The sequence below is a fragment of the Periplaneta americana genome, chromosome 5 (assembly GCF_040183065.1).
Source record: "Periplaneta americana isolate PAMFEO1 chromosome 5, P.americana_PAMFEO1_priV1, whole genome shotgun sequence".
Classification (NCBI taxonomy): Eukaryota; Metazoa; Arthropoda; class Insecta; order Blattodea; family Blattidae; genus Periplaneta; species Periplaneta americana.
This window is the reverse complement of record NC_091121.1, coordinates 16,000,637-16,072,725: the sequence shown is the minus strand read 5'-3', so window position 1 is coordinate 16,072,725 and position 72,089 is coordinate 16,000,637. Positions and strand designations below refer to the sequence as shown.

Genomic DNA, 72,089 nt, shown 5'->3' with positions numbered 1-72,089 from the left:
TATGGCTTCTTTCTGTTTAATATTATCTATATTGTCTGTAAAACAAAAGTACTAACACTGATTTCTTAATATTGCACTTGTGTTTTAAATCTTAATAACATAATAGAGAGTTAAGAAGGAATATGCACTTAAATTCCATAGTAGTATAATATTATACTGTATTAAGTGGATGAAACACATTATTCATAAAGAAAGTGATATTCCAAAGAAAGAGATTGAGTATGACATAAGTTGGAATTGATATTGATGGTATCTTTAGCCTTACAAAAGTAATCAATAAACTAATCAAAACAATATTACAGTACAAAGCAAAGTTACCTAGGTACTGTATCTGTTTTAAGTGTAACTAATATTATATAACAAAACGCTTATCGCATTATGCTTTTAAGGTGATATTTGTGAGTAACTTTCTATCATCAGAATATTAAATTATTTTCTCGAAATCTGCTGAAGGTATAGAGCTGACATTTTTACAACACATGGGCACGTATCTTTTGCTTATGATGTAACAGTAGTTGCTTTGTTAATTCAGTTCCTTACAAACAATTTCCATCCGAATATTTTCAAAATTTTCAATACACTATCTTCAGTAATACATATATACGGTATATTAGGTTTACGAAAACATTCTGTAAGGCTACTAAATAAATAGACCTATACCTGAAAATTTCACTTTTCTATACGAAAAGTTGAGAAAATATTTCTTTTGAATAAAAAAAATGAAACTTGTAAAAAATGAGCATTAAAATTAAAACCTAATTCTTATAATGCACTTATACTTCTCAGGCAAATCTAAAAATTAATATGGATACAGTTTTAATAAGTTCTCTTCCCTTTATCTATTGAATCAGTGCTGGCCATCCCTGAATATAGCTCGACCAAGCGGCATAAACCACCTCTTTCGTCTGTCTGTTTCCTTTCCGCTGTAAAGCGCTCAGGCTCTCCTGGGCTCTAAATCGCGCGCTTGTTCCTGTGGGCATTAATTGACATGTCTGCTCTAATACATTAGTCCTACTTTGTATATTCTTGCTAATTTTCATTCTGCCATTGCCTTGTTTTCGACAAATAATTATTTAATGGATTTCAGAAAGGGACTGAATTTGTAAATATCCCATTTATTACGTCCTTTCCGACGCAGACAGCACAGACAAAGAAATATTGTTATCCTCAGCGCTAAGGTTCTCCTGAACTCTAAAGCGCGCGCTTGATCTTGTGGGCATCAATTGACATGCCTGCCCTACGACCTTAATCCTGTCAGATTCAATAAATAAAGCAGCAGCAATACTAGTAATACCAGTAAAATCGTTAGTGACATCAGCAGTATTAAAATTAATACTAACAGCCGTAATGGTAGTAAAACTATTAGCAGCAACGGTAGTAACAATAACAGTGGTAGTAGGTCTAGTTTGGCTACAGTAATGGTAAACACATCCCTATTACAGACTATGTAAGAAGGTTGTTAAAGCTTCCACCTTGCCTACACAATCGGCATTTAATAGAAATACGAATCTTGCAGTGTAGGCTTTCACGGCCGGAGTCTATAGATGTAGATTCATTTTCCGGGCTGAGAGGCCGTGGTCTATTAGTTGGTTTTATACCAGACGTTTCCTCTGCAACTGCGGCAGACATCTTCAGTGGAGTGGTATCCGAGGTCGCAAGACTCTTCTCGGCGTACCTGAGGCAACTGCTGTCATCAGTTGCCTCAGGTACGCCGAGAAGAGTCTTGCGACCTCGGATACCACTCCACTGAAGATCAGTTGCCTCAGGTACGCCGAGAAGAGTCTTGCGACCTCGGATACCACTCCACTGAAGATCAGTTGCCTCAGGTACGCCGAGAAGAGTCTTGCGACCTCGGATACCACTCCACTGAAGATCAGTTGCCTCAGGTACGCCGAGAAGAGTCTTGCGACCTCGGATACCACTCCACTGAAGATCAGTTGCCTCAGGTACGCCGAGAAGAGTCTTGCGACCTCGGATACCACTCCACTGAAGATCAGTTGCCTCAGGTACGCCGAGAAGAGTCTTGCGACCTCGGATACCACTCCACTGAAGATCAGTTGCCTCAGGTACGCCGAGAAGAGTCTTGCGACCTCGGATACCACTCCACTGAAGATCAGTTGCCTCAGGTACGCCGAGAAGAGTCTTGCGACCTCGGATACCACTCCACTGAAGATCAGTTGCCTCAGGTACGCCGAGAAGAGTCTTGCGACCTCGGATACCACTCCACTGAAGATCAGTTGCCTCAGGTACGCCGAGAAGAGTCTTGCGACCTCGGATACCACTCCACTGAAGATCAGTTGCCTCAGGTACGCCGAGAAGAGTCTTGCGACCTCGGATACCACTCCACTGAAGATCAGTTGCCTCAGGTACGCCGAGAAGAGCCTTGCGACCTCGGATACCACTCCACTGAAGATCAGTTGCCTCAGGTACGCCGAGAAGAGTCTTGCGACCTCGGATACCACTCCACTGAAGATGTCTGCCGCAGTTGCAGACGAAACGTCTGGTATAAAACCAACTAATAGACCACGGCCTCTCAGCCCGGAAAATGAATCTACATCTATAGAAATACGAATGTCGCTCCTGCGTTCTATTAGCCTTTATCCTCAAGGATACACTCCTATTATCAGTTCTGTTAGAGGCCGAAGGAATTAGATCAACGAAGAAAGTCTTGACCCTATCGGGAATTGAACCCGCGACCTTACGTCTTGCCACGCCTTATCCGCGACGCTCCCGCAACAAGTAACTAAAGGTAAATGTGTTAACAGCTGTAGTAATGGTAGTAAATCATTAGTAAGTATACTATTAGTGGTCATGTCAGTAACAGAAGGATAAGATTAGGAAATTGCCGCATTTCCAATTCCGCAGCTGCTGAAGCATTAGTGGTAAATCAATTCTAGAGCAACAAATAACGGATGCCAAGCTCAAGGTTGTGTGAACGCCACTTAATTGCAGGTCTCTTTTTGTGGAATATTTCAGTTTTGTGTGAAATGAATTCAAGTTGGTGGCCACTCGCCCCGGGCGCCCATCGGTGTCACGCAGACAGAAGCCGTTTCCATTCACACGTGTGAGGAAAATAATCGGCCCACTTCACAACCGCTACTGTGCACGATCTGCACCGCTTACAGTTCGACGAGTTCTCTCTTTGATCTCTGGAAATAGCGGCATTTCCTCTAGGAGGCAGTATGGTACAAGACCACAGAGTACATAAATTACTTATGGCTTTTAGCGAACCCGGAGGTTCATTGCCGCCCTCACATAAGCCCGCCATCGGACCCTATCCTGAGCAAGATTAATCCAGTCTCTACAATCACATCACACCTCCCTCAAATCCATTTTTATATTATCCTCCCATCTACATCTCGACCTCCCCAAAGGTATTTTTTCCTCTGGCCTCCCAACTAACGCTCTATTTCGCCCATACGTTCTACATGTCCTGCCAATCTCAAACATCTGAATTTAATGTTCCTAATTATGTCAGGTGAAGAATACAATGCGTGCAGTTCTGCGTATGTAACTTTCTCCATTCTCCTGTAACTTCATCTCTCTTAGCCCTAAATATTTTCCTAAGCACCTTATTCTCAAAAACCCTTAACCTCTGTTCCTCTCTCAAAGTGAGAATCCAAGTTTCACAAACATAAACAACAACCGGTAATATAACTGTTTTATAAATTTTAACTTTCAGATTTTTTGACACTGTCATCTGTTTACCAAAAACCTTCTAATGACTTCATTCATGTTATTGTATTTTTGTAATTTGACATCTAGATCAGTTTTGTGTTATGAAAATAAATTTCCTAAATATGCAAATTCAGAAACTTGTTCTATTATTTTAATTTTCACACGTTTAATGATTTTCACTTGCTATTTTATACAAATGATACGTTGCACTCTGTAGAAAAATCTATTAATCTAATAGTTGTTTAACCTTAAAATATGCGTAAATAAAACGCTGTAAAAATTACAGAAAATTACGGTTCTCATATTAGTGCATCTGTAGTTTAAATGTTAGAAAAATGTATACAGAATTTTCTATGCGGTCATGTAGATGTCACCTTAAGGGGTTAGGTACAGCTTACAGCCGTGAAATTTTGGAAACATGAAACATTTTTTTCCTCCATTACTGTATCTTGTACAATAATGAAAATTAGTATATTACAAAACACTGTCCTTCTGCTATATGAAAAAAGTATTTTTGGGATTTAAAAATTTTTTTTACTATTTCCCCCCCCCCCCCCCAAAATTCAGTTCACTGTGCATCATGATACCTTTCCCACATAACTCAAAAACTATCCAACATTCTGCGATGAAATTTTTTGTGTGTATTTATGCATGTTATATCTACAATATGATGCAAGATTACTTCTCTGGCTTTGATAGATTGTCTGATAAAAAATAAATTCATTTTAAAAATGGTCAAATATCAGTATTTTCTATTGCACAAAATAAAAAAAAATATATTATTTATCAAGGAATGTAGTTAAAAGAGCATGATATTGTAAACATGAGTTTCAGCAATAAAATAAAAGAGAGAGAACATGAAAAAGTTAAAAATTTTTTAGTTATGAGGGAAACGCTTCATCACTGCACAGTGAACTGCCAACATTTTTAATTTTGAAAAAAAAAATATATATATATATATATATATATATATATATATATATATATATATATATAATTTTATGCTGGACCATGCCGAAATGTAGTAATTATACACCTGGTAGCAGCCCTTTAATGGACCTCATTAAAGTACACCTATTCATTAAAGTTAAGGTGTTCCACCAATCAGAAAACACCATTGTAGCAATAAGAAAGCGCAAGTATCGATTATTCTCGGATATGCAATCGAAAGACAATTAGCGAAACGTCACGGAGGCTGGAAATCCAATACTGTCGCAGAAGGTTATGTTCTGTTATACTATAATAATTAGCGTTAATTGTAAATAATATCCAAATAAATTCAATTTGTCATCTCGTTTTTCAATGTCTAAACCAATTTCAAGGTTATATCAAGATTACTGTTCATTTTACTCTCTAGATTATATCAAGGTCAATGACATTTCTTTGTCGGAAAAAATCAATACTTTCGCGTCTGCGCACATCTCACAATTTACGAGATATTGCACAAGGTCAGTTCCGCTCCCCAGTCAGATAAGAATAACATGAATAGTTATTATGAATAATTTCAAGTTAGAAATATGGTCGAGCATAAAAAGTCGTATGAAACTTGCCTATAATGAATTAAGACGCTCGTATGAAAATTATGAAACTCGCTTGCGCTCGTTTCATAAACATACTCGAGTCTTAATTAATACCATTATAGGCTCGTTCCATAATGTGTTTTCATTTAGTAGAAGGCCAGTGTCTTATACATACAAATTTTCATTATTGTACTGCGTGTTCAGTTCAAAGTGTGTCATGACTCGCTGTATGCCGTCATGTGGCTAGCCGATGAGCCTAGAGAATTCAATCTACCTACACTTCCACAGAGGCGTATTACTTATGTGCCAGAGAAGTTGCCTAGCAAGTACGGCGTTCATTCTGAAGAGTACTTACCGATACGTACGGTAACACCTGTAGTGGCAGGAATGTGAACTGTTTGGAAACACGTACTGAGGTGAGTTTTTTTTCTTACTGTCGGGATATGGGGAGAGGGTTAAGACGATTACTTACGTATTTGTTGACATTAACTTGGACGGTCAACATGGACACGGAGCATTTGATTCGTATTGTGAAATGTTGCCGTGCGCAACCGATGATAACAAATACCCTGCGTACGACTTGCCCACGAAAAACACAGTTCGAAAGAGGTTATGGTGGCACACAGACTTTACAGACCGCCATCTGTTGCTACGACGTTCAAGTTATACCGTACACGTTCTCAAGTTCAGATTGAACGCCTTGATTAATAGGCAACTTCTCTTGACATAAAAGCTGAAACTCGATTCAAATCGCTGACTCACAACAGTGACGTCATGACACACTTTGAAATGAACACCCAGTATAAGATACAGTAATGGAGGAAAAAATGTTGAATATTTCCAAAAATTTTGCTGCTGTAAGCTGTACCTAGCCCCTTAAACAGAGCAGGGCTCGGAATAAGTTTCAGAAGCACATCACGCCATCATCCTCGCTTGATAGAGAAAAGTGAAGTTGCGATGCAGTATCAATAAGCTGCAGGTACTGTTCTCTTGGATGCCACTCTAAATTACATCAAAAGCGCTTTATTAGAAAACTGAAACATCAAGCCAGGTCTTTATTGCCTATCGATACAGCATCCCCTTCTGCTTGTAAAAGAAAACGGCGCGGCGAGCTCTGAGGCTGGGGCGTCTTCCATCCTTGCGAGGGGATTTTTAAAGCCTCCAAGTCTTGTAAAGGGAAATCAAACCGATCTCTCTCCCCTACAGTAAATCGAAGACACCCCCAACTCTCGTCCAGGCTGCTTGGCTCGCTACCCAAGATTTATAACCGTGATCAAAGAAGGACGAACAAATGTTATTTTAAGTAATTGAAATACCTCGATGTAATTTAAACTTGTGTTTGTCATGCTCCAGAGCTGCAGGGGGTGTGATCTGAATCCCCCGGGATGGAGTTCGAGTCTTCCATGCCATGCATTATCAGAGCCCAGAGCGATCGGATGTACAATACTAATAGTATATTGCCTTTGCAACCCAAGTTGGGCTTCTAATTCAGATAATTTCTTAACCCAGACTATCCGTTGTCCTCCCATTTCTCATCCAATTTCTCATGCTCAACAGAATTTCCAAGTAAGGCGCCAATTGTTTTTTACTTGAAACGTTTATTTGGGAAACTACACAAGTCCATTTTAACAAAAACGAGTTTTTAGTGTTTCTAATATTGATACACATGCTTGCACGTTTGTAGGAGAAAGTTTACATGTCCGCCTTATTTTTTGGTAATGAGAATGAAATCGAAAGATTTTACGGATTTTACGAAGATATTTTCCTGGCCTAGTCGTAACAGAGATTTCGTCTGTGAAGAGTTGTATTGTGGGATTTCAATAAGATATCAGTGTTTTCGCTTTAAAAATGTTCTAGAATTAGCGTTTCATTTTGTAATACGATGCACAACAGTACATTATGTACTGAATTTGCGCTTATAATATCTTTTGTTCTCATTAACTTACATAACAACATAAAAATACAAACTATTATAATTTTTACTTTCTCTTGATTGTTTAGTTTGTTTATCAATTAATTTCACCTATGGTAGTTCCTTTAACCTTGTAGGAGTATTAATCAATAACATCGTCTTATTTTTAATCAATTTATTATTTCTTATTCTATAGCGATATAGCTCTATCGAGGTTTTAATTTTGCAAGACTATTAGACTACGTCATATTGCTTTTGACCAATAAAACGGTACCACCAAAGGACGTGTTTCAACCAATCACACACTGTAGACCTCTGTTCATACAGACAGTTATTCAGTAAGATTGTAACATTTGACAATGTCTATAGTGAAGTTTTTCATTCAATGACAATAAAGATCATTATTATTATTATTATTATTATTATTATTATTATTATTATTATTATTATTATTATTATTATTATTATGGTTGTTTATCTCTACAATTGTATCACTTCCCTAGCATTTATTTATTTTTATTACTTCCCTAGCATCTGTTTCTTATCATTTCCCTAGCATTTCTTTCTTTGTTTGCCAACATTTCAAACTGCAAATTCTTTACGGTAATATATAATATGCTTTGCGATCGTCATTTCTTTCCCGCATAGATAGTCGACTGAAATGGCGGCTCTGTTCAAACATTTTGGTGAAGGTGACATTAGTGAAAAAGAATTTTAGTAAGTCAATTTGTATCTATTTTATTGTATTAGCGTACTTTATTTTTCTAATCTTTATATACTTTTTCTGTTTTTATCACCCCCCCCCGCTACCATTTGTTTCTTTGTTTGCCAACATTTCAAACTGAAAATTCTTTACGGTAATATAAACATGCTTTGCGATTGTCATTTGTTTACCGCATAGATAGTCAACTGAAAATGGCGGTTCCGTTCAAACGTTTTGGTAAAGCTAAGATTAGTGAAATAGAATTTTAGTAAGTCAATTAATATTTTATTGTATTAGAGTACTTTATTTCTTTTAATCTTTATATACTTTCTTCTAAACGTGTAATAGTCAATTTAAATCCCACTCGAGTTTTGAATTTCTCTAGATCAATCAAAACCTGTAGTGAATATATATATATATATATATATATATATATATATATATATAGTTAGCTTCCCTTACGAAAAGGTTGCCAGATTTGACAAAAAACGTATTACATATAATTTGGAAACAGACCTAAAAGGTAAAATGATATGCATTTGAAACGATGAGGGAATCGAATATACAAAATGTCAGAAAAATTTACACCTAAGTAGCGTTTGTGCTCATTTACAGTTAAGAAAGAGGAAAAAAAAATATCATCAGATAGATTAGAATGATATGAATGCCATATACCGCAAGAAAAATAACAGTACGGATTTAGGTATTGGCATTGATATCCAAACCAATCAACAGCCATCGGTTAAGATAACTTGAAATTTCCATTATCACTCCCATACAAATGATTTCTCAATATCTGAACCGATCCTTTGAGGGCACTAATGGCTATTTTCTTCACAATGCTGTGTGTTAGCCCCAGGTGTTTACATTTGTTGGCAAAGAAGGAGGGTATGGTACCTCGTGCTCCCACCATCAGACCTATTACATCAATGTGGGACAGGCTATATTTATCTTTATAGAACGGGATTGTTGGTTCATAGATCCGTTTCTTTTCACTGTCCACCTCATGCGGTTGATCTGCATGTGTCTCAAATCTGATGGTGGGATCGAGAATGTATGCCGAGTTGTTCTTAATGGCAATGATATCAATTCGCCGAACACTTCCTTGTGTGGCTAGTCCCTGCACCTCTTGATGGACTGTAAACCCTACTTCCTTCAGCGCCTCGGCCAGCATAGAACGGACAGCATGGTGACGGATGTTACGAAGGGCCTCACTATAGGGGCAGAAGCCAAGAATGTGGGAAAGAGTTTCAATCTCACTGAGACAGCGCCTACAGCGGGTACCATCCCGACTTCTACCCGGTACAGCTCGGACCGGAGCGACATAGCCTACCATTTTAAGGGCGTCTATCCATTCCGAGAGGGTTAGACCTTTGTGATTTCTTATCCAGCTGTTTGCTGGGGGGAACTCTTTGTTAAGAATCACTCCTTTACCCTTTTGTTGCAATGTACACCAATTTTCAAATTCTTTTTCTCTTAAAGCGTCTCTAACTTTTCGAGAGTCCACAAAATTTTCACGATTATTTAAAAAAGAATTAGCAGGAGTTTATTTAAGGATATTTAAACATGTTTTACTCTCCTCAATAAGGTCCCTAGTGGAAGGAATGTAAGGATCATTAATTTTGTGTAATACCCGTAAGCCGTTAATATGTTGTAGCGTGGATTCCCAGCGTACCCTAAAAAGACCAAGACCTTTATATTTACGATGTGTATATACCATAGAATCGGGTGTGTCAGCTGGTAGGTGCAAAATTTCTTTAAGAATGCTTTTAATAATTTTATCAGCGTTATCTAAAAAGTATTGGGTATTGTTTTCAAAGGCATTGTCTGAAATGTGTAGATTAATGATGGGCAAATTGAGGAATTTAATATACAAAACTTTTGATCAGGATGTAATAAAGGCGACGAGATGAGCAAATCTAATCTAGTTTTCAGGTCGTTTAAAACGGTTTGGGAATCGAATGTACAGACGTCAGAAAAATTAACACCCAAGTAGCATACATGCTGATAAATTTCCTCGCAACTACTGGTAAAATCAAAAACCTCTCGTGGTTTACCTATAATGTCTTCACTGCACGAAACTAAAATGAGTGATGAGTATTAAGATGATGATACATAGTTATCTGAAGCTGCAGAGACATGAATACTGAGATCTCATGTGAGCCATATTATGATGCTTTATCATTACCAAAGCTATACGCAACCGATTATTTTTTGTTAAACAATTAAGGGACATCACAATTAACAACAGGAACACCTGCTACTAGCACTCTTCCTGAATGATTTATATCACATCCCATTAAAAATAATGGCATGCCATCACAAAGTGAGCCGTAACAGAGGAACACGTTTTAAAACATTTAAAACGAAATCAGCGGGCTAACGGAAACTATACCATGAAGTTGCTGTTGATAAAGATGATGATGCCCCATTATTCTCACTAGGTTACTGAAATACGTCATACGTTGCGATTAAGTCTATTTTTGTTTCCAAATCTCGTTACGGACCACAGCATGCCATCTTCAGAGTCTCATAACACTGAATCATACGGAGCGTGGGAAATGCGGTTTCCGCACAGCACCGTCATTTGAGGAGGCTGATACTGGATCCAGGGGAAGAACCATCCTAGCCCGCTTTTTTCTGGCAGTTGTGATTTACTTTCCACACAATAGCCTCACTCCAAAGGCTATTTTGCTGATAACACACTCATCTACATGCCACCACGACTTTGCTGATCTAGTTGAAATAGTTTTGTGCAAGATCGTGCGTATTTGCTTGTTTTCCGCACAAAATCAATAAGCGGTAAGTGTGAAATACCACATTCAGTATTCCCAACGTAACACACATAACAATTTCCCTCTTCTTACCGCTTAAGTGCCATATTCATTTTACTGCTTTAGGCTTTTAACATATTATTATTTTTAGAGACGTTTAACATAGTACTAATTATAAATTGGAAACTTACCACTGCAATTTCACCTAAATTGCACTGTTAATTATTGTTTTAAATATTTGCAAAAATTAAGTAAAATCTACAACACCACAAAAGTTACTGCATTTGTATTGCAAGTAACATTAAGGAAGCCGTGAAAAAATCAACAAGATTCCAGATGCCGATGTTATTACTGCAATATGTTATATAAATGATATTGTTAAAATATTAAAATGAAAAATCAATCATTACATAACCTTACCGTTTGTTTTAAGTTCGCATTTATAGACTGGGGGGAAAAAAAAGACAGACGTATATCACGGCCTGCTGGAATAAAGTAAACACAGAAAACATTTTATAGCAACAATGTTGAAGATAGATATTTTAGTTTTTGAAAGTTGCCGTCATTGAACAGAAACCAAGATGGAGATTTCATTGCAACTAATTAGAAATTCCTCTTTCAGGTATGTAATAAACGATCTTCGCACAAAATAATGTACGATACACGAGCGGTATGTTTGTTTTCATGTTCTCGGAAATTAAAAAAGCTCAACTACGTTTAGCTTTTTCAATCTTTTCCTCGAACATACCGCTCTTTTAACGCATATTACTATCCTGGGTTCTCTCAAATTGTAAGGCAAATGTCAGGTAATTCTATTCATTTCGCAAAAATGCTACAATTCCGGCGAACTTGATAACCGGACAGTTGATACAGTGCTGTTATAATAACCAATTAAAGATATGAAGCCGAGATCCATAGTCGCGACGCTGTTATTCCCGGCGTGACTCCTCCTCTTTGCTTACGTCTTAGGAAGTGAAGGCTCTGTAAAGTCTAGGTAGGTAATATCGTTTGCCATTTTTGTTCTTTCGTTGCCGAGCTACCATACGAGGAATCTATTTGCCAAACCGTTAAACATTATCATGTCGTAGCTCCTATGATAATAAATCAAACGCACTGTAATTCAGCAAATAATTGAGCGGCAAATGACGTCTTCGTGTGCTTTCTGCGAACTCCAACGAAAGAGCCAAAATGGCGGGCGATTATATTAAGTATTTATCGAGCCTTAAGAAATGAATAACGTCTTCCTCAGCGAATCACAAGACGCACACGTTTAAATGTAGCCGACCTGCAACGCGATTGGCTGCCGGAAATTAGAGCGACGGGACTATAGTTAACTTCAAGACACGTTCAACCACAGAAATCTGCAGAGTTAATTAGGTGTGCCAATGTAAAGGCTTAAATGCAATTTAACTCCTTCAAATACGTTTTAAATTTCAGACGGGTTTTCACTTAACCATGATATGAATAGCTAAACTAAGATCTTCACTTGTGCCAGAACTATTTAAAATTAGTGTCGCGAAAATACAAGTTGGAAATCACTAAATAATCGAAAGTAGTATTACAAATACATTTATAAGCTTTCAAATATAACATTACTAACACAAATTAAAAGTTCTAATGGAAAACCTGCGACTACTCTTTCCATTGATGGCTCGTTCTGCGATAGCTACACAGTCCGGGCCAGTGTGGGTGATTCTCAACTCCCGGGGTCACGGCATTCTGGAGGACCAGAGAGCAATTTAACCTTTTTCTTGGTTACGTTGTTGTTTTAAGGAAATCGGTATAATAGGCCTAATTATTTTAATTTTATTTGGAATTAAATTTGTATTTCAACTCATAGATTAACCGTACTTTTTCACAGGTGTAACATGGAAAGAAGTGACATTTAAAGCACTTATAAAACATAGATGCTCATATTTTTAATATTATTTGCGCAAGATCGTGCGTATTTGCTTGGTTTCCGCACAAAACCAATCCGCGGAAAGTCTAAAATTCCACATTCAGTATTCCCAACCTAACACACATAACAATTTCCCTCTTCTTACCGCTTAAGTGACATACTGATTTTACTGCTTTAGGCTTTTAACATATTATTTTTAGAGACGTTCAATATAGTAATAATTATAAATTGGAAACTTACTACTGAAATTTCACCTAAATTGCAATGTTAATTATTGTTTTTACATATTTGCAAAAATTAAGTAAACTCTACAACTCCACTAAAGTTACTGCATTGGTGATGCAAGTAACATTAAGGAAGCCGTGAAAAAATCAACAAACTTGCCGATGTTATTACTGCAATATGAATATAAATAATATTGATAAAATATTAAAATGAAAAATAGATCATTATATAACCTTACCGTTTGTTTTAAGTTCGCCACGGCCTGCTGGAGTATAGTAAACACAGAAAACATTTTAAAGCAACAATGTTGAAGATAGATATTTTTGTTTTGCTAATTTGCCGTCACTGAACAGAAACCAAGATGGAGATTTCATTGCAACTAATTAGAAATTCGTCTTTCAGGTATGTAATAAACGATCTTCGCACAAAATAATGTATGATACATGAGCGGTATGTTTTCTTTCAATTCTAGGAAATAAAAAAAAGCTCAACTACGTTTCGCTTTTTCAAACTTCTCCTCGAACATGAAAACTTCAACATACCGCTTTTGCAACGCATATTACTATTGTCATTTTAGTGCCTATTTTTCATATTTCAGTACCTTTCTGCCTTCCTATTTTTAACGTTTTAAATTCGTACATGTCTGAGTTCTATTCATGAGTGTACCTAACAGAGAAATTTACGTAGGCCTACCACTTGAAAATCTGCTTACAGTGTCAAAGTATTCTCAAAATCCAAATACATCTAAAGACTGTCCTCTCTGTAAGAGTTTTACACGGTGTGGCCCGATGATTACGTGTCTGGGGTAAGAAACGCCGTTTGTAACTAGAGAACAAGAGAAATCTGTCTCAGGAATATCCCGTTTCCATCTAGCAACGTGACGTGTCTTTCAGGACTGTCCGCTACAGTGGTACAATTTATTTACGAGTCACGTGATTTTTATCATATCTGGGCCAGAAGTACACGACTGTGACCTGGTAATAACTGAATTCCTTCAAGATCGCGCTGCTTATTTCGAGACAATTTAGGAATGTGGAGTTGAAAGATACCATCGAAAATTGTACCTAAATGGGCATGGGCAATGCATCAAATTTCCACGTCGGTGAGTTGGAGAGTAATTTATGATGGAGTAAGGAGTGCTGAGTGAGAATTTTGAAATAGTCCCGTTTCACACTCCTATCACTTTATCATTGCTCCATTCATCCATCCACATAATCCATAAAATTGAGTATTCTTGTCTAACCGTTAAATCTGGTGATCCACGACAGGTACAGCTAATACTTCATGGAGTTGGTTTAATGGAGGAAGGAATAGACTATTATTATGAAAGAGACAACAGGTACTGCTCCACTCATCAGGTCCGGTGTTGGGCAATCTGATATCTGACTGGCATATCTTTAAATTTATTTTTAAGATGTAAATGACAAGAACATGTAAACATATGTTAGTTTCAGATTCCTTGGCCGCTTGTAGTCTGTAAATACGAGTAATAAACATAATTCTAGTCTTCCCCTTTCCCAATAGCATCTTCCTATCACGTGCACATATATAATTTCAATTATCACTTTTATCTCCAAAAACTTCATCATCATTTCAATCGTCATCAATTTAATCTTTACCTTAATCAATATAACACTATCTTTATTTCCACCCCAATCAACACATCTTCATCTTCATTCCTATCCCCATAAACTTCAACTTCATATCAATGTCCGTGAACATCATCTTTCAACTTCATTTTCATTTCTATTCCCATAAATTTTACCTTCACCTCCATCCCCAACAACTTTGTTTTCATCTCATCAACTTAATCAATATAACACTATCTTCATTTCCACCCCAATCAACACATCTTCATCTTCATTCCTATCCCCATAAACTTCAACTTCATATCAATGTCCATGAACATCATCTTTCAACTTCATTTTCATTTCTATTCCCATAAATTTTACCTTCACCTCCATCCCCAACAACTTTGTTTTCATCCCATCAACTTACTCAATATAACACTATCTTCATTTCCACCCCAATCAACACATCTTCATCTTCATTCCTATCCCCATAAACTTCAACTTCATATCAATGTCCATGAACATCATCTTTAAACTTCATTTTCATTTCTATTCCCATAAATTTTACCTTCACCTCCATACCCAACAACTTTGTTTTCATCCCATCAACTTAATCAATATAACACTATCTTCATTTCCACCCCAATCAACACATCTTCATCTTCATTCCTATCCCCATAAACTTCAACTTCATATCAATGTCCATGAACATCATCTTTAAACTTCATTTTCATTTCTATTCCCATAAATTTTACCTTCACCTCCATCCCCAACAACTTTGTTTTCATCCCATCAACTTAATCAATATAACACTATCTTCATTTCCACCCCAATCAACACATCTTCATCTTCATTCCTATCCCCATAAACTTCAACTTCATATCAATGTCCATGAACATCATCTTTCAACTTCATTTTCACTTCTATTCCCATAAATTTTACCTTCACCTCCATCCCCAACAACTTTGTTTTCATCCCATCAACTTCATCTTTATCTCCATTGCCATCAACTTCATCTTCATTTCTATCTCCATTAACTTCAACTTCATTATTCCAATGAACTCCATCTTCATCTTCCTCTCTTCAACTTCATTTTCATTGTCATGAACTTCATATGCATTCCCATAAATTTCATATTCTTCTCCATCCCCATCAACTTCATTTCCATACTCATCAACTTCATCTTCATTTCCATTCTCATCAGCTTCATTTTATTTTTTATCATTTTCATCTTCATTCTCATCAATTTCATCTTCAACTTCATTCTCACCAAGTCAACTTCATCTCCATCTCCATGATCTTCATTTTCATCCCCATGAATTTCACTTTTATCTCCATGAACTTAATTAATATCTATGTAGTACATCAATATAAACTTAAAATTCATCTTATCAACTTCATTTCGAGCTCCATCAACTTCATCTTAACTTGCATACCCAAAAAACGTCAACTCCATCTCCATTCATATCAACTACTTTCGTTTCTCCGCCCACATCAGCCTCATTACATATCTAGGAACTTCATCTGTATCAACTTCATACACGTTCATTCCCATCAACTTTACCTCAACGCCTATCAATTTCATGTCCATTCTCAACATCATCTCCATCCTCATCAACTTCGATTTCTAAATCTTCATGTCTATGACGCGATCTTGATATCAATTATTCATCTCTATCATTTTCATCTCCATCTTCATCATCTTCGGTTTCAAATCCCTAGTCTAATTTTCTCCTTCACCTTCATTATTATTTACATGATCTTCTTCTTGAATTAAACGCTATGCCCTTTTACAACTCCAATAAAAATCCGACATTCAATCGTCTCTATTGCCCAACGATTCGGTGTCTTTAAAAGTTTTAATTCATTGCTATTATTGGCAAATTGTGTTATTTCCATTCTTATTATGGAACCTTTCCATTAGATTTATAATATCTAGTCACATATATTTCCAACGTTTAACTACTTTCTTAACTCTATAGCAACACAAGCTTGTCATATTTGCTATCAGAAACCAAATTTCAGCTAAGTACATTCAGTCCTTCAAGAAGTTGTATTTCCATAACCCATATTTTTCAATCAAATTTAAATGGCGGAGTTACCTTTACTTTATACTTTCGAAATTGTTTTAGAACGTGTGTTTTCAAATAGAATATACATTCAACTGAAATTAAAAATAAAAAAAATCGTTAACCAGAAGAACGAATTTATAATCCTGTCTAATACAGATTAATTATTACTTTTCACTTTTCGTTTATAGGGGAAAAACTTTTGGAATTAACTAGTAAAAGAGTGGTAGTTATTTAATTAATATTATGCACAGATTTCAGCTTTCACCGTCCTCGCAGAAACCATGGTTCTACATGCGTCAAGTCACGGTAACAAATTGTGTTTGCTATTTCTGTGGACTGAAGTACGCATTGTTACTGCATTTCAGAGCGCGCTATTAAAATGTTTACCCATTATTAGTGTTTACAAATAGTAGACTTCGATGACATGGTAAATACAAGAGCAGTTGGGCTGTCCTCTATTGCCGCAATCAATTGAAATGGGAAATACACATAAGTGGACGCGGTGCTCACGTTGGTACAATGAATTCTGTTCTCATTTCTACAAAGTATAATTAGAAATGATTGTGACAGTACAATTTTGTCCACGATTTTTAAAGGAAATGCACGTTTTTTACCATCCCAGACACCAAGAGATTAAATTTCGTTTTGCCGACTGTCTATATCTATAATATGTAGAGACTTATTCAAAACAACTTGACGTCTTTTATGCATATTGAGCAAGTACGAGTTCGTGAAACCGGAATGTTGCATATGAAATAAAATCATTAATGGATCTTTAATTAAACAATTACGCGCCCAAAACCTAAGCTTCTTCCGAACATACACGGTGTTTCAGGAAGAATAGTACATATTTTGGGAGGTGGTAGTATGTATTATTCAGAGTAAAAAAAAAAGTTCATATAAATATGTGTCCAATTTTCATTGTATATGAAGATGTAGCAGTTGGAATATCACTCATAAAAATTCTTACAAAATGTGTGAAGAAGAGGCAGATGATTTATCTATTACACTTATGGACTGACTGAAAATCTTAATAAACATCACAGATGTCAGGTGACATATAAATATATTCCCGTCAGCAGCGGTGGTAACAGCGTTTTATTTAATGCGATTCAGATCTCACATTAGTGGGGCTTATTAAATCCGTCCATTAATAGTACATTATCCAACGAGCCTATAATGATAGTAATTAAGACGCGAGTATGTTTGTTCATGAAACGAGCGCAAGCGAGTTTCATAATTTTCATACGAGCGTCTTAGTTACCATTACAGGCAAGTTTCATACGACTTTTTATGCTCGACCATATTTCTAACTTGAAATTATTCAGAAGTATTCATTTTATTTGTATCTAACTGAAGAGCGGAACTGACCTTGTGCAATATCTCGTTAATTGTGAGATGATGTGCGCAGACGCGAAAGTATTGATTTTTTCCTAGGAACAGATCTCCACATTGACCTTGATAGCCTATAACCTACAGAGTAAACTAAATATTAACCTTGATATAACCTGGAAATTGATTTAGAATTGAAAAACGAGATGACAAATTGAATTTATTTGAATATTATTTACAATTAACGCTAATTATTATAGTAACAGAACATAACCTTCTGCGACAGTATTGGATTTCCAGCCTGCGTGACGTTTTGCTAGTTGTCTTTCGATTGCATATCCGAGAATAATCGAAAACCTGAACTTTAATGAATAGGTGTACTTTAATGACATGCATTAAAGGACTGCTACCAGGTGTATAATTACTACATTTCGGCATGGTCGAGCATAAAAAAAAATATGTAAATAAAACTACATTTATGCATCCTTTTGTATTGTATTTTATGTTTCCAAAAGAAAATGTGTTTGTTCATGTCAATTTTATTAAACGTACCATTTTTACCGTATTTTTTGGAGTAGATTCCGGTTTTAATCACTTCATTCGTCCCATGTTTTATGAGGCTTATCACTGCATCGAAAATATTTCTAATCCTAACGGACGTTCTCGTAGGTTTTTATGTACGAACAGTGAATTTATTTCCTGTAAAAGGAAATAAAACTATTTCAATTAATTTAGAACAAGAAGTTTCGTTTGAAAAACTTTCTACTCTTATGGGAAAATATGGGAAAGAAGATGAGTACTTAATGTTTAAGTTGTTTCATTCAGGAGATTTTTGAGAGAGAGAGAGAGAAAGAAAGAAAATAGTATTACCAATTAGCATTGTAGTGATAAATTTCTTTGGTTGTTTAATACTTTCAGAGAGAAGTTTAGAACGCAGAGATCCTTTCTTATATTTTCTACTTCTATTTGAAACAAACTAGAAGAAATTACAGCCATTTCCATCCCAGAAAAAAATCAGATACCCTAAACAAATGGATAGATCAAAGGAGAACAACATTCTACCCTGTTCCTTTCCCTGGCTTCAGTCTGGATATTTAAAAATAATTGGGCATTCAATACCTTTTGAGAACGTAGAAATCCGTCAGCATGTTAAAAAAGGATATCAGTAGATACAACAGATACCTGGAATGTGGGAGAGAGTAAGGCAGTCCTTGAAGTCCGTATTATAACTCATGGTGGCCATTTAGAACACTGTCTGTAGAATTATGCATGGACTTCGTAAACAGATAGGTAATAAGCAAACATGTATGAACAAGAAAGTACCAGTAAGAAAAAAAAAAAACAAAGTGAAATTGACTGCATATTTATATGAACATTTTTGCATGCTTTTACATCCTCCATCCATTCCCCAAAGGTTTCTAAAAATTAGTTAACACTCTCTCTAACGCATGATATGTTAGAACGTCAATGAATATGGGAGCAAACCATGGTAGAATCAAATTACAGCTTAAGGCCAAACACTTTCATGCTTCATTTGTCAGACATATTTTCTTTTAAACTTTCATCAGCAAAGGTATTCTATTGTGACTGTCATTCAAATTTCACCCTTACAATGCCTGTAGTGTCACGAACTTTGCATTGTCTGGTAATCTAAAAGGGTCATTAAATAAAGAATGTCATGTAACACTTATTTTTCCCAGGAATTTAAGTGAAGATGCCACGATATCTATTGATTTCCATTGAAATTTTAAAATGATTGGCCTATTAACAAGCTCATGAAGTGCAGTGGTCATGCTAGCAACATTCTTTCAAAGCATCTTCTCAACTCAGAAAACTCCCAACTTCAGAATAATTTCAGAATTGTCTGAAATTCGTGGAGCAGTCTTGCCCATGGTCACACGGAAGAGTTGCGTGTTCTGCGGATGTTGCTTTCAGAGGTTCGAGACTGCCCTTGGATCAGCACGTTATACCTACAGTATCTCGAGCTTTCAACAAAACATTTCTTATTGCAGAGTTTGCGAATGGCCTGAGGAAGTGTCTCATTCTGGATATAAGTTTTTCGACGCCCTCTTTAATATTCATGTTTGAATTCACGCAACGTTATTATTAATTATCATTATTACCATTATTACCAACTTTGTCGGTTTCCTTTGTAAAGACATTTCCACTAGGGACTGACGAGCTTTCTTGTAACGCTGTATTTGTGAAATATTGCTGCTTTCATTTTCAATTCTAACATTTAAGTGCGATTCATACTTTCATTATGTTCAGCGTGAGACCAGATTTTGGGATTTCGCACCATGTAAGTGATATAGAAAAACAAACATTTCCGAAATATGTCAATCCTGAAGCGTAGCTCTTGGTGACGACCAGATCAATTTTCCTTCCTTTCTTGATAATGGACTACAACTAAGATATTTATTATTAAGAATAATTCTGTAAAACGCGTTTTAAGGGGACCGGATGGTGTGACCCATAGCCAGACAGATTTTTGCAACTTAATAATATTGATTCATTTATTTATTCAATAGATTTATTTCTACTGGCAGAGTTAAGGCCATAAAGTCTTCTTTTCCACTCAACCAGTGTTAGGACAATAGCAAATATAAAAATTCCAGAAATATAGGAATAACATACAATAATAATAATAATAATAATAATAATAATAATAATAATAATAATAATAATAATAATAATAATAATAATAATAATAATAATAATAGCAAATTGAAAAGTTTAGTTACATGTAATTCTAAGAATCAAACAATTACAGTAATGTGATTCGAAATAATTGTTAAAATAATAAAAAAATAGAGTAGAATATTTTTTGCGAACTATTTTTAAAGTGTGGTAAACTTTATGGAGTTGATCGAGTGAATTAAATATGTATTTAAACAACATAATTGCGTATTTATAATTCTGAATTTTATTTACATAATTGAAGTTATTTTTTAAAAATCACATCCTTCAGGTGACTTCCGTACCTTGGAATGCATTGCTGAAGTGACTTTCGGAAATTTATCATGCCAAAATTCACTATTTCACGTAGCATATCCGAACCATTCATGAAGTGTTGACAGGAGACAATTTGAATGAACGAATGAATTAATGAATGAATGAATTAATTAATTATTGTAAGTGTGTATGTATGTAGCCTATGTATGTATGTATGTATGTATGTATGTATGTATGTATGTATGTACGTATGTACGTATGTATTCCATCGTTCCGATGCCGGAGCATAGATTTCCTGACGGAGATTTCAATACCTGCAACAAATTTAGTTACTTTCCATCATAGGCAGAGAGACTAGTGGTAAACTCATCGATTCAACAGCCACCTAATATGCAACTAAGACATTACTATTACGCGAGAGACAATAAATTTGGTCCAGAGGTCTAATCTAGCCTCAGAGGTCTTCAACGTGCCGAAAAACTCGAACATGTGACACACAGCTTAAAGTCCCTCCCGGAGGACTTATGCTCCGGATTTTGCGTCCTGAAAAATCCATCGACCCCAGACGGGTTTGAACTCGCAACCTTTGGGTTCAGAGGACAGAATTTTATCCTTAGACCAATGAGGACGGCTACTTGACTACTTAAAATGTAATCCATTATATTTACGAAACATACATTTTAAATATCAAAGAACTCCATTTTATGTTTACATTTATCTTTTGTGAAGCTTTCTTTCGTTTGTGTGTTGTGACCTTAACTTGCTAATTATTTCAACATGTTTTGGCGACTTATTAATCTCTCAAATTTGGTAAAAATATTTCTCTTTTTGCTGTGTACACAATGCAACTTTCAGAATTGTATGCAACTTCAAAATTTACACAAAATACGAGAGGTATTTGCAAACTTCCAAATTCCACGGTTGTCACTATTATTAGACGAATAAAAGTTGATTTCGTACATTCAGGTAATGGAATATTATCAGAAGTTTACCTATAATTTTTCTAAGAATCCTTAGAAAAATGTCAAGGCAACGAGCCTTGATGTTCAGCCGGAGCGCTACAGACTACAGTTTTGTCCCTCTACGGGGGTCGTACATAACGGAGATAGCATCGGATGTCTCTGAAGCGGATGTGAGCATCGCCGCCGAATTCTTGTGCAGCTGGTGGACGCTAAGGGACGTGAGAGCCTCTGCTAGCTGGGGCCCAGCTCTCGGATCCGGGTCGGAGAGATCCCGTTTCCTAGTTCTACCAGGGGACTGCAATCAGTGCTGATGTCAGCTGCGGTTCGGAAAACAAAGCTACTCTATGAAATTAATTTAAGCAGTTCACAACATTAAATTTAGTCTTGACTAAAGGAATTTAGAATTTACTTCTTACAATACGAAAATTAAATTATATATAGGCCCATTTCACATACTTTTCGTCAACCATACTTACTTACTGGCTTTTAAGGAACCCGGAGGTTCATTGCCGCCCTCACAAAAGCCCGCCATTGGTCCCTATCCTGAGCAAGATTAATCCATTCTCTATCATCATATCCCACCTCCCTCAAATCCATTTTAATATTATCTTCCCATCTACGTCTCGGCCTCCTTAAAGATCTTTTTCCCTCCGGCCTCCCAACTAACACTCTATATGCATTTCTGGTTCGCCCATACGTGCTACATGCCCTGCCCATCTGGATTTAATGTTCCTAATTAGGCCTATATCAGGTGAAGAATACAATGCGTGCAGTTCCGTGTTGTGTAACTTTCTCCATTCTCCTGTAACTTCATCCCTCTTAGCCCCAAGCACCTTATTTTTGGTCAACCCATAGTTTCCTTAAACGTTTTCTTATTAAAATCTAATCCTCTTTTCGTGCACTAATTGCAATTTCTCTTCAGTTTAAAAACAAAACTTATTTATCTGAGGATAACGATGGCCGATATTATTATTATTATTATTATTATTATTATTATTATTATTATTATTATTATTATTATCATTGTCATTATTATTGTTATTATTATTATTATTATTATTAATTATTATTATTATTATTATTATTATTATTATTATTATCATTGGGCGGCCGGGTAGCTCAGTTGGTAGAGCAGCTGGCTACGGACTAGAAAGTATGGGTTTCGATCCCAGGTGGTGACAGGATTTTTTCTTGTTCCCAAACTTTCAGAACGGTACCGAGGTTCACTCAGCCTCCTATAAAATTGAGTACCGGGGGTAAAAGGCGGTCAGAGCGTGGTGCCGACAACACCACCTCATTCTAGTGCCGAGGTCATGGAAATCATAGGGCTCTACCTCCATGCCCCCCCCACGTGCCTTCATGGCATGGATATATGTTTTACCTTTATTATTATTATTATTATTATTATTATTATTATTATTATTATTATTATTGTTGTTGTTGTTGTTTGGCGTGGGTTCGATTCCCGGTTAGGTTGATTATCTGGTTGAGTTTTCCGAGGCTTTCCTCAACCGTAAGGCAAATGTCAGGTAATCTATAGCGATCTTTGGTCTCATCTTGCCAAATAACATCTCGCTATCACTAATTTCATCGACGCTAGACAAACCAGTAGTTGATACAGCACCGTTCAATAACCAAGTTATGTACTATTACGTAGGAGCGAGGTTAAGGAATAACGCTGAAAAGCCGGAGGTCGCAGGTTCGATTCCCGTTGGGTCATGGATTTTCTCCATTGATCTATTCTCACTGGTCGCACTACGGCCCTGGAGTGTACCAAGCCTTTAACAGAAATTAGTAACGGAGCCATTTCCTTGCGGGTAAATGCATCTGGCATGTAGAACTGGCATCCCTACTGCTAATAATGCCGACTGTCTGTAAAGGTGGGAGCTTTAACTTCTCGCCACCCTCTGGGAGGATTGGATCTGTGATGGAGTTAACTTTACTTTTATGTAACAACAGTACTTACACGTATAGAGCTATAGCACAACCTCAAACGCAAACCCGCCACTTGGGGTCACGAGCCGCATATTGGGAAGCCCTGGAAGCTGGTCGCGGCATGACTGAAGAGTAACAATACCAGCAGACTCGTCTGTCAGTGGCCCTCGCCTGTCCGAAAGGAAATACCTGGAATTGTTTGATTTCGTGCGTGGTTCCTATCTGGGACAGTCAAGGACGCTCTGTGTGCCTTCTTCGTTACGTAAAATCAATCTACGGTCCTCAAACTGCGGCTCGCAGGCAGTATGCAGTGACAAGTTATATGAAACCCAGTTCTTCTATTTTCGAAGTAAAACTTCTTTTGTTATCGATTCACTTTATAACAGTTAATATTCAAATAAGTTATAACGAAAGTCTAAAAACTTTGAAACTTAAAAAACTTCACAGTGTTAAAATTTGTTAGAAAAAAGTTAAAAATGGTAATACACCTAATTATGCCTTCCAGTACGGCTGTTTCAGAGTCGTTTCATCTATCTTCAGCGGATGAAATTGATGATGAAAAGATTAGAAAAAGATAGCACACTAATGGCTCACGCCACAGACTTTCTTTTGGTATACAAATTGTTATAATTTAAGAATAATTATTATAGTAAATATTTTTTTCCATATTTCTAGTATTTCAAAAATTTTATAAAAAATACAATTTCTAAAAAACCATAAATCTTCTTATAATAAAATTTAATTATTATTAAAATTATAGTACGTTCTATTTGTAGTTAACCAATAATAATAAACTATTTAATTTGCACGTTTTTTTTTTTACTTTTACTATAAGTACTTTACAGGCTGCTTTATTGTTTATATACATTACAAAGATACATTAAAAACTATTATATATGCTGCATAAAACAGAAATACAAATTAAAAAATTTACCCCGTATGACCAAACGCTTGAAAAATAAAAAAAAAACTAAATAATACTAAAAACAATATTTATCTCACGAGTTATTTTTCATAGCATCCTAATTATTGTAATTCAACATCTACGAACTGCAGAGAGAAGAAGTTGTGTGCTAAATTTAATGAAAATTGAACCATTGTTCTTCGATACATTTTGTGTTTACTGTAAAATGTTACGAAATAAAATTATCCAAGTTTTATTTCCTTTTCATTCACAATATTAATCTAAAAATCAGAATAATTTATACACCATAAGAAAGACCATGGAATATTCTACTGTCAGCGATTTTTTTCTGATCTGTGCACAATACTTCCAAGGGCAGGTCTTTCACTACAAATCCAGCATTCTCCAACTTCGCTATTTTCTGCCTTCCTCTGTCTCTGCATACGATCCACATACCTTAATGTCGTGTATCATTTGATATCTTCTTCAGCCCCGAACTCTTCTCCCGTTCACCATTCCTTCAGTAGGCACTTTCTTCTCAGCCAGTAACCCGATCAATTTCTTTTTCTCTGCCTCATCAGTTTCAGCATCATTCTTTCTTCACCCACTTTTTTCAACACAGCTTCATTTCTTGTTCTGTCTGTCCATTTCATACGCTACTTCCATACATATTGTTAATTTATAAAATACATATTCGCAGTTCAGGTTGATATATGAGCTCCCTTAAGTAGACCTAACCGAGCATTCGGGAGGTCCGTGATTCGATTCCCGGACTGACCTACCAAACTGTGGTTTTTCCGTGGTTTTCCACAGTTATTTAGGCAAATTCCGGGTTGGAATTTTCATTGCTACGGTCCATTTTTCCTTTCCTTCTCGTGTAGAAAAAGAATTTAGATTTCCTATCATATAATACATCTTTCTCATTTCATTCAATAGACATATTCAGGTCAAGACGCATGTTTTCGTCCGATTACGGAAGGGGACGTCCTCTCCGTAACCGTTCCTGGGTTCCCAGCCTTCCGCAATATCTCTGCCAGGATTCATTCCTTAAGAGCACTTCCAAGGGCGCTTCGACACCTTGAAAGGGCCGTTGGAATAGATCCTGTGCTGCTTGGTCACCTTCGCGGTATGAACTTAGGGCCGAGGGGGTAGAGAGCCCCCATTGGATGAGCCGGTGAGGGGTCACATGCGTCCGGTGGGCTGGTACACCTCATTCTCATTCATCCCATAAATTCGAGGTGCACAATAAGCCTCAGTATGGCCGATGTTGCAAAGGGTCGTCCCTACCCGTCCCTAGCCACAGTTGCGTAATCTAACCTAACTTAAGTAGGCCTAAACCGCCGTCATGTGAGCAGTTGGCATAAGTATTGGTATGTGTAGTCTTAGAAAAACGTTTTGCCCTGCAGATACTCTAAGTCCCAGAAAGAAGGCAGTGCGCATGATCACACATACAACGAAACAAAACTAATTTTACTATGATGTACCGAAGTACATATGGAGTTTCAGTGCAGTAGTTCTGCGTTTCCATATGATGAACAATCGGTAGAACGGAGGAAAATTCTCTAAGGCACCAGGACTCAAATCCGAGTTTCCCAAAGGGGAACACCAGAAAGTAGAACTTAAAAATAAGAGGATTCAATCCGGCATCGGAGCTTGAATCCGGTGTGGCTTAGTGAATAAAGGGCCAGCACGTAGAGCTGGAAACCCGGGTTCGAGTCCCGGTGCCTGAGAGAATTTTTCTCCGTTCTACCGATTCTTCATCAAAACTAATTTTATAACCTCAACTAGTCGTTCTCTTGTGAACCAGGTCGCTCATTGACCGTGCGCAGTGTCTCCTTTCTGGGACTTATAAAGTATCTGTGAGATAAAACCTTTTTTCTAAGACTGTACAAGCAATTAACGAAGACAAAATAACTCAAAGCGTTTCCAAATAGAGAGGACGAAAATAAAGGTACCAAGTTACCTAATGCTGGGAGGGCACAGTGTCTCGTAAATTTTTAAATAGAACTATAAATGATTGGAATGACCTACCTGCAGCGGTCTTTGAGGGCTGTCCTTCCTTAAGGAGATTCAAGAATAACTTAAAAAGTTGTGTATAAAGTGTAAATTAAAATTAAGGTGACATTTAACATTTAATTTTTTAAGGTGACATGTATTTATTTAGCCTGACGAGTTACTCCATTGGTTTGAATTGTAAATTATTTAAAAATAGCGTGTAAGAGGGTCTTAGACTAGAAATTTATATAAGTATGCGTATGCATAAGGGTGTAAGTATTTGTCTTATTTGAGCTGTTGTATCAGTGAAGCGTGGTGAGTCAGTGAAGTTATGGTTTTACATTGCAGTGAATAGTTCCGATCAGTGATAATTTATAGTGTCAATGAAATGTGTTCTATAGTGTCAGTGAAATGTGTCCTAAAGTGTCAGTGAAATGCGTCACAGTGCCACTACAGTGAGTGAGATGAGAGTAAAGTGAAAGACTATTATCAGTACCAATGTGAAACTTATGTAGGGCCTATTCATATGTAGGTTGTATTGTAAAATTAGGTTCACTTATTAATTAGGTTATTTTATGTATTATTATTAATTGTAATTATTGTGTTCAATTGTATTGTGTATTCTTATTGTATTGTGTATATCAGCCGTGGCGAAAATGCGACTCGGGAGCACATTGTGGCTCGCAATGATAGCTGTGCTTTTCTCTTGCTTCCTACCACCCCCAACTCCCACCCTCTCACTCACTGGAGTCAAACTCCGTTCCATTTGTATTTGTCTCTGACCTGCGAGTGGCGTATCGTCGCAGTGTCTCTCTCGAAACCATGTGCCTCTACAAAAATGAAAGTTTCAAGTAGGATGGGAGGACGCATTTTTTTGCTGCCAATATGATAAAAATATTAAATGTATGATTTGTTTACAAGTATTGCGAGAAAACGGTTGTATAACATAAAACGGCATTATACTTACATGTCAATCATGAAAGATTAAAAGGTTAAGTGTTATTATTATTATTATTATTATTATTATTATTATTATTATTATTATTATTATTATTATTTCTGTACATCGATCCTTTTTCAGCAGATGTACGAATAATGCGGTTAGATCTTCAATTTAAACTCACAATGTGATTTTAGAGGAAAGCTAGATGATTATAAGGACTTGGCAAATGTTGAACTTTTCAAATCTTTGTCAAAAAATAAATATCCGAAGTTTTGTTCTTTGGCTTGCTCCATTGAAGCCAACAAACTTACGTTTGTGAAAAATTATTTTCAACAATGAAAACAGTAAAGACCAAATTCAGATCACGACTGACAGACAAATACTTTCGTGATCAGCTACAACTGGCAGTAAGTGACATAATTCCTGATTTTGAAACTCTGTCGGAGAGACATTCTGAAGATCGTTAATTTTAGGTCGTGATAATGTGTCCTATGTTTTCTTATTCATTTCTTTCTTCGTTACACATACTAAACATTAGTTCGTAACCTTGTACTGTATAAAATTATATTTAAGTCCTTGACGTAAGGAAAATAAAAATCCGTTGATAAGTCAGACAGTTGCTTCACTTCCCCTTCGGGTGTCCGCCTCCCTCCATAGGTGCTATGCACGTTGCAGGTTACACAGTGGCTCGGCGCACGATTACATTTTCGCCACGGCTGGTGTATATAATTGTATTGTGTATTGTATAATTGTATTTGTATTGTAAAATTGTATTGTATATTGTAATTGTATTGTGTACTGTTTATATTGTGTATACCACTGCAACCGGGTGCTTGCCCACTTGCAGTGTAAATAAATACATCATGGTTCCTCTAAACCGAATTTCTTATTTTGACGTCTCGTACAACACCTACATTCACACTCTGTATATTTAGATTTCGGTTCGCTGTGCAGACGACCCCTGCACACCGTGTGCACGATAATTGGATCTGTAATGGAAGACCTGCAATGGCTGTATTCTACATTTTTACAACAGTGACTTGTCACTCCCCAGCCAGTACGTAGGCCTACAACACGTTTCAGCAACAGTCTTGTGCAAATAAATAAAAAGACCTCGCAAACAGCGAACATCTGTTCAAATATTGAAGTAATCAAATTATTGCGAAGGGGAAATCAGAGGTCCTTCCTTCCTTCACCCTCTTCAGAGTTGAAATTACACCACGCCCATCCCTTACGATGTTGCCAAGTCACCATGAAGAGATGTCTAATTTGTCTTCTCGTTCATCCCCCGTCTTAGCCGACAGGAAAGGGATAGGGGTGTGCGGTGAAACAGGTTTCATTCTCTGCTGTCCCTTGGGACACAAGCAGTTGCCATCAACTAATGACTGTCAGGGGCGCAAGTTGGGAAATGAATCGCTTTTCCACGCTCAAGAATTGGCGTTAATTCCTGGAAAAATATGATGCATAGACTTCAGGGAAACACCGTTTCCCCTAGCATCTCTCTAATCAGAGGATCAGGATGTTAATAATATTTGCATATATTAGCACAACTACAGTATGCACAAATGGCTTATTGAGAATTCCTTTTATTCTTTAAACTAGCTGTACCCGTGCGCTCCGCTGCACTTGTTAGAAATAAATATAAAGTAATTACATAAATAAAATAGGACATTTTATCCAGGGAACATTCGTGTTTGATAGAAGGATAAATCGTTTAATATGTCACTTAATTTAAATTGTATTTAAATAATTAAAATGCGATCATTTTGGTCCAGAGACCACTCATTTAGTGCAATGATAATTCCTTTAACATGTGTCTTAATTGTTATTACATGTAAATAATTAAAATATTTGCTTCAGAGAACATCCGTTTTTGGTGCAATTTGGTCCCATCAAAATTTTGCTTGGAATGAAACGTATCGGAAATCATTTTTAAAGAAACTTTTGTTATGTAACATTTTTCACAAAAATCAATAATAAGCGAGATATTTCGATTTATTTAATTCAGGCCCCCTTATAACCCCCCTTTTAAATAACGTATTTTGAATGCTATATAGCCTAAAATCTAAGTTACAACGAACTTAATTTATATTCCAATTTTCATCGAAATCAGTTCTGCCATTATCGCGTGAAAAGGTAACAAACATCCAGACAGACAGACAGACAGACATACAAACAAAAAAATTCAAAAAATATATTTTCGGTTTCATGATAGTTAATTATACATGTTAACACCAATTATTTTTGGAAAATCGAAAATTACCAGAAACATTTTGCCTACGGATTTATTATTAGTGTAGATGAATTTCACAGCTAAGGAGTGTGTTTTATTGTATTTATTGTCCATAAGGTAATGTATAAAAATGCAAGCTACGTGCATTCTTATAAATTGCTAATCACTCAAGAAATTAAGCCAGATGATAAACCTTTGCATGAGAAATATCTGAAGTTCACATTCTCGAATGTATAGATGAAAATCATAAATTCTTGCTTAGGGGAGAGGTGGTAGTATCGGATATCGGGTAATATCGGACAGTGAGTTTCTTTCATCTACAACCAGATGATAAGTTAGTACCTGAATGACATAGTTACGTTTCTGTGATGTCGCATACAGTTACGTAACCACGTCATTCAGGTACTACCATCTGTGGTAGATGAAAGAAACGCACTGTCCGATATTACCCGATGACCGATACTACCCAACTCTCCCCTAATATTACTTTAAGTGATAATACGAGATTCTATCGCCCTGAAAACGTAACAGGTAGGCCTACAATGCTGTAGAAAGGGGTACCTACTCAAAATTCAAATTATCGATTATGTTCCTACGCGAGAGATCTAAAATCATCTGCTGTGCACCATCTTACAATGAAGTTGATGGATTATCATTTATCCAACATATACTGTGAAATCGAGTAATTATTTAGATATGTGAGAGCTGTATACTGTTACTCAACTTGAGAAATGCAACTACATCTGAAACTTCAGCAAGATGAGCCATGGTCATTTTTTATTCGATTCCCGGACCGACCGACCGAACTGTGGTTTTTCCGTGGTTTTCCACAGTTATTTAGGCAAATTCCGGGTTGGAATTTTCATTGCCACGTTCCATATTTCCTTTCCTTCTCGTGTATTTTTAGTAGGTTATTTTACGACGCTTTATCAACATCTTAGGTTATTTAGCGTCTGAATGAGATGACGGTGATAATGCCGGTGAAATGAGTCGGGGTCCAGCACCGAAAGTTACCCAGCATTTGCTCATATTGGGTTGAGGGAAAACCCCGGAAAAAAATCTCAACCAGGTAACTTGCCCCGACCGGGAATCGAACCCGGGCCACCTGGTTTCGCAACCAGACGCGCTGACCGTTACTCCACAGGTGTGGACCCTTCTCGTGTAGAAAAAGAATTTAGATTTCATATCATGTCATGCATCTTTCTCATCTCATTCAATAGACATATTCAGGTCAGGACGCATGTTTTCGTCCGATTACGGAAGGGGATGTCCTCTCTGCAACCGTTCCTGGGTTCTCAGCCTTCCACAATATCTCTGTCAGGATTCATTCCTTAAGAGCACTTCCAAGGGCGCTTCGACACCTTGAACGTTATAGGCCTATATGTTGTGACTTAATTGTAATGCAATATTAAATAATAACCAGAGAGAATAAAATTTATCGTAGAAAAATTATAAGAAAACAGAAAAAAAGAGAAAGAAAGAAATATAAGGTTCTGAAGTCGCCTGCTGGAAGTGCAGTGATTTGCGTCGTCAAGGTAACGTTTGCGAATGCTTGAAGTGCTGTTAGCTGTTTTATATACAGTACCAGTATGTGTCGTACATATTGTTTAATAATAAATTAATCGAGGAGAACTGCATACACCACTCAGAAGACGCGAAATGCAAACGAGACAAGTAATCAAATGGCAATAAAGAAACCAATGAAGCAGAAAAATAACGTTATTTACAGTTAACATAAAAGAAGGCACTACATGACAAGTACAACCAACTAAATCGTAGTAGAGAGACAAGCTAGCCCCGAAGACATAGTGTATTACGCTGCAATAACTACTGGCATTCCCCCTCGTCGAGCACGACACGTGCAGCAGAGGTTCTGATTTCAGTGACTCACATCTCGACTTTGACGACTTTTAATATTTCTTTTCGTATTTGAAATATGATAAAAATTTTTACAATTAAAATAATTTAAAAACTTAACTCCGTCAAAATATCTTTAAAAAGGTACATATCAAGGTATAGGGTAAACATTGGTAATTTCGTGATAATTTCATGAAAATTAATTTAAAATGCAAATGTACTGTATAAATATATCCTTATTCCGATTTTTTTCATCTAAAAGACGATACTTTGCTGTAGAAATCTGGAGACATAAGAGATTGGACACGTTCTTGAACAAGTGCCAAAAACCACTTTTACAACTTAAGCTAAAAGGTTGGTTATTTCGTGATAACCTTGGTAATTTCGTGATATTAAATTGACTATTACACTCTTATTACGTCATACTACTTTTGACCAATAAAACGGTACGAAAGGACGTATTTCAACCAATCATGGCTGCTTATCGCACAATTTTATCGAGTCCCTAGCATTTGTTTAATTTTATCGCGTCCCTAGCATTTGTTTAATTTTATCGCGTCCCTAGCATTTGTTTTTTTGTTTGCCAACATTTGAAACTCCGCTGGTCTGGACGTCAAAAATATATATAAAATTACAAACCACTCCAGCCGATGCACAGCAGTTTCAAATATGACTCGCATTGGCATTCAAGAACAAGAATTAATAAAAATCACTGATCATACCTATGCATCTTCTGAAATCCGATTTACAAATAAATGAAGAGCACCATTCGGAAATCCTAAATAAGTTGAATACACCATGTAGGCCTAAATCAAAGAGTTCCACTTCTATTATGCACACGTCCAATATAACATCAATTGAACCACCAACCACATTCAATTTTGAAAATTGTACATTCAATAATTATTCCTTTTAAAATTATTCATGTTTATTTTTTATGTCATCGTCGTTAATTAAAACTTTTCTAACACTTGTGTATATTAGTTAGGTTATGTTATAGCTTCTGCTCTGAGAGGATAAAAAGAACTTCTGCTATATGATATTATGGATAGTCACGTATCAGAGATTGTTTAATATTAAGATTTATTGAATAGTAATCATTACAGTGTCTGTATAAAGACACTACTGCCATCTAGCATGCATCTAGCGTAATATTTGTAATGTTGAGATGGTACAATAATACATTTGGAGACAGTTGTATTTTTGTAAGCCAATTAATATTTTATTGTATTGGAGTACTTCGTTACTTCTAATCTTTATATACTTTCTTCTAATCGTGTAATAGTCAATTAAATCCCACTCGAGTTTTGATTTTCTCTAGATAAATCAAAACATCTAGTGAGATTACTGTTGATAATTTCGTGAGAGGTAAAAGAATTGTGGAAAAATTCATTGAAGTCAAATGAAGTTCTCATTTATTGTTGCATGACTTCAAACATAGTAATTCCGTCTAATATTCATAGCAAGAAAACATAGAAATACATATAAACACATAATAAGAATGAAATAAAAGTAAAAATTGAAATTGAAAAGGGATCTTCTTTGCCCTGAAAGGGTGAACACTTTTATTACGGACTTTACTATAGCCTATATTACTAGGGTAACTCCAAAAGTCTGAGTCACTCTTTAGCAGCGTGCACAAGGGTGTCATCTTCTAACCTCGTTCCGCGAAGGGATCCTTCAGTTTACCAAAGAGATGGTAATCGCACGGTGCCAGTTCAGGACTGTAAGGCGAGTGTTTCAGCGTTGTCTATCCGAATTTTCTGATCTGACCTGTGGTCTTGTGACTGACATATTATGGCTGTGCATTGTCGTGCAATAGCAGAACATCCTGCTTCTCCCGATGTCGTCGAACACGACTCAGTCGAGCTTGAAGTTTCTTGAGAGTTGCCACATACGCGTCAGAATTATGGTGTCCATAAGCAAGAGTCCTTCTTAATCGAAAAATACAGTAGCAATAACTTTTCCTGCCGAAGGTGCACTTTTGAATTTCTATTTCTTTGGTGAATTTGCATGACGCCACTCCACTGTCTGCCTCTGTCTCCGGTCCAAAATGGTGGAGCCATGTTTCATCTTCTGTCACAATTCTTGCAAGTAAGTCATCTAGCACTTTGTCATTGGCACTTAGCATGATAACAAATCAAACAGAAGCTACACTGAACCCATTGCGTCACCCTTTTATTTTTGTTATCACATCTTATCTTCAGATTTCTAAAATTCGTATTGTAATACAATGTTAAAAATCGTATAAAATATAACGCTTAATGCTCAACAAAATTTCGCCTCAAACAGCTAAGATTTCTACCAGTAAAGCTAAGCCTATATGGCGACTACAGCTGTATCTAAAATTCCAAAAAACATTTCCTAACATTTCATCAAGATATAATAAATCTTTGTACCAAATATCATATGGTTATCTTTAGTAATAAGCCTGTAATGTAATTACAAACATCCACAAAATTTGTACGCCTGAGAAGTCCAAACACAAAAGCTCACTGAAGCAGCTACAATGGTCACACAAAGCGTAGCTGTATGTTTCTGGAAACCGGACAACATATGCAATCCCTTGGCGGAAATTTGAATCGCGTAACACCATTGGTTAGTTCACGAAAGAGCAAAGAAAAAGTATCACGAAATAACCACTGCCACGAAATAACCAATGTTTACCCTACTTTTTATTAATTAATTAATTTATTTATTTATTTATTTATTTATTTATTTATTATTTATTTATTTATTTATTTATTTATTTATTTATTTATTTATTTATTTATTTATTTATTTATTTATCTGCCTGACTATCTATTTACCCATTATACAGATCGTAACGAAAAAAAAAATAAAAAAAAATCTTGTGGATTCCTCATACCAATGTGTAGAAGAAAAAATGATTATATCAATATGGCTCCGGAAATGCTGGTTTCTGATAGGGCTTCCAAGTATGATCACAGTGCATTCCACTGTGTTTGTTTGATGTAATTACTATGACGTATTCTGCTTACATGTACTCACGTTAACTGTTAAAATTTCGACCTCCTGCCTGAATACAGACCGCAGCTCGTCTCATAGAGAACCGAATATGCTTGGCCTCCACGCTCACCACATTTCAACCGATTGCACTTCTTTTTGTGGGTGCACTTAAAGTCGTTGGTGCAGGCTTTTCGACTCCTGTGGATAATGAAGGAATTGCTCGTCAGCAGATTCTACATAAGGCTGTCAGACAATAAAAAATATGCCAGGAATTTCGGAGCGTGTTCGGATCTCGATGAGACGACGAGCTGCAGCTTGTATTTAGGCAGGAGGTCGACATTTTGAACAGTTAATCATTTTTTTCTTTTACACGTATGAGGAATCCATATCTGAAGTCTTGCCCACTTTTTTCGTTAAACGCTGTATAATTTTATTAGTGAATACGGTTCACTTATCCTGTCTGTGGCAGTATTTATTTCAGCTTTAAATCCACTCTTAGCTAACATCAAAGTTGTATATCAAGAATAAAGAAGCTTAATCAAATCCAAGGCATTCCATAAATCCTCTGCCACTATTTTGGGGGGAAGAGGAGGAAATTATAACTGAGTATGTATAAAATCCCACCAACAGCTTAGAAAAAATCGCTGTACAGCGATAAGAAGTCATAAACAAACGATCAACATGTAAACGTACTTAACAAAAGTTTAAGACCATGAGCAAATTTCATATAATTATTTCCTGGTCCTATATTTTTGTTTCTATTTCCCTCATGAATATTTTGTCAATTATTTGGACTGTGAGACATCTATCGACGCAAAGAAAGTAAAATTATGACATTTAGTTTTCGAGTTATGATTTTAATGAAATATTTTGTTACTGTAAAAAATGCTACATTTATAATTACGGAATAATTTATTCATGCTAAACCAATATGTTTATTGTAGTGATGATTTTTTTCAAGCAATTTGAGAAGTGTGAGAACACATTGGCACCAGAAAGAAAAATTTAAAAAAATTTATTTTCGTTTTATAATTTTTTGCATATTTTTCCAAAATAAGGAAAATAATAGTAGAAATAACGTTAAGTAAAGGCATTCATAGCTTCACTGTGGAATAAGCTAACGTAACCGGACCTACGCCAATCTTTCTGGTACCAATGTGTTCTCACACTTCTCAAATTGCTTGAAAAAAATCATCACTACAATAAACATGTTGGTTTAGCATGAATAAATTATTCCGTAATTATAAATGTAACATTTTTTACAGTAACAAAATATATCATTAAAATCATAACTCGAAAATTAAATGTCATAATTTTACTTTCTTTGCGTCGATAGATATCTCACAGTCCAAATAATTGACAAAATATTCATGAGGGAAATAGAAACAAAAATATAGGACCAGAAAATAATTATATGAAATTTGCTCATGGTCTTAAACTTTTGTTAAGTACTGTATGTATAAAATCCCACCAACAGCTTAGAAAAAATCGCTGTACAGCGATAAGAAGTCATAAACAAACGATCAACATGTAAACGCCATTATTTTTGGAATATCTATGCATTTTAGAGTCTACATAGCAAATGGTACATAAAAATCAAAATCATCTTTCTAATAAAGTGGTATATATTCTTTCAGAACATCTTGATGGCCATACATCTCTTTATTCTTTATCTTTCACTGTTGCAAACTTCTCGTCACTGGAATTCTCTGCCGCCTGAAGTCAAGGGCTGCCGAACTTTAATTTCCTTTAAATGTAAATTAGAAAAATATCTTATGATGAGTTGCCACACCTAACGCGTTACAAATATTTAATGGAATGTGTTCCACTGCATTTATTTTTATTTTATTTTATTTTATTTTTTGTTTCTTATTTTTATTGTGTAATCATGTAAATCATGTTTATTTATCACTTAACGCCAATATGTAGGCTATCCCACTGTGTTGTTTTTTATTATTAATCTATTTTTTGTGTACATTTTATTTAATTGTCGGTTTCTGGTTTAATTATGTAAATCCTACTTAATTGTAATCTAACACTAATATGTATACTAATGTGTTTATTTTTATTTTTACTGTGTACATTTTTTTATTGAATTATCGGCTACTGTTTTTATGTGATTCATATTTGATTCCAACAACATTAATATGTATTTCACTATGGTTATTTTTATTTTGAGGTAAATTTTTATGTAACTACCTCTTTTGATCTCATTATGTACCTAAATTGTATCAGTATGTAATTACTTAATTCCGATCCAGTTTTATGTTCAACTATGTAAGTAAGTTTTAATCCTGGTTGAGTTTAAGAGAAGGCCTTACGGCCTTAACTCTGCCAGGTTAAATAAAGCCATTATTATTATTATTATTATTATTATTATTATTATTATTATTATTATTATTATTACATAATTCCGCGATCTACAATAAAATTTATTGAATGAGACCAAATCATGCTAGCTATTCATTTTTTCGTCGATATAATAAAAAAGGCACAGCTCGGTTCCGATAGATTCTTTTCTACCAAACCTTGGATTTAAGATACGTTAATGATGATTCTTGGTATAAATAATTGTGAGAGATGCAATATGTATATTAAGTTTACTTAAAATCGGTTCATAAATACAGAAAAATTTATAAAATACATGCGGTAGCATACAGAACCCTGTCTCCTTTCTGAGGACCACCGTAACAAGAAATATCATATGACAGCGTCGTGATTACAGATTTAGGATCACCCGTTACAAACACCCACACACCAATTTTGTACGCAGTGTTGAACAATGTCTGGCGAACCCAGAAACTGTGCATGGTCGAAAGAACTTTCGGCCGCACTCTGCGCCTAATGAGCATAAATCCAGTTCCTGAGCGATTCCGGCGAAAAAGAAAATCTAAGGACATCGCTACAAGCTTACACGAGTTAAGACGTTAACTTTAAATTATGAAATAGCGTAACAAACTTAGCATATCAGATCGAACCATATTTCGTAACATCCGAAAACAAGGCTGTTTGGTACTGATGTCTATATATAATAAAATAACTAATTGAAATTAATATAAATGTCAACCAAAGTGAACAATTAAAATAAAGTACAGTAATGGAAAGGGATTCTGTGCACGTGAATTGTCTGTTGTCCACATTCGACAAATCAATGTATTAAATCCATCATTAAGAGTTAAGTGGGTCTTATTTGCTAAAATGAAATTCATGGTTTTTGAGGCACAGATCACATTAGAGTTCGCATTAACGGATTGTAGGACTGAATTTTTGGCCAAAATGGCAAAAAAAAAAATGTCAACTTCTGGGTTTTTACATACACTTTTGTCTACGTTTTTGTTCTTTATTTAGCCTCCATCCGCCAATTTTAAAGATTTGGCGGTCATTTTTGAAATGCCGAGTGAAGGTGTTTAAAAAGTGCAATGTACACTTTTTCTCAATAATGTAAGTAATATCTTTATTTTTCGACTCTGATATTCAAATGTCCTTCAGTTTTCGCTGGAGCTGCTTTAAAGCATGTCTCTTCTGCCATATTTTGATGTTTTTAGGAACTAACACCACCGTAATCAAACCAAAATGATAAAAATCAAAGTACTAAAAGATCAACTGATTAATAAAGGCTAGACAGTTTATTGTAGAAGTTAAGAACAAAGACATTTTTTTATTAACTAAGTAAAAATTAAACCTACTCTACGCAGTGAGAAAATGCTTAATAAATTTGTTTTTGAACACTGCTAAATTCCGACAGTCTATGATGTTAATAGGTAGGGTAGGGTAAATGTGAAGTGATAGAAAGGAGATGATTTTTTCACTGAATTCAGCCCCCAAGATGAGGTAAATCCACTATTTGCACATCAGATACACGAAAAAAGTTCCAATTTGTTGACTAGTGTTGCTGGTAGGTGAAATTTGGAAAGACGTTGAAAAGATGGAGTGGTGAAATTTTGAATCGTAACAGATCGAGAAGGAGCCAATCCATTACGACGACAACGACGACGACGACGATGACGATGATAACTTTAATTAATAATAGCATGGCCACAATTATATTTTCATTTCCTGTGTTATAGTTGTTCAGATTAGTGAGCATGCCTAGCCTACTGTTTACATTTGAATTAGAGCTGGGGACGGAGCGAGTAGAATGTTGAGTTACTCGGTTAACCGTAGCCGTTACCGGTCAGTTCAAACGTTCAAACAGGGTTCTCGTGTTTTACTTAATTCTAGCAGACAACAACGTAGGTGCTGTTGTATTTAAATATTTTCTGCTGCAGGACAAATTATTTCCTTATCCCCAAGGCGGGCTGAAAGGCCTCTAGTACTGACTGAAGAGGAGTTCATCCCGGATACAACACATTGTTGTCTTTCCCGTAAGTAGGATTCGAACCAACTCACACAGTCTCTGACAAATACATATTTCTCAATTTATGGGTGAGCAGGTCAAAATTTACAGAGTTGAAAGCTTTGCTAAGGTCAAGAAGTGTTAGTATTGTTACTTTATTAGAGTCGATTGCTTCACGAATGTCTTCGGTCACTTTAAGTAGAGCAGTGCTTGTGTTGTGTCCAGCTCTGAAACCTGACTGATACTCGTCGAATAGTTTGTGTTCGTTCATGTAGTTAGTAATTTGTCTGTGTACGATTCTTTCCAGTGCTTATGAAATGGCTGGCAGGATACTGATTGGTCTATAGTCGTTCGGGTCGGTGGGAACTTTGACTTTTGGAAGAGGAAGAACGAAAGCTTGCTTCCATATTTTAGGGAAAGTTGAAGTGATTAAGGAACTATTGAATATATGTGCAATCGTAGGTATTACTATCTCTTGTATTTTCTGTATAAGTATTATGCTAATGTTGTCTGGCCCTTGGGCTTTTGTCTTGATGCGTCGGATGGCTTTCATTACGTCAATGGGAGTGACGTCGGTAAAATAGAATTTGTCTCGAGTTGGGGGAACTGAGTCAGGCAAAACTGTGTCTTGTTTCGTTGTGTCGTTCAAGCTCGGGTCCTTTACAAAGTGTTCGTTCAAGCGGTCAAGTGGGATGGGAATGTCTGCTTGTTCACTAGCCCTTCCAAGTCCAATAACCTTCAGATTTTTCCATAATTCGGAAGGGGTTGTGTGTTAAAATATGTTGAAAAAAGAAGTGCATTATATTTTTCTTCTAACTTATTTGTGTTTATTAGATTTGCGTTACTTCATTAGTCATAATTTTATTTGTATTTATTTCTACGAATTATGTTACCTAATTACTTTAATTTATCAATAATATTACTCTTCACCAAAGAGAACATGATTGTAATGAAGGCTAGTAATGTTATAAAATAAATAAACATTATGTTCTTCAGTTTAAGATTCCACGTTTTATTGATTATTTTATTCACTTTCCGTAATAGTAAACAATTCTGTGTGTTATTTTTAATTGTTTTACGCAGCGCTTCATGGAGCCCGTTTCTTTCTATCTTCTTTTTTAATTAGATGCAGCGTTTAACGTTTACATCACATGTTAATTTATTAGCTGTTAGTATTATAAATTATTTTATCAATTTTATTTCGTCTATCATATATAACAACACTGAAAATTAAATAGGCCTTTCATACAAAATAACTCCGCAAATAGTTGTAATCACGCAAATGAAATTTGCAACCGCCATTTTGCAATGAAGAGAAGCACTTTTTTCTCGTCAACTGGCAAAGCGAAGGCGCTTTACTACAACGCTTTTAAAACACGCTTGATTTCACTTTCAAAGGACGTTCTAAAATCGACTCAATCTATCTCAATTTTAAATCTGCCGCCACAAATTTGTACTCGGTACTGTACTCGGTTCAACCGAGTAATGACGTCACAGTAACTGCTCCGAACCGAACCGCTCCGTCCCCAGCCCTAATTTGAATTGCTTCATACAGAAAGGGCATCAGTCCATTTTAGCTAAATTGTGGGAAATGAAGAAAAACTGTCCCGACCGATGCCCTTCCTTTACAAAACGCTCACATTCCGATCACAATATAACAATGAAGGAAATGTGGAACTGGCTTCCTTTCTTGATAAAACGATGTGTTGAACATTCAATGTTAACTCAATTTCGAAAAAAAAAAATGTGACTAATGCCCTCTCTTTATGAAGCAATTCATTTGAAGTTTCATCAGAACTGCAGTGACTTTCAAGAGCAGATATAATACTGGACCTATTCGAAGGAACATTTCAATACTATAAAAAATACTTTATGCTCGACCATGCCGAAATGTAGTAATTATACACCTGGTAGTAGCCCTTTAATGGACCTCATTAAAGTACACCTATTCATTATAATTCAGTTTTTCAGCCAATGGGAAATCACCATTATAAAACCGCAAGTATCAATTATTCTCGGATATGCAATCGAAAGACAATTAGCGAAAAGTCACGGAGGCTGGAAATCCAATACTGTCGCAGAAGGTTATGTTCTGTTAATATAATAATTAGCGTTAATTGTAAATAATATTCAAATTAATTCAATTTGTCATCTCGTTTTTCAATTCTAAATCAATTTCCAGGTTATATCAAGACTAATCTTCATGTTATTCTCTAGATTATATCAAGGTCAATGACATTCGTGTCTCGGAAAAAATCAATACTTTCGCGTCTGCGCACATTTCACAATTCAGGTTAGTTCCGCTCCTCACTTACATAACCATAACATGAATACTTATGAACAGGGAAAGGATTTATATGTAAATACATATTTACTTATAAAGCTAATATAATTTATATTTTGCATTATCTTTATGTTTCACAATGTGTAGGGTTGAAAAATCCTACTTTTATTTTCCATATTTTTCCATATTTTAGAGTTTAGTACATATTTTCGTTAATTTCCATATATTTTCCATATTTCATATAAAACAGTCCATATTATATTAGGTTTAACAATAAAACAAAACAAAATTCCATTAACTTTTAAAAATACATTTCAACAATAGAGATTTAAACACATGTTCAGTAATCCCTTTAACATCAGAGTTATTTGAAAATTAGCAGTCCTATCAACAATGGGAAAGTAAGTTACAAAACTGTATTAATTTAATTTAAAATTTTTAACAGACTTCAGTTGTGCAGCTCAACAGTTAAATGCCAGTCAGAGTACACATAGGTTCAGTTTTGTAAATCATACTATAAAGACGGTAAATATGCCAAAAGTACGTCATTCAGTCAATTTAAAATCAAAACTAACAAGTTACATTTCAGAATTTAAAGAAGATGGTTTATCAACTGACAATAAAATATTATTTTGTAATTTGTGTCAGTGTGCAGTATCATCTACACAAAAGTTCCTGGTGCAACAACACATTACAACTAGTAAACATCAGGCCAACAAACAACTAAATTCCAAGCAGAGACAATTGTTTTTAACACAACCAACAACATCGAATGTAAGATCTGAGTTTAACATCGACCTGTGCCGTTCTCTCATCTCTGCTGATATTCCTCTCTACAAACTAAAGAATAAGGTCTTCAGGGAATTCCTTGAAAAATATACTCAACATACAATCCCGGATGAGTCAACACTTAGGAAGACGTATGCTCCATCCATCTACGATGAGACAATACAGAAGATAAGAGATGAAATTAAAGATAGTTCAATTTGGGTTTCCATTGATGAGACTCCCGACAAAGAAGGTAGACTTGTTGGTAATGTAGTTATCGGTTTGTTAAGTGAACAATATTCTGAACGAATTCTTTTACATTGTGATGTTCTAGAAAAGTGCAATAACAAAACTATAGTTAAACTGTTCAACGAAGCTATGGGTATCCTGTGGCCAAAGGGTATTATGTACGATAATGTGTTATTCTTTATTAGCGATGCTGCCCCTTATATGGTCAAAGCTGGACAAGCATTATCTGTTGTATATCCTAAATTGACTCATTTTACTTGTGTGGCGCATGCATTTCATCGTGTGGCAGAAGTGGTCAGAGACAATTTCCCTAAAGTAGATTTGTTGATTTCATCAGTGAAAAAAGTATTTCTCAAAGCTCCCAGTAGAGTTAACGTGTTGAAAGAAATGTACCCTGAAATTCCATTGCCACCAAAGCCAATTTTAACTAGATGGGGTACATGGCTAGAAGCAGTTGAATATTATGCCGAACATATAGACTCTATTAACAATGTTCTCCTTGCATTGGACTCTGAAGATGCAGTCTCAATTGATACTGCGAAAACAGTTACCTGTGACATAAGTGTGAAGAATGACTTAGCTCACATTCAGCATACATTTTCATGCATCATAAAAACGCTCAAAAGTCTCCAAAATAGGCACCTTTCACTATCTGAAAGTTTTGAAATTATAAATAGTACTGTGGAACAACTGAATCGTGGTAGAGGTAAAGTTGCAGATGCAGTAAGAGCTAAGGTGGACACTGTACTTTCAAAAAACCCTGGATATGAAGAACTACAAAAGGTTGTTGCTGTGATGAGTGGTGAATCAACAGTGAAGATTAACTTGGACTTATCCCCAGCAGACATTGTGAAATTGAATTATGTACCAGTTACTTCTTGTGACGTCGAACGCTCTTTTAGTCAGTATAAATCTATCCTCAGAGACAATAGAAGAAGATTCACTTTTCAGCACTTGAAAGAAATGTTTGTAACCTATTGTTATGGTAACAGACAATAAAAATTGTGTTTTGTTGAAACTACATTGGAAGATAAGGTACGTCCATTATATTTTTTGTTTAGTTTGATTAAAATGTACCAATATTTAACGTACATAGTCATTTTTTTATAATTTTAAGTCCATATTTAATTCCATATTTTGGTAAAAATCCATATTTAATTCCATATTTTGGTAAAAATAACTACATATATATTTACATATTTCATATATTTTTAGTCCATATAAATCCGTTCCCTGCTTATGAATAATTTCAAGTTAGAAATATGGTCGAGCATAAAAACTCGTATGAAACTTGCCTATAATGGTAATTAAGACGCTCGTATGAAAATTATGAAACTCGCTTGCGCTCGTTTCATAAACGAACATACTCGCGTCTTAATTACTACCACTATAGGCTCGTTGCATAATGTACTATTCTGGAGGTACACAGAGTATCGTAAATGTTTCCGGAAATCACGAAAAAAAAAAGTTATGTCACTGTCCAGGATCCATCTATCACAGCTTGCAGGACAGCTCTACCTCTGGAGCAGGTAATTCGGCCGGGTTCGCGGTCCGGACTCGGGCAGGGCACCCTCCCCTTTATAGAATGGGAGATTTGATTGATGTCCGCTTTGTTTCCTGCGGGGAGGAGCTTTTTCCTTTTTTAAGGCCTTTCATGAAGTTGGTACAACAAAACCAATATGTCCCACGCGTCGAGATTTATCACCCAGCGACTATAAATTTGGACACGGCACGGCGGGGCAGAGTCATCTCCTGGTGACAGCGTGTAATGGAAGCCACGCAATAAAAACCCACGAATTCCGGAGCGATTAGACACGGCGCTGAGTTCCAGGATGGGACCTGAAGAACAAGACGGTCCGTCATCGTCAACACGGGCATAGCAATCAACTCTATTCTTCACTCTCGAAGTCGATGTGTAACAACTCTGCATCTGCTATTCGTTCCTCAAACACAATTGAAGACTTCCCCGGAATAAGGGCGCAATCAACAAGTCTAGTATAATTGAAGAGAAAGGAAAATAATTTCAGGGGTATATTTCGTTAGGCCTATATTTACTGCAGAACAAATTGACTAATTAAAGGTACAAGTATATTCAGCTATTGGGTGCAATCATTTATTGCTATAGCCCTAAATGAATGCTTCAAAATCACTTTTTCCACCTAAGTCACATTTCATTAATTTGATGTTAGCCTACATCCTTTTTCCGCGGTGGTATTCAATTACACCTAATGCACTCAATACTAGTTAATTCAACGTTTAAAGCAGTGGTCGTTAGCACTCGCTTAAATGGGTAAAGTGCAAGAGTACAACGAAATATGCTCCATAGTGCAGAAGGGATAGAGAGACAGTCTTCCCGCCAGCAGCCACGGATGCACGTTAGTGTAATGTAAGAGACACTAACCCTATCGTTCACTATACTGATGATCGCTGGTTTAAAGAATACTGGACTTCGTACACGATTTACTTAGTTTCCTTCTCCTCTTCCAACTATGACCATGACTATCGAAAGGAAAATAAAGAAGGTGATCGTGTGAATTCGAAATGAGGCAGTGGAATAAGTGGACAGCTTTGAGGGTGGGTGTTATTGTGGCCCCACGTTGGAGACCATTTGAGGGTGGGTGCGTCTCGGTGTTGCGTGAGATTCACTCAGGGTAGCCGAGGTACGGTTGTGGTGTAGGATGATGTCGGGAATAATACCAAGCCGGCTACTTATATAAAAGGCAGTGTAAACTCCAAAACTATAAGTTTATTGTCGTATTCACTTGGTAAACTCTAGAGTATGTATTTCCGGCTGACTTATAATTCAATCGTTGGTCGCACTTCTGCATCGACTCTATGGCAGCTCTGAATAAGCTCTATCCGATACTATAAATTCAATACTCTGCCCAGTACACCATGATCGAAGCTCCTAAACGTTGACGAGTGGTCTCGCCGATGACAAAGTTCTAACTATCGAGTCTTCGCCGGAAGAAAGACTATTAAGTTGGGCCGCCGACACAAAAAAAAGATGTCGCGCCGTCTACACGAAGAAAAGTAGTTATCCTGTCGACACGAAACGAAGTAGTTATTCTGCCCTGTATGTAGGGCCGTCGACACGAAAAGGAGTAGTGATTGTGCCCTGTATGTAGGGCCGCCGACACGATGAAATGTTGTGTTCGGGTCGACACGAAGCGAAATAGTAGTCCCTTCTCCGCGCCCCGTCACCCTTATTTATAAAAACCTATCCTACGCTAAAACTAACTATTCTATTGGTTAAAAACTACGTCACTTAACCGGCCTAAAATCTATTCTCTATTGGTCCAAAGTGACCTCATAAGCTAAACCAAGATCTCTCCTTATTGGGCGCGAAATATGTCATCTCTAAATTTAGACTTTGGACTTCCCACAACATCTAATTAGTTCGAAGATCTTGGAGAACCCCGTTCTTTGGAAAACCCAAGCTTGCAATTGCTTTCCCACGGGTCCAGTCTAACTCCGGCTTTTACGCATCGCCAAGTGTCTATATACAATCACGCACAAGGTGGCCCTAAATCTGTCCGATGCTGACAAGTGACGAAACACCTGTGTGGGAAGCTAATTCTAACGAAGTCGCCAGAACATCCCCGCCAATACATGTAATAAAAATATGGAGATATCACTTCGCTAATAAATCGGTCTCTCCCTCTCCTAATTCCTGCTTCAGCTTCAAATACCTGGGATAAGCTGTGTTGGAAAGAGTGGATGAAGAAAGAATGATCCTAAAACTGATCAGAAAGACGAAAAGGAATTGGCTGGGTCACTGGTTGAGAAGAAACTGCCTACTGCAAGATGCACTGGAAGCAATTGTGAACGAGAGAAGAGTTCGTGGCAGAAGAGGATATCAGATGATAGACAACATTAAGATACTGTATATGGATCACATGCGGAGACAAAGAGAAAGGCAGAAAGTAGGAATGACTGGAGAATGCTGGGTTTGCAGTGAAAGATGTGCCCTTGGGCAGAACACTATGAATGAATAGCCTACTATCGGTAGTTAGGTTATTTTACGACGCTTTATCAACAGCTGAATGAGATGAAGGTGATAATGCCAGTGAAATGAGTCCGGGGTCCAACACTGAAAGTTACCCAGCATTTGCCCATATTGGGTTGAGGAAAAACCCCGGAAAAAAACCTCAACCAGGTAACTTGCACCGACCGGGAATCGAACCCGGGCCACCTGGTTTCGCGGCCAGACGCGCTAACCATTACTCCACACGTGTGGACTACTATCGATAGTAACATGAGCTGAAGTCAAGAGGATAGCAATGGCGAAGGACGCTTATAAATAGAAAAAGGAGAATCTTCTGCTGACATATGAAAAAAAACTAAAGAAAAGACTAGTGAAGTGTGGCAGTGTATGGGACAGAAACATGGACATTACGACGAAGTGAATAGAAGCATTTGAAATGTGGATAAGGAGAAAAATGGAGTGTGTGAAATGGACAGACAGAATAGTAAATGAAGCTGTGTTGGAAAAAGTGGGTGAAGAAAGAATTATGCTGAAACTGATCGGGGGGGGGGGGGCGAGGACTTGGTTGGGCCACTGGCTAAGAAGAAACTGCCTACTGAAGAATGCACTGGAAGGAAATGTGAACGGGAGAAAAGTTCGGGCAGAAAAAGATATTAGATGATGGACAACATTAAGATATCTATATGAATCTATGTGGAGACTAAGAAGATGGTGAAAAGGAGGAAAATTGAAGAATGATGGGTTTGCAATGAAAGACCGAAGGCAAGGTTGGCTCTTGGAGATATGTTACGAATTACTCAGTACTATCCCTTGCACGTACACGCAAATTCCACAAAAAAAATCACAATTTGAATTTTTCGTAATTTCTAAATGCTCAGTTCTGCCGTGTTCGAAGTTTCGTAGGCTCGATTTTCAGTAAAAGATTGAACCTCTTCCTCGGATGTGCCACACCCCGAGGAATTCACGTGTCCCCGACTAATCCCTGGATCGAGACTTGCACTGACCTTCGTCCAGTCTAGTCCTGTCCGGGTCACCTTGTTCGCAGAGACAAACAGGAAACTGCTGGAACTGAAGTCGGTACACATTTCTCCTCCTACACAATCATACGATGCGAACTTTATTTTTTTCAAAACGATAAGTTGACAAGTAATAAAGAAACAGGACTCGGGAAAAAAATGACATCTCACACCTGCAGTTATCCTAAAATTCGCTGAAAAACTATTGCAGAAATCCAAATTCTTCAAAAGACGTATACAACAGCAATGAGACATAGCAGTCTATCAAGAGAGAATGCTGGCAGTCAAATTATCTCACTACGATCTAATTACTAATATCATCATTCACTACCACCACCACCACCACCACCACCACCACCACCACCACCATCATCATCATCATCATCATCATCATCATCATCAGCATCACAAAGTTTGCAAGTGGTAAATGATTGTAATTATTGATTATTAACTGATAGGAAGGAAAATTTCTACGTCTTAAGGGGTTAGGTATAGCTTACAGCAGTAAAATGTTTGGACATATTCAACATTTTTGTCCTCCATTAAGGCTCCCCCAAACAGACGCGATACGGAATGCGTTACGATAGCGTTACGATTTTGCGATAAATGTTTTCATTGCGTTCAATGATTGTGTTCACACACACGCGATTATCGCAATATGCGTTATTACCGCAGCAAGTAGAACGCGACGATTTTGCGTTCTATTCTCCCGGAGATGCAGATCGCGAGAACGCCACGCGTTTATTTTGATGCTGGGTTGAAGTGTGTCATTTATGGATTCATCTTCAAAGGAAGAGGAACTTCTCTTTCTTGGATGAGAATCGTCGCAGGCAAAGCAGGTGCAGGTAAGTCCATGGTAGTCATGTATGGTTAAGATAAACAATATAAAAAGATGATGAGAGAGAGATGGAACGGAGAAAAATTCTCTCCGGCGCCGGGATTTGAACCCGGGTTTTCAGCTCTCCGTGCTGATGCTTTAACCACTAAGCCACGCCGGATACAATCCCGACACCGTTGAGAATCGTCTCAGATTGACGTAGTGCAGAGGGCGGCCACCAGAGGGAAACCCAAGAGATGGAGCTCAATCTGAGACGATTCTCAACGGTGTCGGGATTGTATCCGGCGTGGCTTAGTGGTTAAAGCATCAGCACGGAGAGCTGAAAACCCGGGTTCAAATCCCGGCGCCGGAGAGAATTTTTCTCCGTTCCATCTCTCTCTCATCATCTGATGAAGCAGAATATCTGCATGGAAATATCATATGTACTTCGGTACATCAAAATAAATATGATATGCGTAATAAATCACTTTGTGATTTAAAGACGGCGCCCATACCGTCGGACCCCGGCCAACCAGTCACTCATCTGAGTGCACCTCTACACATGTATGGACTTCGGTCCTGCGTGCATAGACATCTATGACGTAGTGCAGAGGGCGGCCACCAGAGGGAAACCCAAGAGATGGAGCTCAATCTGAGACGATTCTCAACGGTGTCGGGATTGTATCCGGCGTGGCTTAGTGGTTAAAGCATCAGCACGGAGAGCTGAAAACCCGGGTTCAAATCCCGGCGCCGGAGAGAATTTTTCTCCGTTCCATCTCTCTCTCATCATCTGATGAAGCAGAATATCTGCATGGAAATATCATATGTACTTCGGTACATCAAAATAAATATAAAAAGGTATAAAGTGATGATTTAGCTTTTCTTTGCCAAGAACGTGAAATACTGTAAATAACAAGTACGCCTACCCGATTATAAACTTTATTTTTTTTTAATTTGCTCTTTTTGTTGCAGGAGGTTGTGGATTCACGAGTTAAATGCCACAAGGGAAGAAAAAGATTAATTTTATACCTTAGTTCAACAACTAACCTTAGCACTCTGCTAACCTTGAAGAGCCTACTAGTAAAGAATTTCAATGTTTAGAGTACCCATAAAATAACGAACTTTAATGTAAAGTAAATTCAGTAGTAATTTATTCTAAACATACCTACGTCTAATGATTTACTTACATAAGTATATCTAGAGTGTGGTAAGATATTGAAAGTAATAAAACTCCGACAAACAAATTACATAACTTTTTGTTTCCACATACTTTATTAATTTTATATTTATGCACAATTATTTATAATATTGTACAAGCATTTTGCAATTTGCACAAATAATTTTTTTTTCCATTTGTGCGACAGTTATTTATTTTCTAGCTTGAACCCCGTCAGTGTACAAGCCAGTATGACATCAAATTATAAATAAATAATTGCACTTATTGTTTACATCTAACTTTGTAGCTATCTCCTTCCATTTCTTCTCTTTTCCATGCCACGGATTTTCCTTTACGAACTCAATAAAAAATTCCACGTTCGTTTACAAGTAATCCGAAATCGCAATCTGTGAGCACAAGTGATATACACCTCCTGAAGGTAACTGGTCTTTGCGCTGTGCTGGAAAACTAAAATCCGTATATGTGGTCACCCATTACGATAATCCGATTGGCTGGGGACGTTAGAATATCGTATATCGTGGACTCGCCAGTTTGGGCACCTCTTCGCGATAGTGCGATATTGCGTTATCGCGAAATCGTAACGCTATCGTAACGCATTCCGTATCGCGTCTGTTTGGGGAGGCCTTTACTGTATCTTGTACAACAATTAAAATTGCTATGTGTAGAATATTGTCCTTCTGCTATATGAAAAAAATATGTTTACGATTAAAAATAAATATTTATATATTTTTTTCAAAATTCAAAATGGTGACAGTTCACTGTAGAGTGATGAAGCATTTCCCTCATAACTCATAAACATTTTAACTTTTTCTTGTTCTCTCTCTTTTATTTTATTGCTGAAACTCATGTTTACAATATCATGCTCTTTCAACTACATCCTTAATAAATATTTTTTATTTTATTTTGTGTTAGAAGAAAGTACTCATATCTGACCATTTTTTTAAATGAATTTATTTTTTATCAGACAATCTATCAAAGGTAGAGTAGTGTTCTTGCATCATATTGTATATTTGACAGGCATAAATACACAAAAAAAATGTCATCATAGAATGATGGATGTTTTTTAGTTATGTGGGAAACGCTTCATCACTGCACAGTGAACTGAATTTTGAAAAAAAAAAAGTTGATAAACTTATCATTGTTTCCACTTACTGGAGAAGTTAGTTAATAGTAAACAAAAACATATGTTCTGTTTCATACAGCATCTAACAGTAAGTAAAGAAAAGATTATGGACCTAAAAGTCACATCTCACTCCTTAAAATATTCTTAAATTGTCCACCATAACGCTGTAATTACGACTCCAACTATTTATGCAAACACAGTTTAACTACGTACTGTATTTGCAGATTTGTAATGGCTTTTGAATGCGTCCTTAAGTTGTTATTTTATAATTTAGGAGTATATTTTGAAGAAAAATTACTAAAAGTCTGAAGATCAATGTAAGTTAGGCGAAAATATTCCTGAAAATAATGGCCGAAGAGACGTGAATTTTGAACGAGATAAAAGGAGACGCAGGCTCAAATTCACTGTTGCATGTAATTAATCACTGAGCCCACAATGTTTTAGCTATCCATCTGAAATTTGGTACAGGTATTTACAATGATTGACTCTACTATGATACTTAATCACAACACCTTACCACGTCAGGAAGCCTTATTACGAACCCACCTAACCTAACCTGATATCACAAAATATAAGGAACATTTTCTCATGATCTATTAAAGATAGCCTATGGTTCTGAAATTTTGTACACATTTACTCTATATTATATGTAAGAAATCCCTGCAGACAGAATTTTAAAACATCAATTAGTTTTTCAAATTAAATTTAAAAAAATGTATAGTATTTAAAAAAATATATTATACTTGTTTTGCCAAATTAACGTTTCTTTTTTTTTAATATTCACCTAAAAACAAAGTTTCTGAAGGGAAATTTGCATTATGCAATATTAAAGAAATGTGCAAAATTTCGTCACGTTATCTCAAATAGTTTCTGAGAAAATGTTCCTTATTTATTGAAAATTGGGTACTGCGGATAACAACTGCTAAAGTTTGAACATACATGTCACATGATTAATTATTTTTTCTACCTCTTGTGACCCAAAAGAACAAGAGCAACAACAGGCACTGGTTATAGCACACGAAAGACAAATTAGTTATTCTAAATCCTGAAGAAAAATCATTTAAAAAACATTAAAGGAGCTAAGTAGGCCTTACTAGCACATAGAAAATGGACGCGGCACTTAACAAAACCTTGGCTCTTTAAATTTTAAAAATTATTTAGACTAACATTTGGGCCGTAAAATTTTGTGGAGAGATTCCCAACATTATGTAGTATTTTTAGACTAGTTTTTAGAAAATGTGATTTTTAATCAGTTTGGACTTACATCTCCCCATAATGAAATACAGTTCACGAAGCTGTGCAATGGTAAGATTGTAGTCGGCGTGTACAACTCATTATATATGTTGAATCGTAACTAATGTCATTATTTTCAAGCGGTTATTCTTTGAGATATTTCAAACAAAAAAGTTTATTACAATTTTGCTCGTTTTTGCTTCCTTTTCGAGGAAAAAATTACTTTATACGAAACATTTCATAGCGCCTTTTGGGAAAGCTACTGAATTAATTTCCAATATGCTCAGTCAATTTAAGAGAGCAGTGCATTATGATAATAAGTGACTGAAAGAATTTGAGTTTTGTTTTTTAAATGTACATAAATATGATCTGAACAAATGTTGCTTTTCCTTTTGAGAAGTAATTTCAAACTGTTACATTTGTTCGGATGTAATTTCTCCACATTTTAAGGATAAAACTGAAATTCTTTCTATCATAATACATTGCTCTCTTAAATAAAACAAAACACACATTACAATAAACAATAAGCTATTACACGAAGGCCGTGACCTGCAGGATTGCTGACACATATAAAGTTCAGATGGTTCAGTTTCTTTCAGATCATAATGCCAGTATGTCGATCTTCATTTGTGTAATGTTTTTGATAACGTATAAAAAACAATTTACAGGTCTGATTCTCTGGTTTGTAGTTTTCTGAGTACAGCTGTGTATTGGATATTAAGAACCACAAAACATACTTCCTATTTTAGCTGCGTCTTTAAACGAGGCTACATCAAAATTAAATTAATATTTCTTTGGTTTAATGGATTAGATTTGTGATCGCTGCCAAGCATATTTTGTTGTAGGGAAAATAGCAGACCATTTCACTTCTTGCTACCGTCATGAGTAAGTTTATTTCCTGCAACCAGCAACGAATGAAACACTGAAATTGCTAACTATTTACGACGAACTATTTTATTTAGGGCGCATATAAGATTCTACAACTCTGATATATCATTCGTCTCATTTCACGCATCTCAGTAATAGGTTCCTCATACTACTGAAAATATAGGGAATAATACATTACTGATAAAATAAGAGGCCTACAAGATTTTGTAGCCTCTTGATCAACTCAGCAAGATCTCTTATTGGGGAAAAAGTGATTCTGCTTTCTACATTTCAGGGATTTTCACGAAACATGCAGCAGCTATACCAAGATGCTAAGTCTTTTGTTCAAAGCATAACAAACCTAACATTTTCTTAACTCTCACCTACAATGGGCAATGACCTGAAATAGCTACTGCATTATTTCCACATGAAAAACTCGCTGATCGTCCTGACATTGTTACTTGCGTTTTCGCATTGAAACTCAAGAACTGAAGATGGATAGATTCAAGAAAAAGTATTGGCATAAAAAAACCATTCAGAGGGAGTATGTTTCACTATTATGGAAGCAAATAACTTTCTAAATGTCTGGTATTCTTCATCGAAAATAAATCGGAACAATTTTTATTTGAACCTCTTATAACTTAGTTTGCAGCATTTGCTGCACAAGCCACTAGTAGTCTAAATTTTAAGTGGGATCCAACGTAATTTATATACCAATTTTCTTTGAAATCGGTTCGGCCAGTATAGTGCGAATCTGTATAATCACGTTGCAAATGTAGTATGTTATGCGTTGTGGAAATAACAATCTCTTAATTTCTAAAATACCGTTAAGCCTATATGTCTCCCAGAATATTAGTTTTTATGTTAAAAAATGAATTATAGCAAGTTTATGTTGTATCTTTATTCTGTGTATAAAATAATAATTAATATACTATGTTCTGAATTTATGAGATAATTATAGTTTTCCAAGTCATATTTAAAAAAAAATTGGTATGATATAAATGGGTGTACAGCAGTCAAGGGGTAAAAAAATCTTCCAATATAAATTAAATTATATATGTACATATTGATTCGAAGCTGAAACTGATCAGAAAGAGGAAAAGTAATCATATTTTCGTCCATAGTTTGATTTTTCTATTATTTTATTTGTATTTCTGGCGGTGTGGAAGAGAAGGCCTAATGGCCTTAACTACACCAGAATAAATAAATAAATAAAAACAAATAAATACATAAATTTAAAAAAATTGTTGAACGTCAGGCACATGATGACATGTTTTCTTTTCGGTGCCTGATTTACAACTGTTTTAAATTGAGTTAACGCTGGCAGGCATTTCGCTAAGGAGTTCATCAATTCATGTAAGTGACGTTAAGTGAAGATTCATCTTAGCTTAGTAAAGAAAATTCGTTTTGGTTGTCTAGAGTTAGGTTTCCGAGATTTCGGAAAATGTAATAACCAGTTTAATTAAAAATAGAAGCAGAAAGGAAAACCCGTGCAACGCCGGGTGCTTTCAGCTAATAGGTAATAAACAGACGGACAGAAATACAAAAAAAAAATAATAATAAATGCGATTTTCGGCCTCAGTACAGTTAATTGTACATGTTTACAGCAATTATTTTTGCAAATCCAGAAAATTACAAGAAAAATTGAGGTTAAGTTTTATTAGTAATATAGATTTCAGAGTCCTATGGGTTTTAAAAGCATCCATACTTCTGTGATTAGGGAATTACTAAGCATTTCCATCGTTCCAAGAAGCACAGCATAAATTGGAACGGCTCCAGCATGCTCTTCTCCGCTATAAAGATCACACTATAGACTGGCTGTACCTCAGTATCTCACGTGAACACTCTGAATGTAAAGAACAGCAATTCAATGTTTTATGCCGCTATTAATCTAAATTTACGAGTTGAGTTTTTGTTCAGTGAACAACTGACGGAAAATGAGGAAATGCGGATATCGCAGCTGTGAATTCAATTTATCTACGATCCAAAGTTATTTGCTTTGCTTGAACACAAACGGAGCTGCTTACGATGACACAGAAATGTTACAATTTGGAGAAGTCAGTTCTGAGTTCACAAATTTAACAAAAAGCTTCTCGTCTAATAACAATTAACACATTCTTACCAGGGTTATCTGCTATAGCTCGCTGATTTTCAGTCCCGGCGAACTGGGTTTGAACTCCGGCAAGGTCGTGATGGAATTTATGGTTAACAAAGCAGAGGGGGTTTCTCGGGGTACTTTCGTTCCCCTATTTCATTCCGCCAACACTCTCCATCTTCCCCTCATTTTATTTAGTCCCTACCATCTGCAATAGTTCAAAATTAGTTGGGGTGAAGTCTTAGGATTAGTATAAATCTGTTTAACAATTCTCTTCTAATACTTTAAGTTAGTGAGATAGAAACTTGAATTTTAATCTGTTCTGGAATTTTGTTACAACACTACTTACTTACTGGCTTTTAAGAAACCCGGAGGTTCATTGCCGCCCTCACATAAGCCCGCCATTGGTCCCTATTCTGAGCAAGATTAATCCATTCTCTATCATCATATCCCACCTCCTTCAAATCTATATTAATATTATCTTCCCATCTACGTCTCGGCCTCCCTAAAGGTCTTTTTCCCTCGGCCTCCCAACTAACACTCTATATGTATTTCTGGATTCGCCCATACCTGCTACATGCCCTGCTCATCTCAAACGTCTGGATTTTATGTTCCTAATTATGTCAGGTGAAGAATACAATGCGTGCAGTTCTGTGTTGTGTAACTTTCTCCATTCTCCTGTAACTTCATCCCTCTTAGCCCCAAATATTTTCCTTAGAACCTTATTCTCAAACACCCTTAACCTATGTTCCTCTCTCAAAGTGACAGTCCAAGTTTCACAACCATACAGAACAACCGATAATATAACTGTTTTATAATTTCTAACTTTCAGATTTTTTGACAGCAGACTGGATTATAAAAGCTTCTCAACCGAATAATAACAGGCATTTCCCATATTTATTCTGTATTTAATTTCCTCCCGACTATCATTTATATTTGTTACTGTTGCTCCAAGATATTTGAACTTCTCCACCTCTTCAAAAGATAAATTTCCAATTTTTATATTTCCATTTCGTACAATAATCTCGTCACGAGACATAATCATATACTTTTTCTTTTCGGGATTTACTTCCAAACCTATCTCTTTACTTGTTTCCAGTAAAATTCCCGTGTTTTCCTTAATCCTTTGTGGATTTTTTCCTAACATATTCACTTCATCCGCATAGACAAGCAGCTGATGTAACCCGTTCAATTCCAAACCCTCTCTGTTATCCAGAACTTTCCTAATGGCATACGCTAGAGCAAAGTTAAAAATTAAAGGTGATAGTGCATCTCCTTGCTTTAGCCCACAGTGAATTGGAAACGCATCTGACAGAAACTGACCTATACGAACTCTGCTGTACATGTCACTGAGACACATTTTAATTAATCGAACTAGTTTCTTCGGAATACCAAATTCAATAAGAATATTATATAAAACTTCAGGATCAGAGATGAGTGGTAATTGTATCAATACAATTATAAAACTTAGCAAAATCAAGAAGCCAAAAAATTGCTTAATAAGGAAAAAAAATTCAGGAAAATTTCTAATTACTTTATATCAGCAAAATGCTCAACTTAGCAAAATCAATAAGCTAAAAAATTGATTAATAAGAGGAACATTTTCATCACCATCATCACTACATAGCACTGCAACAGCTGTTAGAAACGAGGGGCATGATTAAGCTGCATCAGCTGAAATGGATGCTTCTAGCATCGGCAAGTGCTGGGGTGTCGTTCAGAGAACGGGCAACAAATGGGATTGTTAGTATTATCAAGGCCTTATTAAATTCTGAGAAGTATCCTATTCCAACTGCCTTTTTTCATCTCGGTAAAAAATGTATAAAAAGCTGTTGCCTTTGAAACAGAACAATCTTTCATAAAAAAGAGAAACCGTAACGAAAGAGCCGGGCCCTATTGGAGAGACGAGGCCTTGTTACAGCAGATGAGATAACTTATCCTACATGCTCAAACATGTCTTATAATGAAACTCCTTCACAGAGACAGAGAGGCTGTGTGAATCACAAAGGCGATCTCTTGCTTCTTTTAATACTTCTAAATTTAGGAACCGTAACGTCATTAAAACGAGAAGATGGGAGGAGGGGAAAGTCTTTTGATAATTTGTACCCAGACACTATATAACTACACACGGATATTATCGGATGCAAGTAAGGTGATGGAGTTTTGTTAAGGCTTGGTTACTAATACCCCAAAGTGCCTCATTAAAATACAGTATGCTCCCGCATCCTTTGAAGCGAGGGCACGTACAGAAGTGAGGTACCTTAGTGTAGAGGATCGTGTGAGTGGCCTCCTCCACGCGAGCGAAGTTGCCTCTCCCCAACATGCGGCCGCTTAATTTGTAAAATCCAACGTTGTGTAATTTTCTGCTGGACGACGGCATTTCTGACCTTGTCATCGTCAGCGTGGTAAATTGTTTAATCACTCTCGCCTACGAGCACGATTTTTAAAAACTCACCCACCATGAAATAAAACACATGTTGTAACACAAACAAATGAACAATTCGGCTAATAACAACACCAAAAGAAGTATCTTAAATAAAAGCTGTTAAATTATCTGTTGCTGTTTACTTGACCGGATCTGGGAACAATTGCCTACGCTATCTGAACCACAGCCTTCAGTACGTGCAAAGCTCCATGGAATCTGAGTTTTATAGACGTATAAGAGCCTGTAGGGGGCCTTGGCTATTGCTGAGACTTACATGTGTTTATTTCTAGAAAGCATGACAGTTTATTGTCGATGTTAATGGTCAGTGTTCACAGTCCTTGCAATACTATAGTATTGGTGAGGATTTTATTTCATACTGTTTACATTTATGTCCGATAAAGATAGCAGAAACAAGGAGTAAAAATATATTGCGCTATATTCCATGATAATCTGATACTCTGTGTACACAAGTCCTCCCAACACACAATCAACTTCCATGAGGATTAATAATTATACCCATAGCATGTGTGCATAAATACTGTAATTATAGTTCAATTGAATGAACGGGATAAAAAGACATGAAACTTGTAACATGCTGTGGTACCAGAGTCAGCAGATTATAATCCTGTAAGAGCTTAATTGTAAGATTACATGCTAGTGATGAAACTGATGATGCCTCTTTTTGCGCCGAGCCATAAGGACTCTTTATGTCCTAAGATCGGCGTGTAATGTACACTCCCGTCCTATTAAAACTGAGCATACACTACAGAATTATTCAAGTTAATAGATTTAGCAGAAAATTGTATGACAAAATGAAGAGTAAATAAGTGACAGGGGAATTTGAAATGCCTTAGATTGTGTGAAACATTTTTATTCTTGGTATGTAATTAAGATCATAGTTTAAGTATTGTTCGTTCAATAGTCTGTTACACACATTACAAATGCAACCAATCTTATTGTTGATAATAATAATAATCCGTGGCGCTACACCCCATGAAGGGCCTAGAGGGACCAGCCGGCTGCTGGCCTCACACCCACATGCCGAAGCAGAGGTGGACGATCATCCAACCAGAATGGAGGTATCATGTGGTTAGCACGATGATCCCCCCAGCCGTTACAGCTGGTATTCGCAACCGGATTTCGCTATCTAGCATAGCTCCCCAAGTATATCACGATGATGGATGGGCACCGGTCCCATAAACTGGCCAAAATTTCATGAGAAAATTTATTCCTCCATGAGGACTCGAACCAGCGCGCATTCCGTAACGCGAGTCCTAGGCAAGATGCCTTTATTGTTGATAAAGTGTTCATTAAAATAACTGAAAAGTTCTTTACAACATTGTCTTTCTTTAACTTTAATCACAGATTTTACAGTTTGCCCATTTACAATTTCATATTAGATGCATTATTATATTTTATGCTCGACCATGCCGAAATGTAGTAATTATACACCTGGTAGCAGTCCTTTAATGCATGTCATTAAAGTACACCTATTCATTAAATTTCAGGTTTTCGATTATTCTTGTATATGCAATCGAAAGACGAGGGAAACGTCACGGAGGCTGTAAATCCAATACTGTCGCAGAAGGCTATGTTCTGTTACTATAATAATTAGCGTTAATTGTAAATAATATTCAAATAAATTCAATTTGTCATCTCGTTTTTCAATTCTAAATCAATTTCCAGGTTATATCAAAATTAGTTCATGTTATTCTCTAGATTATTTCAAGGTCAATGACATTATTGTTCCTCGGAAAAATCAATATTTTCGCGTCTGCGCACATTTCACAATTTACGAGCTATGCACAAGGTCACTTCCGCTCGAGTCAGATACGAATAAAATGAATACTTCTGAATAATTTCAAGTTAGAAATATGGTCGAGCATAAAAATTCGTATGAAACTTGCCTATAATGGTAATTAAGACGCTCGTATGAAAATTATGAAACTCGCTTGCGCTCGTTTCATAAACAAACATATTCGCGTCTTAATTACTATCATTATAGACTCGGTGCATAATGTACTATTATGGTTACTAGTAGGGTTCCCAACTATTTTAATAAAATAAGGAAAACTAAATAGTCAAGAGAATTTCACATAGAAAACTGACAAATTATTCGGCTCTTCAGTTACTAAATAACAACTTTATTCTCCACTATGGCTTTTCTCTTCGTTTTTGTGGTCTACACGAATCATAAGATCTTAAGTTCTAAAGTCATAAAATTTCCTAAGAAGGAAGATAGCATGTGATTTGAGATCAGGTTAAGGTATTATATAACAAGATTATTACATTATATAATAAAATGGGAGAAAGATGCACGAAGAGAAGAAATACGGGACGGTTAACAACGCTAGCTACTATATCTTGTAAAATTGTTTGTCGTTCCTATTTGCGTTGTAAACACTTTCTTACGCGTTCATTTTCACTCATTTTGACACGTTTTGGTTTTACCTCTTCGCCATTCTTATTTTCATTATCATCTCGTATTTTTCGCTCGCGATAAGCGTACGTCTACTCTGCCTGAGTTCCCCCCCCCCTTCCATAACAAAGCTATACTGACTGTTTGCAAAAGTTATCAATTTCAACCTTCACATATTAGGCCTATATTATAATAAATTATTCTTCCATTTGTTTAAATTTTAAGTACCCAACCTCCCTTGTATAAGTGGACTCGTCTGGCTTGCACTTGCACGGCCGTTATGAGCTTGGGAGTTCGGACTTTGATGACATGTCAACATTTTTTCTATGTCTCGGAAACATCGCTCGTTTATTTATAAATCCAGTATATGGCTTCCAAATTCTAAAAATCTACAATATTTAAATCATTGTGGTAATTTCTCTGTACTTTCGGAAGTTAAATTTTTTTCCCTAAATTTTTAGGCCAATTTCAGATTTTTTTTCACGTTTAGGGTCAATATTTCGGTCATAAACTGGATATAATACAGAAATTGTGTATTATCTACTACTGAATATGGTATAAGTAGCTGACTGTTAGGTATAAACGACAATAGTGATCTACTGCAATGATGAATAAGGTACGTACATATTTATTTTAATACATTTTTACAAAAATTACTAGGCTATTACAATACCACTTTAAAGTCCTGCTTTCAAAGCCATTTTCTTTCTTTCCAGAAGCTTCAAACAACAGAATAGTGCGAACATATTTTCAAATTATTTTTTAAATTAGTAAACAATTAATTATTTTTGTGCATATTTCTAGAGTCCGATAATAAATAAATAAATAAATAAATAAATAAATAATTAATTAATTAAACAAACAAACAGACAAACAAACAAATAAATAAATAATTTTGTACAGCATTTTCAATAAAATATTTTTACACTTTTAGGTAATTTTTTTGTAATTATTACGTCGTTTTCTTTATATTTTAAGGTCATTTTATAAAACTTTTTCAAACACTTTATGGTGGGTAAAATCCGGGTCCGGGTTATCAACTATCAGCGTATGACGTCATCATTTGCTTTTATACACATTTAATTTGGAATCTGCCTCCTATCGGTTGATGCAATAACGAAAGTGATGGCGCTGTCCCTATAAATGACATTAGGAATTTCATCTTACAACTATGTTACATACTTTTCCAGTTTGTAGGTCGAATACAAAGGAAGACTTGATGGTGGAAAATGATGAATGTACAATTTTTGCAAAAATGAGATTCTTTTACAGTATTGTGCAGAACATTCAAAACTATGTTGTTGGAGTGAAAGACACCAAGAATCTAGAGAAAGAAGGGGAAGAAAATATTATATAAGCGGGAAAAACGTTGAAGGTCCTTGAGTTTGTTCTATTGCAAAAATATGAGATGTATGGACAAGACTATCATTTATATTATACTCAAACTTCGTAACATATTGCGGTATAAAAATGACATTTTCACTACATAAAACACTGAATTATTGTAATTATTACAACAGCTGAAATTAAAGTAAGTGCAATACATGTTGGAATCATATTATAACTGTATTAGTTCTAATTGCATATCTAAAGCGCATATTTAACCACTTTATGAGTCAATTTCCACAGCTATTTCACAACTTGGGTTTGCATGCATATCCGAAGGATAACAATAACGCTTCGAATGTGGATTAGAGAAATGGATGTAACTGTCTGTCTTAATGGAATCTTCCACGACGAGGCTGGAGTTTTCGAAAGGTCTCTCACAGCTCGTCATAGAGCGATACTTTGCCTTGATGACTGCCATTGTTGAAAATCCAGCCTCACATGGATGGATAGAAGGATATTCTGAGCTTCCTGGCTGAGGTGGGGAAAACGTTCTTCCAGGGGCCATCCAATTCTATGTAAAACTGCCCAGAAAACTTACGTAGCAGAAATAATGTGGATGTAGTTTTCATCGCAGAGAGGAGACGTAGTTTTGAGGCAAATGGTCACGGGATGCATCCGACAGCAGACGACGTGTCGTAAGTTGAAGAATGCTTTGAACTAACGACGTCACTCCGTTTGGGAGGGAAGTCAATTATATAAACCGAAATGTAACAAAACTAAATTATATAACTAGGGACCGGATTTTTATGTAACATCAAGGTGTGAAATATGTACATATTTATGTAAGAAAAATAAGCTGAATATGTACCAAAATATGTAAAATCATGAAAATATTTAATATCAATATCTGCGCTGGTTTGTATTGTTAAGCCTTGATAATTGTAGTCTGGTACAATTTTCAATTTTCTGATCTTCATGACGATTTCTATTGTTTCTGGCACTCTTCCGCCGTTTCTGAGTATCATTATTTCTGTCTTGTCCATATTCATATCAAATTTTTTTCTATTGCACCTTTTTACCATGATGTTTATTATTGATAATAATAATAATAATAATAATAATAATAATAATAATAATAATAATAATAATAATAATAGTTTTATTTTCCCTGGCAGAGTTAAGGCCATCAGGCCTTCTCTTTCACTCCACCAGGACATACAAAAAATACATACCGGTATACAAATATTAACTTAAAAATAATAATAAACATAATTAAGTAAAAAAGAGAGATTGAATACATATACACAATCAGTATTAACTTTAAAATAACAATAAAATATATATAATTAAAAAAGAGACTGAATACATAATCACAAACAGGAAAATACATCTAGTATAAAGAATTAATACATATGAATATAATCTCACAACTAAAGGAATAGTAGAATTAGTATGATCAGCACAGCAAGTGTTATATTGAGACAATGACAATTACCTAGATATAAGTGTTAATGGAAAAATAAAGTAATGACTGTCTAAAATAATAATAATAATAATAATAATAATAATAATAATAATAATAATAATAATAATAATAAAAACTAGATTGAATACATATTCAGAAACAAGAAAATACATTCTAGTATACAAGTATTAACTTAAAAAAAAAAGAATTAATACATATGAATATAATCTCACAACTAAAGGAATAGTAGAATTAGTATGATCAGCACAGCACGTGTTATATTGAGACAATGACAATTACCTAGATATAAGTGTTAATGGAAAAATAAAGTAATGACTGTCTAAAATAATAATAATAATAATAATAATAATAATAATAATAATAATAATAATAATAATAATAATAATAATAAAAATTATACCTAAAAAACTAATTCTTTGTATTTAAAATATATCTAAACAACCTAATTTTAAACAACTGAGGACTAAGACTACCCTTGATTCCGAGCGGCAGCGAATTCTATGAGCGGGCCATGGCTATTGAGAAAGAACTTGGGTACAGAGATGTCTGATGACGTGGTATTGATAGCAACAGATTGTGCTGTGAACGTGTTTATTGTTTCTTGTAACTTTGTAAGGTCTTTAGACCCTACTACTATGTCGTCCGCTTATGCATATGACATTATTCCCTTTTTGATTTTTACAATACAAAGTAGTTGTATGAGAAACGTTGCCTTTTGTTCACTCATATTTACAGTGGGCGGTAAGGGGTGAGTGCCTCTTTTACTTCCTGGAACTAAGATGTTATGTTTCGTCCCAAAATATATTCTTTCTCGGGTAGGTAAAAAGGCTTTATAAATCTGTGGATTTCAAATTCTAAAGTTCCCCAGCAGAAGTTTTCTTTTTCCTTTTAAAGAAGTAAAAATGAATAAAACCCCAAAATATGTAGATTTATGTAATACCAAGCCATAATATGTAATGTGGGGTAAATATGTAGAAATATGTAGTATCAAATTTTAATATATTAATGGTAATTACAAGATTCGCAAAGATTTGTTATTTATATACGGTTAGGTTGAAAGGAATATAATATGTAATTACATAAAAATCCGGTCCCTATATATAACATTCGAGGAGTACTCAGTTTTTGGCAGCTAGAGCTACGAACTGTCGACTCTTTACTTAATGCACGTACCTCCTCACTTCTAACAAAGAGCTCCGGTAGATCAGAGCTTAAACACACTCTCACAATCAGATTTCGAGTTCGAGATGTCTGGCTTGCCATCCTTTCTTTCACTGCCATGTTACTATGTAGGTGTATGTTAGAATATAGTTATTGTTTACATTTACCTACTAATATACAGAGTGTTAAAAAGTATCCAATATTTTAGGAGGTGTTAGTATCCATCAAAATAAGAAAATAATGTTTTCAGGAATCCGCCCCTGAGCACGAGTTCTACTCTTTCAAGGGCGAGCTAAAGTTTTCTGTATATATTATATTTTATGTTACAATTATTAGCAAAATAATAAATAAAAAATAAATAAATAAATGTCTAATAACCATGGTTCTTACAACACATACTTTCTGAGATCTGAACACTTGTTCATAGAAGGTGCTCAATGTGACGTCCATTTATGGCAATGCATTCCTGTGCCCTACAACATAACAGATTACCAGACTTAGAAATATCACAGTTATTTTGAAACTCGAAAAATAAAGGACATTAACTCAGCTGTAACATAGGTGACAAAATGTGTGTAACATCCGTCACATGGAAGAAACAGCTATGAAATATTTACCGATTATGTTTTTGTGAACTAATTGGTTGCCATGAGATTTTTTAAGCTTTCACATGGGCACTATGAGAATGAATCTCTTTTTGCTTGAGGCAGAGATTTGAGTTTTATACTTTTTGATATTAAGGTATGAAGTGACTTTACAAATGTTGTTACATTCGTGGCGAATCTTTTCTTTATTTTCTGCAATAATAATAAATTGTATTCAACAACTTTCTTTCTGTAAAATGATAATGATCTTCTAAATTGTTTCTAATAATAAAAGTTGACAAAATTCATTTCATTTTCAATATACAGGGTGATTCACAAGGAAAGTTAAAAAATTTAGTATACGAAATCTTAGGCCATTTTGAGTGAAAAAGTTCATATGAACATAGATCCGTTTTCGAACAATGGCGGAGCTAGATGCATTTTTTTGGCAAAACGTCTCGCCCCAATGTGAATCAGACGTTACCATATGGTGCTGACGTTAAATTTGAGACAAGGTCACGGATCGCAATGAATGACGTAACATTGAAATCTGCATTGTGAGCGATGTGGATAAGTTCATTCACCTCACACACCGGGTGATGGGGCATTACAAATGTCCAATCGCCTGCCCTTATCTGATGTAACCCGCACATAACACAAATACACTATCGTTTCTCAGTTCAGTCAGCTACCTACAGTACAGTAGTTATACAGGTACAGTTATCGGAAGTGTTAAGTTGAGTTTTTCAAGATGCCTTATACATTTTCGACTACAGAATACGCCGATATTGTGTATGTTTATGATTTGTGCGATGGAAGTTCCTTTCGTGCCGTCGCTGAATATGAACGACGCTTTCCGAACAGAAGAGTACTATATCGAAGAGTACTTACTGTCTATGAAAGACTTCGTATACCAAAGGAAGGTGGAAACGAGAGAGGCGCTAATCGATCGTATTTTGGATGCTGCACGCCGCATAAAGAACAACCACGTGCAACTCTCCACAGCGATGAGCGCGATTCACGCCCGAGCGCAACAGTGCATTGAAGCAGAAGGAGGTACCTTTGAAAATGTGCGAAAACATCGATCCCGACATCTAGAATATTAGGTAGGCTACGTATGCATACGTGAACATAAACTTTAAATTTGAATAATTTCGAGGGAAAAATTGTTCCGGAGCCGGGTATCGAACCCGGGACCTTTGGTTTAACGTACCAACGCTCTACCACTGAGCTACTCGGGAACTCTAACCGACACCGATCCAATTTTTCCCTCTATAACCACAGACCTCAAAGTGGGCTCACAACCGTCAAGCAACCAACTTCGAGTGCACACTAACTCCGTGTGACTTAAATTGTGGTTTTCTGTTAACGAACAGTGACGTGTATTATGCAAATCGAGATTTTCAGGTATAACTCCCTGTAAAGTTGATTTGAATAATTTCGAGGGAAAAATTGTTCCGGAGCCGGGTATCGAACCCGGGACCTTTGATTTAACGTACCAACGCTCTACCACTGAGCTACTCGGGAACTCTAACCGACACCGATCCAATTTTTCCCTCTATATCCACAGACCTCAAAGTGGGCTGACAACCGTCAAGCAACCAACTTCGAGTGCACACTAACTCCGTGTGACTTAAATTGTGGTTTTCTGTTAACGAACAGTGACGTGTATTATGCAAATCAAGATTTTCAGGTATAACTCCCTGTAAAGTTGATTTGAATAATTTCGAGGGAAAAATTGTTGCGGAGCCGGGTATCGAACACGGGACCTTTGGTTTAACGTACCAACGCTCTACCACTGAGCTACTCGGGAACTCTAACCGACACCGATCCAATTTTTCCCTCTATATCCACAGACCTCAAAGTGGGCTGACAACCGTCAAGCAACCAACTTCGAGTGCACACTAACTCCGTGTGACTTAAATTGTGGTTTTCTGTTAACGAACAGTGACGTGTATTATGCAAATCGAGATTTTCAGGTATAACTCCCTGTAAAGTTGATTTGAATAATTTCGAGGGAAAAATTGTTCCGGAGCCGGGTATCGAACCCGGGACCTTTGGTTTAACGTACCAACGCTCTACCACTGAGCTACTCGGGAACTCTAACCGACACCGATCCAATTTTTCCCTCTATATCCACAGACCTCAAAGTGGGCTGACAACCGTCAAGCAACCAACTTCGAGTGCACACTAACTCCGTGTGACTTAAATTGTGGTTTTCTGTTAACGAACAGTGACGTGTATTATGCAAATCAAGATTTTCATGTATAACTCCCTGTAAAGTTAATTTGAATAATTTCGAGGGAAAAATTGTTGCGGAGCCGGGTATCGAACACGGGACCTTTGGTTTAACGTACCAACGCTCTACCACTGAGCTACTCGGGAACTCTAACCGACACCGATCCAATTTTTCCCTCTATATCCACAGACCTCAAAGTGGGCTGACAACCGTCAAGCAACCAACTTCGAGTGCACACTAACTCCGTGTGACTTAAATTGTGGTTTTCTGTTAACGAACAGTGACGTGTATTATGCAAATCGAGATTTTCAGGTATAACTCCCTGTAAAGTTGATTTGAATAATTTCGAGGGAAAAATTGTTCCGGAGCCGGGTATCGAACCCGGGACCTTTGGTTTAACGTACCAACGCTCTACCACTGAGCTACTCGGGAACTCTAACCGACACCGATCCAATTTTTCCCTCTATATCCACAGACCTCAAAGTGGGCTGACAACCGTCAAGCAACCAACTTCGAGTGCACACTAACTCCGTGTGACTTAAATTGTGGTTTTCTGTTAACGAACAGTGACGTGTATTATGCAAATCAAGATTTTCAGGTATAACTCCCTGTAAAGTTGATTTGAATAATTTCGAGGGAAAAATTGTTCCGGAGCCGGGTATCGAACACGGGACCTTTGGTTTAACGTACCAACGCTCTACCACTGAGCTACTCGGGAACTCTAACCGACACCGATCCAATTTTTTTAATTTGTCCGTTATCTGTCTCTAAATGCGAGTTAATACAATGGAATCCCAGAAGGTTTTGTGAAATCAAAGAGCCATATCTCCGTAACCGTTCGAAAACGGACCTATATTCATATGAACTTTTTGACTCAGAATGCCTTCAGAATTAACATCCCAAATTTTTTACCTTTTCTCGTGAATCACCCTGTATAGAGTTCGAAAATAGTAAAAATGTAACATCCGTAATAACTGGAATGAGTGCTTTAACTGACTTTGTAAAGCTTGTCAAACCCTAGAAATTAATAAGACTACTTAATGTAACAGAATTTAAACGGATCTATAATTTTTTATTTCTGAACTAGCCGTACCCATGCGCTCCGCTGCACCTGTTAGAAATAAATAATTAAAATAGGACGTTTGATCCAGGGAACATTCGTGTTTGATAGAAGGATAAATCGTTTAATATGTTACTTAATTTAAATTGTATTTAAATAATTAAAATGCGGTCATTTTGGTCCAGAGAGCGATCATTGGTGCAATGACAATTCCTTTAACATGTTTCTTAATTGTTATTACACGCAACCATAGTTTAATGAAGATTGACATATCATTTAGTTTTAATGTGCATACTTTATATTACTTGCTATATGTTTCAGAAGTTACTGTAATAACAATGTAGAATTATATCCATCTAGAGAAACTATAATTTCCAATGGTGAAATAATAATTAAACAATTAATTAGCTTTCGACATTACTTCATACAAACACAGAAACATTCTCTGTAGGCTATGTTTAATAGCTTTCGATTGTTGTTGTCCAAGGCCCCTTATAGATGAAGTCATTTGTTTTTATTTCAGTACAGCGCCTTAGATGGCGTTGTTATTGTAATTTTAAAACTCATTTATCTCATTAAATATCAGTCCTATCAAAATTTTGTCTAGAATAAAACGTATCGGAAATTATTTTTAAAGAAACTTTTGTTATGTAATATTTTTCATGAAAATCAATAATAAGCGAGATATTTCGATTTAATTAATTCAGGCCCCCTTATAACCCTCTTTTAAATAAAGTATTTTGAATGCCATATAGCCTAAAATCTAAGTTACAACGAACTTAATTTATATTCTAATGTTCATATAATTCGGTTCAGCCATTATCGCGTGAAAAGGTAACAAACATCCAGACATACAGACAGACATACAAACAAAAATTTCAAAAAAGCGATTTTCGGTTTCAGGCTGGTTAATTATACATGTTAACACCAATTATTTTCGGAAAATCGAAAATTACCAGAAAAATTTTGGCTACAGGTTTATTATTAGTATACTTACTTACTGGCTTTTAAGGAACCCGGAGGTTCATTGCCGCCCTCACATAAGCCCGCCATTGGTCCCTATCCTGAGGAAGATTAATCCAGTCTCTACCATCATATTCCACCTCCCTCAAATCCATTTTAATATTATCTTCCCATCTACGTCTCGGCCTCCCCAAAGGTCTTTTTCCCTCCGGTCTCCCAACTAACACTCTATATGCATTTCTGGATTCGCCCATACGTGCTACATGCCCTGCCCATCTCAAACGTCTGGATTTTATATTCCTAATTATGTCAGGTGAAGAATACAATGCGTGCAGCTCTGCGTTGTGTAACTTTCACCATTCTCCAGTAACTTCATCCCTCTTAGCCCCAAATATTTTCCTAAGAACTTTATACCCAAACACCCTTAATCTCTGTTCCTCTCTCAAAGTGAGAGTCCAAGTTTCACAACCATACAGAACAACCGGTAATAGGGTAAATTAGGGTCTGTTGGACAGTCGGGCATGTTGGACACTTTGTACTTTAACGTGTTACCTCGCCACTTGTGGGCACCACATTCTGCTAGAAGTCAATGACGGAAGTAGCCCCACTCGTGGCTATTTCCGACATTGACTTATAGCAGAATGTGGTGCCCACAAGTGGCGAGGTAACACGTTAAAGTACAAAGTGTCCAACATGCCCGACTGTCCAACAGACCCTAATTTACCCTATAACTGTTTTATAAATTCTAACTTTCAGATTTTTTGACAGAAGACTAGATGACAAAAGCTTCTCAACCGAATAATAACAGGCATTTCCCATATTTATTCTGCGTTTAATTTCCTCCCGAGTGTCATTTATATTTGTTACTGTTGCTCCAAGATATTTGAATTTTTCCATCTCTTCGAAAGATAAATCTCCAATTTTTATAGTTCCATTTCGTACAATATTCTGGTCACGAGACACAATCATATACTTAGTCTTTTCGGGATTTACTTCCAACCCTATCGCTTTACTTGCTTCAACTAGAATTTCCGCGTTTTCCCTAATCGTTTGTGTTATTATTAGTATAGATTGTAAATTTAATTTGTTATTATGTTAACATTGTGAAACAAAACCCTGGTTTCATGGGCTAGTCAGCCAACAAAAACTAAGCCGTGAGAAGTATAGCGTAGCGTTGCTCATTCTGTACACACTGTATATGCTAACACTATTTACAACCCTTCGAAACCGCGTCCTCCTCTCTCAGGATTGAAAATGAGATTTTGGGATTCAATAGAATTCATGGCAACCAGAAACCCTCGGAGAAGGCAGACGCTCTGCTGAGCTGACTCGACTCCCACAATTGACAATCCTTCGTTGAATGAACGCATCCAGAACGTTCTCTGATTAAACCTGCACAAGAGCCAGTAGCATCTCTTACCCAGCATCCCTTTGAGAAGAAAACTGGACCATTCTCTAGATTCGACGCACGTCACTTCCAAATGTCTATCACACAAGCCACTCGCTCGATTAACCGGGGACACACGGACTTTATTATTATTAGCAGACGCGGTGGCGTCGCGCGGGCGCTCTATATACGAGCGGGGCAATTCTCCGTCCTCGTCCCTTTTCTCATCTCTTATCAGCGGAGGGAAAAAACAGCTGACGAGCGGAGTTTGTGATGGCTGAAACGTCAGCAGGGCCATCAGTCCGCCGCGCGGTGCCGGCCGTCTCCACCTGTGGTCGAGGCGCAATATACCGGCCCCTCCCCGGGATTGCTTCGCATCCGCTCAAATTTCAACCGGACATCGACCACACGTGACTCATTACAGCCTCCCGCCTGATAACGGAAGTAGTAATCCCTGAGATAAATCCTTGATGGTCTGGGATCGAATCCAGAACAAACTTTACGATGTCACAGCTTCATTAAGCAACACTTTTCTTTTCACGACTTAAAAAAAAACCGTTTCACTAAAAGGGAAGGTTCAGACAGCTTTTATCTAATAAACAGGGCCTTGAAGAAGTCCTTTGAGTAGTTTTTATATATTTAAAGAATGATTGTTTTTCAAATCACAGTAATTTCTATGATGCTTTTAAAAGAGTAATTGGCCTGAGAATTTAAGTTGGTAAAGACCAAAACAGTAGTTTTGAGATAATCGAGAAAAACGACAGTATTTTCATCATTTTACTTCATCATTCAGTAAATGTCTTAATAGTCAATGAAAAATTCCGATATTTTTTACATTTTTTACTATTAAAGTAAATACCAATTGAATTATTAATAAAAATGACAATGGAGTTATTCAGTTCCCACTCTCAATCAAAATTCTGAACTTTTTCGATACAAAATTAAAAAAAATGTGAACTTAAAACATTATCTACCTTAATAGCTTTACTTAAAAATTGTATGATGCTTTTTTTTGTAATTATATTTCTTTATTCTGTATATTTGAAATAAATAAAAAAAAATAAATAAAAGAGTAACTGATCTGAGAATTTAAATTGATAAAGACCAAAACAGTAGTTTTGAGAAAAATTACCAGTAAATGTCTTAATAGTCATTGAAAAATTTCGATTTTTTTTTACATTTTTTACCATTAAAGTAAATACCAATTGAATTGTTAATAAAAAATGACAATGGAGTTATCCAATTCTCACTCACAATCAAATTTATGAATTTCTTTCGATACAAAATTAGAAAAAATGTGAACTTAAAACACTATCTACTTTAATAGCTTTACTTAAAAATTGTATGATGCTTTTAAAAGAGTAATTGACCTGAGAATTTAAGTTGATAAAGATCAAAACAGTAGTTTTGTGATAATCGAGAAAAACTACAGTACTTGCATCAATTTCTTTCATCATTCAGTAAATGTCTTAATAGTCATTGAAAAATTCCGATGTTTTTAACATTTTTTACTGTTAAAGTAAATACCAATTGAATTATCAGCTAGCTACGGACTGGAAGGTCCGGGGTTCGATCCCAGGTGGTGACAGCATTTTTTTCTCGTTGCCAAACTTTCAGAACGGCCCCGAGGTTCACTCAGCCTCCTATAAAATTGAGTACCGGATCTTTCCAGGGGGTAAAAGGCTGTCAGAGCGTGGTGCCGACCACACCACCTCATTCTACTGCCGAGGTCATGGAAAGCATGGGGCTCTACCTCCATGCCCCCCAAGTGCCTTCATGGCATGTTACGGGGATACCTTTACCTTTACCTTTGCCAATTGAATTATTAATAAAAATGGCAATGGAGTTATCCAGTTATCATACTCAATTAAAATTCTGAATTTCTTTCGATACAAAATTACAAAAAAAATGTGAACTTGAAAGACTACCTTAATATTGAAGGTAACGATCAAGAAGGAATAGATAAAAGGTCCTAAACTTTGTTGTTGATGTAGGCCTTTAAAACAGTCCAGTAAAAATCATGCAGATATTTATTTATTTGTATATTTTGTTATGTAAATGCTTTACGGTTGTAAAAAGAAATACATGCAAATTTGATATTATTTTACAGTTAATTATTAGTTATCTTAATATTCTGAAAAGTGTTTTATAAAGTGTAATGTATGTATATTAAGCATGAAAAGTTTTTGTTCATTTAGCTTTTATAACAGCTCAGATATAAAAAGAATGATTTTCACTAAATTTTTCCAGGCCAATGGTATACCTCCCCCCTTAACGCAGGGCTCTTTGAAATAGGCACATCTAGACGATAATTTTCAGCTTCCTGTACTCGAGATCCAACTGCCCAAAATAAAACCTTTCAACAATACCTCACAATCAGACTCCAGAAGGGTCGAAGCGATCATACTGGGAAGCATTGGTAATCGACAAACCAGCTAGATACGCAGTCCTCTTCAAGGAAAAATATAACATTTCACGACGCACTTAACTCGCACGTGGAACACTTCCACGTGCGATTCATTTGCTGGCGCAAATATAACTACAAACTTGTGTAATGAAGGCAATCAACTTTAACAAGATTGCAGTAATCACTGTAACGACTGACAATAATAATGAACCGACGACCATGACGATAGGAATAC

At 36.1% G+C, this 72,089-nt stretch overlaps 3 non-coding genes across 3 annotated transcripts; 2 read left to right on the top strand and 1 right to left on the bottom strand.

Annotated features, from left to right (window-relative positions):
* Positions 1-48,008: 48,008 nt before the first annotated feature.
* Positions 48,009-48,080, bottom strand: TRNAS-GGA (transfer RNA serine (anticodon GGA)). The gene has a single exon. It is a non-coding gene; the product is annotated as a tRNA-Ser (tRNA).
* A 120-nt stretch (positions 48,081-48,200) lies between these two features.
* Positions 48,201-48,272, top strand: TRNAS-GGA (transfer RNA serine (anticodon GGA)). Its single transcript has one exon. It is a non-coding gene; the product is annotated as a tRNA-Ser (tRNA).
* Positions 48,273-48,583: 311 nt separating this feature from the next.
* On the top strand, positions 48,584-48,655 carry TRNAS-GGA (transfer RNA serine (anticodon GGA)). The gene has a single exon. It is a non-coding gene; the product is annotated as a tRNA-Ser (tRNA).
* Positions 48,656-72,089: the final 23,434 nt, after the last annotated feature.